A 72,089-nucleotide genomic window follows, 5' to 3' on the forward strand; every position below is an offset into this window, starting at 1 on the left:
AGGCTGTTCTCTGCAACGATTGCACCCGGAGGGGTGTCGCCAGACGCCTATATCCTTGTTGGGATAGACGAATTTGTAAAAAAGACAACCATCTGGCCATTGGCCTCTGGTCTAGTTGGAGACCGGCTGCATAGCCACTAGGTGGTTTTGTGCCTAGCTTAAGGATCTGGCCATTGGCCTCGTTTCGCTATGGACATTTGATTTTAAATACTAAGTATCAAACTTAGTTTGTTATCCGGCCATTGGCCTCAAGTTATTCACACATTAAATTTGGGAAATTTTGATTTTTACCACCTTCAAATAACGACTTTATTGAATTTACCACCTCCAAAAAAAAAAGATTTACTTTACCACCTCATAAAAAAATTAAACATCAGTTTTCCCACCTAAGCCTAACTCCGGTGACGGAAACCGCCAGTGGGGCCCGCCATAACAGCTAGTTTTTGAAATTATCCCCAAATTCTCCCGATTTCCCTTTGATTTAAACCTAACTTCTTCATTTCTACATCTATTTCGTGAAGATTGAAGTTTTTTTTTGCCATTTTCTTCACAAATTCTGATTTTGGGTGATCCTTAACAATCCCACATCCTCAAATTATCAAATTATTGAAGATTGTACTCAGCCCTGAATCAATTGAACTGTTCGACGACAAACAGCGAAAAGGTAAGCAATTTTCATGAATTCTGTTGTAATTTTTTGCAATTGTTTGCGTGATTATGTTACAATTGCTAAGTATAATTGAAATTGCATGTTTTATGTTATTAATTCAACCCCAATTTCATATTGTAAATAATTAGGGTTCATGTAAGTGTAAATTAATTTGGGGGTTTTTTATATTTCAATTGGGCAGTAAAATTAGGGTTAGATTATGGTGATTGTGTTCAAATACAATTAACTTCAATGAAAATTTGGCAGTAGAAATGGTCACACTAACTCCGAATTACGAAACAAATTTTTTTCCTGAAATCGAATCTATTCTTCGTCGCCGTTTGTTTTCTGAAACCTCTGTCATATAAAAATCAGGTTCAGGAAACAGAAATTGAAGCAGCTCAGGTATGAGTAATTGTTGTTTCTCATCCACGGATTCGGTATTTATAAGATCAAACACGTTTTTGTTTGCAATCCTTAAGCCATTAAGGATACAAATCAGACCAAAAACCAAGCTTTAAGCAAATTATAAGATGAACTTTGGCTCATTTACTACCCAAATTAAGGATTTGTGAAGAAAATCGCAAAAAAAAAACTTCAATCTTCAACAATTTGATGTGGAAATGAAGAAGGTTGTTTAAATAGGAGGAAAATCGAGAGAATTTGGGGATAATTTCAAAAACTAGCTGTTATGGCGGGCCCCACTGGCGGTTTCCGTCACCAGAGTTAGGCTTAGGTGGGAAAACTGATGTTTAATTTTTTTATGAGGTGGTAAAGTAAATCCTTTTTTTTTGGAGGTGGTAAATTCAATAAAGTCGTTATTTGTAGGTGGTAAAAATCAAAATTTCCTTAAATTTGCTACTAAACTTTACAATACTTGTATGGGTAAAACCCAGATGGAAATAAAAAGACAATAATTGAAACAAAAAGCACTTTTCATTAATACTCCTTGTTACAAAAAACTTTACAACACTTAGAAGTAGTACTTTTTCAAGTTATCTACATTCCAAGTTCTAGGCAGGCGTCTACCGTCTGGGGTTTCCAGGCGGTATGTGCCATCCCTAACTTCTTCATAGATCCGGTAGGGGCCTTCCCAATTAGGAGTCAGCTTTCCAAGCTCATTGGCCCTACCGGTTGCCTATATTTTTCGTGACACAAAATCGTCAACTTTCAAAGGACGTTTGTGTACTATTTTGTTGTAGGCTCTTGTCATTCTCAGACGGTATATCTCATGTCGCAGGGCAGCATTGCCCCTGCGTTCCGGGAAGGAGTCCAATGCCAGCCGCATGGCCTCCCAATTTGCCTCTTCATCATAGAGCATCACTCTGAGCGTATACTCATAGTGTTCAATGGGCAAAACGACTTCAGCACCGTATACCATGAGAAATGGGGTTTCTCCGGTTGACCCCTTGGCAGTTGTCCGGATGGCCCATAGGACATGAATTAACTCTTCAGCCCATAAACCACCGGCTCTTTCAATTTTCTTTTTAATGCCGTCTGAGATGAGTTTGTTGAATGCCTCAACCTGACCGTTTGCTTGAGGATGGCCGGCTGAGGAAAAGTAACTTGAGATCCCTTGATCTCCCAACCAAGTCTTGAGCTAGGGCGTTTCAAACTGAGGGCCGTTGTCAAATACCATAGACATAGGTACCCCAAACCGGGTGATGATGTTCTTCTAGATGAAAGAGATGACATCCTTTGTCTTGATATTCTTAACTGCCTCCATCCGCCTCCACCCACTTGGAGAAATAATCCACAGCCACCAAAATATAGCGTTTTCCGCCTGGTACAGGCATATAAGGACCCAAAATGTCCATGCCCCATTTAGCAAACGGGACTGGGCTGTGGATTGCCGTCAGATCAGTAGTCGGGCGATGTATTAGCTTGCCAAACCTTTGGCATTTATCACATCTCTTCACAAACTCTTTGGCGTATACCTCAAGGGTAGGCCAAAAATAGTGCCGCCTGGCTCTGACGGCTAGGGACTTGCCGCCTATATGGGAGGCACAATATCCCGCATGCAGCTCTTCGAGAACTTCTTTCCCCTTTTCTGGGGTAACACACTTCAACAAGGGCTTGAGAAATCCAGCCTTGAAGAGTTCTCCGTTTCTCAACTCGAAGTTAGCTGCTCTCCTTTTCATGAAGGCTGCCTCCTGAGGTGAATCAGGGAGCGTACCGTCTGCAAGATACGCCCGGATGCCATCCATCCAAGTAGAACTTCGATCCAGAATTCCAATGGGCTCTTCATAAATACTTCTTTTTTCAAGAACTTCCCAAAAGACTGACCGAGGCGTATCATGGCAGGCGGAAGATGCCAATTTTGACAATGCATCCGCCGGGTGGTTATCTGAACGGGGCACTTGATTCAGTCGAAATTCTTCAAGTGTCCCAGCCTCATCTTTGACAGCCTGGAGATATTTGATCATAGCCGGATGAGTTGCTTCATAAGTGCCCTCATACTGGCTAACAACCAACTGAGAATCAAAGTGGGCGTCAATCTTGGTTGCCCCTGCTGCCTTACACATGCGGATTTCGGCTAGCAGGGCTTCATACTCTGCCTCATTATTTGAGGCCTGAAAATTGAACCGTAGTGCATACTCATATTTATCTCCTTTTGGAGATTCATAGACAATGCCTGCACCACAACCGTTCTTTGTAGAGCTCTCATCTACATACACCTTCCAAATCTGATCAATATTATCCGGAGGAACCGGACGAGTCATTTCAACAATGAAGTCGGCAAACGCCTGACCCTTCACCGCCTTCCTTGGTTCGTAGGTGATTTCAAGACTTTGCATTTAAATAGCCCATTTTAACATTCTTCCGGATGACTCCAGAATAGACATTGGCCGCTTAAGGGGCTGGTCGGTGTAAATTACAACCGGATGTGCCAGAAAGTATGGCTTCAGCTTTTTGAAGGCCATATATAAAGCAAGACCAAATTTTTCCACCATGGGGTACCGAAGTTCAGCATTTTTTAACACATGGCTAATGAAATATATCGGGAGCTGAGTACCGTCTCGCTCAGCAAGGAGAACAGCACTGAGGGCATGGTCGGAGATGGCTAGGTACATATACAACTTTTCTCTAGGCAAAGGACTGACAAGCCTTGGCAAAGAGTGCAAGTGTTCTTTTAATTTCTGGAAAGGCCGCCTCAGCATCATCCCCCCATTCAAATCTAGTCTTCTTCCTGATTGCTTGGAAGAAGTAAAGGCATTTGTCACCTGACCGGCTGAGGAACCTCCCCAAGGCGGCTAGGCAACCGGTGAGTCTCTGTACTTCCTTAACAGTGCGGGGTGACTTCATGTCAATTACCGCCTATATCTTCTCAAGGTTAGCCTCTATCCCCCTTTGATCAATCAGGAATCCGAGAAACTTCCCAGACTCAACACAAAGACGCATTTCTTAGGATTTAACATAACCTTATGCCGCTTGAGTGTGGTGAAGGTTTCTCAGAGATCAGCAAGGTGATGCGCCTGCTGCTTGGATTTGACTATCATGTCATCAATATATGCCTCTACGTTCCTCCCAATTTGATTAATGAAGACTGTATTAATCATCCGTTGGAACGTAGCCGGCGCATTCTTCAAGCCAAACGGCATCACATTATAACAAAATAACCCCTGATCAGTGACAAAGGCCGTCTTCTCTTGATCTTTTTTCCACAGGGGTATCTGATGGAAGCCGGAATAAGCATCCATGAAACTCATCAAGGCATAACCGGTTGTTGAATCGACCAAACTGTCAATTTTTGGAAGTGGATAACTATCCTTTGGGCATGCCTTGTTGAGGTCTGTGTAATCTACACACATCCGCCAGGTACCATTCGGCTTCTTTACAAGCACAACATTGGCCACCCATTCGAGGAAATTACATGGCCGAATGAACCTGGCATCTAGCAGCTTTTTTACTTCGGCAGCTGCCGCCTGACTTCTTTCCTCGCCGTGATTTCTTTTCTTTTGCCAGATGGGCTTCATTTTTGGATCCACGGCGAGTTTGTGGACAGCAAGATCCGGGCTGATGCCCGACATCTCTTCCACTTCAAAGGCAAACACATCTTTGAATTCCTTCAACAGAAGGTGCAAGTCTGCACCCAGAACAGCATTAGCAACCGTCCCAACCTTAACAGTTTGCTCTGGACGGCTGTCGTCCAGAACAAGATCAATACTTTCACCAGCCGGTTGGGGACGGAGCTCCTCTGACCGTTCACCGGTCAGTGATTGCTATTTCTTTTCTTTTTTCACCTCCACTAGCTCTGCAGCTTTCCTTTTCTTTCTGGTTGCTGGTGGGGGTGAACTGGCATCCCTGACATTGTCAAGGTCTGTTGGTTCCTTCCCTTGGCCGTCTGCGGCCATAATATCTTTGACGGCTGAGAGATAGCACTCCCAGGCCGTGTTCTGATCCCCATTCAGGGAACCAACAGAGCCATCATCCCTCTTATACTTGATGAGCATAAGCGACGGGATGATTACCGCCTTGGCCTCGTTGAGGGTTGGCCTCCCAAGAATAATGTTGTAGGCGGTCAACTCCTTAACGACCAAGAATTTGACGACAATATGTCGTCCCTGGCCTTTCTCTTCTAGCCGGATGGGTAAGTCAATTCTTCCGGCTGGGTAGACCATCCCACCCCCAAAACCAACCAAGGGGTGGGTGACCGGATGCATGCTGCTGGTGTTGTATTTCAGCTTCTGCAAGCACTAGAGGCTGATGATGTCCGACGACACTACTAGAAAACAGGTCATTTCCGACGGAACGGTTCCAACGGACACTATAATCTGTCGGAAAGTACGAAATTTCCGACGAATTTTATTTCAGTCGAAAATCCGTCGGAAATCTCCGACGGAATTGTAATCCGTTGGAAAATTATTCACTTCCGACGGATTTTCCGTCGGAAATGTTATATTTCCGACGAATATAATTTCCGTCGGAAATTTCCGACGGATTTAAATTCCGTCGGAAGCTACCGACGGAATTTACATCCTTTCCGACGGAATTTAAGTTAAAAAAAAAAAGAAAAGAAAAAGAAAACACCCAAAACCCTAATTATCACGGCGCCCCTTAACCCATTTTATTTTACTGATTACACTCTCTCTCCTCTCTCAGCCTCTCTTCTGCTTCTCTCTCCTCTCATCCTCTCATCTTCTCTTTAGATCTACTCCTCTCATCTCCTCTTCATCTCCCCTCTCTTCCCGGATCTCCTCTCTCTTCCCTCTTTTCTCTTCTTTCCTCATGGATCTCCTCTCTCTTCTTTCCTCCCTTTTCTTTCTCATGGATCTCCTCTTTCTTCTGAAATCTGCCACGAGATGGTCGGCGCCGATGGTTCTCTTTCTCACGCCTCTCCTCTTTTTCCTTTGCTCATGGTCTTTTTGGTTCATATTAATGGTTTATATGGTTAAATTCGACCATAAAATCCCTAGATCTAGAGGTTTCATGGCCGAATTTAGCTGTACGAAACCAAATTCGAGGAGAACTCAAGATCCAAGTTGGTGTTAAGGTATGTTATCCTGATTTTAATTTTTTTTTTAGTCGAATTTTGGTTTTTTTTTAAAAAAAAATTCACTGGTAATTTGTTGGTTGTAATGGTGGTTTTCGGCAGTAGTATGTTGTGGTTGTATTTTTTTTTTGTTTTTTTTTCTTAATTTTTGGGTGGTCTTTTGGTTAGAACAGTAGATCTGGGTTTGGTTTGGGTGGTTGATGTGGATTTGGGTTGGTTAGGGTTAATTAAGTGGGTGGGTTATGGTGGTGGGTTTGTTTCGGTTAAGGTGGTTGCTGGGTTTTCTGGGTTCTTCAGGCAGTTGGGTAAGGCCGTTAGGGTAATGGGTGGTGGTTGGTGGTGGTGATACGCCGTGCCGGTGGTGCGCGGCGTATTTTTTTTTAATTTCTTAAAAGAAATTTCCGACGGAAATTCCGTCGTAAATTTCCAACGGAAGTGTATCCGTCGGAAATTTACGACGGATTTTTCCGGCACCGGAAATACCACCTTGGACAGAAAATTCCGTCGAAAATCCGTCGGAAAAGTGTTTCCGACGGAATTTCCGACGAAAAAGGTGCTTTTTCCTACGAAGCCATTTCCGACAACCAGTTCCGACCGAATTTCCGTCGGAAACGTGTTTTCCGACGGATTTCATGGTTTTTCTGACGGAATTTTTCCGTCGGAATTGGCCTGTTTTCTAGTAGTGCGAGCTGCTGGTGTCAATAAGGATGCGTCCAACCAATTGGTTGGCGACCTTACATTCAATGACAACCGGGTCATCATGCGGACGGCGGACGCTGCCCCTGTCCTTCTCAGTAATGAGGAGATCCGGGAAGGTGGATCTGGCAGACGCCTACTCTTCATCATCCTTGTCCATCTTTCGAAGATGGCTTTTGGTGCCCCGGATGGTAGGGCCACCACAGGAGAATCCGCCTGCTATAGTGTAGACCGGATCCTTATCGGTATCCGAGCTACTAGTAGGCTGGTGGGTAGTCTTGGGGGACTGACCCTTATTCTTCTTCTTTGCCCCGGTTGGGAACTTAGAAATGTAGGACTTCAACATCCTTTTGTCAGCCAGACGGTCCAATGCCCGTTGAAGGCTGAAGCAGTCGTTGGTGTCATGGCCAACTTCCTCATGGAACTGGCAGTACTTGTTCTTGTTCCGTGACTGGACGGAACTTTTTATTGGATTCGGCTTCTCAATACACAGCCGGTCCTTTACCTCCATGAGGATGGAGTTGCAGTCTTTGTTAAACTCGTACCGGGGAACGTACGGTTTAAACTCTTTTTTCTTCTTCAAGGACGGCTGCTCAGAATCACTGACCGCCCAGACTTATTTTCTTTTCTTGCTCTCTTCTTTTTTCTTTGCCGACTGAGCAGACCAGCTCTCTTTTTGCTTGTCAGACTTTTTGGAGTCCGACTGGCTACCAGGCGTGCAGAGGTCGGTTGATTGGATATAGCTTTCCGCCTCCCTCAGGGCCGCCTGTAGCGTAAATGCCCCTTTTCTGACAAGGTCGAACTTAAAGTTCGACCCGTCTCTCAGACCCTTAAAGAAGTCTGTAAATGCTACCTTGTCAGACAGCCCCTGGATCTGAATCCTGACCAGGTTGAACCGCCTGACATATGAACGTAGCCCTTCTCTCTCTCCCTGCTTAATGGTGCTCAAGTCTAAACTTGTCTTCTTAGCAGAGATGTTCATTGAGAAGTTGGTGGCAAACAAGAAGGCTAGCTTCTTGAATCAATCAATAGATCCGGCTGGCAAGTTGCCAAACCATTGTTGGGCAATGCCCTTCAATGTAGCCGGGAAACAATGGCACCAGGTGGCATCATCCCAACCTTGTAAGCACATTAGGTTGGTATATGCCATCAGGTGGTCTTCCGGGTTGGTGGTACCATCATAAGTACCCACCAACACATTCTTAACCTTGGCCGGCTGGGCCGCCTCGGTTATATTTGTGGCAAAGGCAGACGACTGTTCGCCAAGCCTCATCAGCCGTAGCTGCCAGTCCAGAGGCTGGACATTGTTATATGCCGCCTGACCTTCGAATGGGGGTGGCTGCATAAACTGGAGGCCATATTGCCCATACTACGCTTGAGGTGCGTATGGCATAGACCCTATCATGAGTTGAGGTTCGGTGTTGACGGTTTTACCGCCTGTCCGACTCTCACGCAAGGACATGGAGTACCTTGCAGAAGCTTCTTTGAAGCTGTCTGGAAAGCTCGAAGTAGAAGCTGACTCAGACTGTTGCTGTCTCCTTCGATTAATGACATGTCGAGCATCGAAGGTAGACGTCTTGTTGGCCTCCGACTGGGATTGTCGGGGCTGCCTCTGGGGCATCAGAATTTTAGCTCAGTCAAGTTTTGCGGCTGCCTTCTCCTTGGGATGAGGAGTTGGTTGCCTTTCCTTGACCGGCTTCTTCTTCTTCCCATCATTAGAAGTCTTTTTAGCCGGCGGACTCTTGTTAGAGCCATCCTTGTTGTTGTTGATCATCTCCTTGATTTCACCCTTGAAGGAGTTCATGAATTTCATGAGCTCATTCCGGGTGACCGGAGCTTCTCCTCTGGTCTTCCGGGTTTCCCCGTCTGACCTTCCAGGGGGCCGCCTGCTTGGACCCACCTGGTCTTGATTACGCTCCAATTGATCCCTGGAACGTATGGACTTAGAGATGAGGGAGCCGTTTTTGGTTGTATAGGTCTCCACATCATTGTCCTCTTCATCTTCCTCCTCAGTAAATACCTCCGGCTGAGGCTGGGGCTGAGGCTGAGGAGTAAGTTGGGGAATTCCAAAACCTGCCGGTTGAATAACCGGTTGTAGATTTTCAGGATTACCCGTTTGAGTAACCAGTTGCAGAGTAGTAGAGTTAGAGATTGGTACAGAATCTTGAACCATCTTGAGGTACTCTCCCCACAGACGGCGCCAAATGTTTTGGGTGTTTTTGTCCCTTGGGAGAGTTACAACTCGAAGACTGGTCCTGCTGGCTCTGTACCTGCAAAAACAACGGAGACACTGGTTGGGTGGTGCTCCGCCTCCAACGCTCAAGTTAGTAACTTGAAGAAGGGTAAAAAGTGCGGGATTTAAGGTGGGGATCTGCTTGGATTCCAAGCTCAGGAGTTCTCTGATGAGAGAGAAAATGGATATAATAAATGATTGTGAATTGCCCTCAAAATGGGGGAATATCTCCCTATTTATAGGGTCATGGGGAAATGTGCCCTCCCCTAGGTCATCTGACCTAGGACAGCTGGGCTGCGCCGCAAAAGTGCGGTTTTATGGGGAATTGGGCCTTGAAGGCCACAATTCTAAAGAAGTATCTGGGGAGGCCACGTGTCAGCTGGAGATTGGTCAGAGGTGACTTGCCAGCCTCTGACACGTGGCAGCCCCTCATTGGCCTAAGTGTTTAGGGTAAAAATACCCTAAACATGTGCGATGACACTAATATACATAAACTAGTTTTTGGCCCCGTGCAATGCACAGATTTATAAAGTAAGATTTATTAATAATTTTACTCGATTGAAACTATATAAAGTTAATTGAAATTAAATGACTTATGTAACGATTTTACCTTTTTTTTCAAATTTGAATTTATTAATGTCTATCTTTTAAATTCTTAATTATGTGTTGCATAAATAAAATTTAATAAAAGAATTTTAATTTATTAATAGATTTTTTTGTTTTTTTTTTAAAAAATAAATAAACAGCATTTTGGAGGGAATAAATAAAAAATAAACAAACATCACATAATTTAAATCAATCACTTGACAATAAAGTTGTAAAACAACGTCCATATCTTTCTATCACTCAATTTTTTGAGACAAAAACACAAAAAAGAACAATAAACCAAGCTCAAAGACGAGACTTTGATAATAAACAATAAACCAAGCTCACATAGAAATTTACAAGTTTATATACTTCATCCGTTCCATTAATATTGCAACAAGGTGGAAATTACGCATCTCAAAGCACATTTTATATGCTAACTATCTATAATTGTGTAAGAGTAAAAATTAAAAAAAGTTGATATTGTGAAAGTATTTTATGAGACGAATCCAATAAGATCCCACGTGACTATATTTTGTTTAACGCATAAATCTATATTATATGGTCAAACAAGAGTAATGAATAGTACAAAAAGTCCATTGTTACAATATTAATAGAACGGAGGAAGTACAATTTTTCTTCTAGTCTCCTTGGCCAAGGAACAAAACTGTAAGTAAATTAACAACATTATTGTTGATATAATCACAAAAACATTATGCTCATATTCTTAGGAGATAAACCCAGACTTCCTCTTTTAAGACGAGGCTTAAACTTAATCACAAGATCATCATAATTCAAACCCAAACCTTGATTATTACCAATTAAATCCAAAACTTCTTTCAACAAAACCTTCCTATTTTCACCATAAACAACCCCATCCCAACCCCTCTTAACCAACTCCTCCCCCAACTTAACCGCCCCTTCCACTGTCGCCGCCGCTCCTTCGAACACTTCATCCACAACCCCAATCTCTCTCTTCCCTCTCTCCGCCGTCACCTTCTCCGCCATTAACGCCACCTTCCTCATCCCTTCCCACCCTCCTCCAATCTTACACTTCATCACAGCAACAAACCATGGCGGAATCACCAACCCAATATTTACCTCACTCATATACAAATACCCTCTTTCTTTCCTCATCAATACAAAATCATGCGCCATTGCTAGGATAAACCCAGCTGCTGAAGCGTGCCCATTAATGGCGGCGATTGTCGGCATTGGAAATGAGATTAGTTCAGCAATTAAGGCTTGTAATTGAGAATCCATGATTTTTTCGGCGAGTTTAGGGTTTGAAGAGGAGTTTACCCAGGCTATGTCGTAGCCATTGGAGAAGAATTTGCCGTCAGCGGTGGTGATTAGGGCGGAAGGGGTTTTGGATGCGAGGGATTGGGATTTGATTTGCGAAAGAGATGATCGGATTGAGCTGATTAAAGTTGGGTTTAGACGATGTTCGTTGTTGCCTGTTAAGGTTAAGATGTAGAGATTGCCTCGTTTTTCTACTGTGAACATCTTCTCTTCTTTCTGATTTTCAGTCGATGATTTCACTGCTTGTGTGGTATGGAGGAATGGAAGAAAAGAAGGATTAGTATTTATGGTCAATTGTTGAAAATAGCCCCGGTAATTTGGAGCGATGATAGTTGCAAATGATGTATACGAGGTTTGATCTTAACCGAGTCTCGCCTTTGATTACTTTAATCGATTTAGTTGACTTTTGCTGATAAACTCGATTGTGGACTTGTGGTTGGGTTGCTTGGGAGTTGGGACGCTTGGGTATGAATTTTTTAAAGATTTTGATTGACTAATTATTATAATTGCTACTTTCCTTTGCTTTAATGTTTAATTAAGAGTGGAGGTAAAATAAAATGAATGGAGCCAAGATTTTGTGATTGATCTTTTTTGTTTTTGTTTTTTTTTTTTTAGGATTGTGATTGAATATTTGACAACTACACCATATGATGACCGAGTTTGTCACATTATACATACAAAGGGGACTTGTTATTCATCGCCCGCAAATCTCTACATAAAGCCCACATTTTATAATTTTTTGACAAATTTGCCCTTTTTATAATTTTAACCGAAGATAAATTTTTCGCACTAAAAAAATGTGGAGCAGCACCGGATCGCCGAGGATCACCGGAGAATCGCCGTCGTCATCGGAAAACGAGGTTCGTAACGCATCGTAAGGACGAAATGGTGGCTGGCGCCTAGCCAAAAGGCCATGCCGTGGTTGTGGCGCCTAGCCAGGACGCCGCCACCGTGGTAACGGCGCCTGGTGGAGAAGCCTCGACCATGGTAGTGGCGCGTGGCCAGGACGCCGGAGCCACGGCCAGGGCGCCTGGCCAGGACGCCGCCACCATGGCGGCGGCGTCCTGACCAGACGCCCCGGCCGTGGCTCCGGCGTCCTGACCAGGCGCCCAGGCCGTGGCTCCGGCGTCCTGGCCAGGCGCCACTAGGGGAATATATTTTTTTTTTTTTTTTTTTTTTATTTTTTAATTTAATCCCCCTTTTTTTTTTTTTTTTTTTGTTTTGTTTTTGTTTTTTTTTATTTGTTTGTTTTTATTTTTGTTTGTTTTTCTTTTTTTTTTTTTTTTTTTTTTAATTTAATCCCCTTTTTTTTTTTTTTGGTTTTTTTGTTTTGTTTTTGTTTTTTTTTATTTGTTTGTTTGTTTTGTTTTTGTTTTTTTTTTATTTGTTTGTTTGTTTTTTTTTTGTTTGGTTTTGTTTTGTTTTTGTTTTTTTTTTTGATTTGTTTTGTTTATTTGTTTTGATTTGTTTTTGATTTTTTTTGCTTGTGGTGTTTTATTTTGTTTTGTTTTTTTTTTTTGGAATTTTTTTGTTTTTGTTTGCTTGTGTTGTTTTATTTCCTTTTAATTTTTTTTGGAGGGAATTAATTTTTTTTTTTAATTAAGTTTTTTTAATGCATCTTTTATTTTGTGTTTGTTTTTGTTTTATTTTGTTTTATTTTGTTTTGTATTTGTTTATTTTTTTTTATTATGGTTTTTTTTGTTTGTTTATTTATGTTTGATAAATTTGAAATGAAATGTGTGTTATTATTTTGTTTTTTAAATGTATTATGCGTTAAATATAAAAATGATATTTAGAAATTTAAAATTTAGAAATTGCGTTTGTGATAATTTTGTGTTAAGTGTATTAATTTAATCTTAATGTAATTATATTTATACGTTATATGTTATTGTTACAGGATTATGGTGGAGACGGAAATGATTACAGTGGGATTTTTGTACATGATGGCCTGTTCGAAGATGCTCAACAAGCGATTGATTGGGCAAAACAGGTTGCAATTAGATCAGACTTTTGTTTAGTAGTAGCAACTCATAAATCTCAACGGGATGGTAGAATGGATCGCATTTTGAGATGCGACCGTTATCGCAAAAGAGAAGAACGAGATTTCAGTAAAGCGATTCGGTTTGACTCAAAGCGGAAAGGTTGTGGGTGTCAGTTCCGAGTTAAGGTTCGACAACATCAAAGGCGTGACGGTTGGGAAGTGAAGGGTTACGGCAAATGGGGATATCACAACCATGAGCTGATAGCATACAAAGTGGGGCATCGGCAGTTAAGCGACCTAAGTCCAGCTGCGAAACTAGTTGTAAAAGAAATGAGTGATGCTCAAGTGAAGCCCGCTAAAATATTAGCGTCTGTACACACATACTTCATGACATGTTCAATACATCGTGTTTGGATACCGAGGAACCGGAAGGGGTCGAGCGACCTAGGGGTCGACAACCACGGCGGAACAAGAGTGCGTTTGAGTACATTCGCGGTCGTACTTCAATTTCTTTTGTTGACTGTTTGATTAGTTTACTGTTGACTTGTTTATTGTGTTTATTGATGTGTGTAACAGGGAGAATGGACATTGAACATTTTCCATATAAGGACAGGATCCCTAATATCATGATGCCATTCTTGGACGGGTGGAATGATGTCATTGCAGATGGTAACTGCGGATTTCGGGTTGTGGCGGATGTGTTTCAAATGGGTGAAGACAACTACGGTTTAGTGCGGCAGTTGATGTACAGTGAAATCTCATCAAACCGAGATGTGTATGGCCATGTGTACGGCGAGGACTTGGATAGGTCTCTGCAGCGTATCCGGTGGGGAGGGGGACCTTGCGATCAAAATCATTGGTTCGATGCGCCACTTGATCTCTTTGCCGTTGCAAACATCTACAAGTGTGCAGTCATGCATTTCGGCCTTGGTTTACATAGTCGAGCCTATTATCCATGTACAACGGTTCTGCCCTGGTGTTCGCGCGAGACCGTCACCAGACCGGTAAGGGACGTTGCTATTGGATTTCTTGGGCCGTCATACAGACATTTTATCCGATTAGACATGTCACCCGATTTTCCGGTCCCACATATCATACCGAAGTGGTATGAAATTCGTAGAGCAAGCGTGGAGGGTTGGGATGCTTTGTACCATGCTCGCGTGCAACAGTGGAACAATTTAATTGCCATGTAGTTTTTGTTGATGTACACCTACCTTTTAGTATGAGGCCTTGTATTGTCAATACTATGTCATTTCTATGTGTTCATTTTTAAAAGATAATGTTTCATTTTAAAAACTAACAACAATAATTTCACAATATTACAAACTAAAAAGATAATATTGAATTTTAAAAACTAAAAACAATAATTTCAAATATTACAAACTAAAAAGATAATGTCTAATTTCAAATATCAGTAATCTCTCTGTGACGCCCACTGCCACTGCTCAAGGGTCCGTTCCAGATCGTCAATAACAGCTCTGCCTGATGCACTCGTCATGCAGTCCCTTTCCTCAAAAAGTCGGTGTCCCAACTGCATAATCTTGCCCATCCACTACACAAAACAAAAAACATGAAACGACGTATTATACATATATATATTAAAATAAGAGAACAACAAATAAAAGATGAGACGTACCGCATAAGAGGCAGTGGCAGGTGGCACATCGTCATCATCTGCGTCGTCGATGTCTTTGATCAACCTCGGGTGCGAGTGCCGGATGTACCATTCCATGTAGTGCTGGTCACACATGGCAGTCACCCCACTTGGCGGCCGCTGCAGCTCCACCGTCCATAGGCGGGCAACCATCGGAAACTGCTCCCACATGGATATCATGTTTGCCGGCCATTGGACGACGTACTCCTTCGACGACGCAGATCGTACCGCCTTACTGGGCCATGCCGGTGGAGGTGGGACAACTTGGACAAATCCAAGCTGGCGAAGACAGCGCTGCGGCATGTACGCCTCTACGATCTCGCGATACTGAATCAGTCCGGTGTAGAGGGTCCTGGGTACCCTATTACTAGGGTTCTGGCCGAAAGGCATCCAGTTCACCTGCACATTATTTAAAATCAGTAACAGTCATAAAATAAAGCATCAGATTGTAAAAGTAGAAATAATTTAATCACTGTACCTCTAAGGGGGACATCCTGTCAAGCGATAACCGTATGGAGCGCAGGCGGTCAACGGACTTCTTCTCGACACGCGGACTCCACGCACAGGCACGTGGCTGGCCATCACCAATGGGAACCGGGTCGTGGTGTGGTCGAAACGCAGGAAAATACTCGTATATCCAGGTCTGTAACAACGTCAGACATCCAGTGATACCTGCTGCATCAGCCCGGCTCGAGAATCCTAACTGGCGATACAGATACGCCAGCGTAGCCGACCCCCAAGAAAACTGGCCTACTCTGTCGGGCTCACACGCGTCAACTATGTCGCGTGGCCTGAGCTTGTTCCCGCTCTTATCCGGAAACAAGGTACACCCGAGAAGAAGAAAAACATATGCAGCCAGCTGTGTGTCCTGCGTCCTACGTGCCGTAGGGTGCAAACATCGCTGCAAGACGGCTGCGATCTTAACGCCGCCGTGATCCCACACACCAAGTGCCGATGTGTACAGCGCAGCCCTATCCACCGCCAACAGCTCCGCTAGTAAATCTGTCTGATCCGCATCAGTGACGACAGATGCTCGGTTTCCCTCCACGGGAATCCCAAGGATGGCCTCGACGTCATGCAACATGATGGTCATCTCACCGAACGGAAGGTGGAACGAGTTCGTATCCGGCTGCCATCGCTCAACGAAAGCCGTGATCAGCGTCCAGTCAATCCTGTCGTGCATGGTGGCAGGAAGGTGACTCACTCTAGTGCCCCTCAATCGCCCGACCATCTCGCTCTCCTCCGGCCAAGCATCAGCCCAGCTACACAAAAACCTACAAGTCTTTTCCCGGGTTTGGCATTTCAAAATGCCTGTATCCAAAGCCCTCTCCTGGTCCTCCCAAATACGGGTAGCGATGTGTCCTAAAAAGCTAGGAATCACACTCCCGTCTATAGGTCCCCCGGCCACCTCACCCCTAACCATCCAAGAATCATTAACGGCCCTCGACCGTTTTCTGCTACCCGCAGACACAGTGGACGCAGATGATGTGCCAGATCTACTAACAAACCTACCATCTCGACCCTTACGCACATCTACCCTATGCGTCTCATACGTATCATCAAGCCTCTGACTGAATGGACCGTAATCATCATATGGTCCACTCTGATCGTCGACATCCTCATCTGCATCATCCTCGTCCTCGACCTCCTCCTCCTCGACCTCCTCCTCCTCCTCCTCCTCATCATCATCATCATCTTGATCGTCCGCAGAACAGTGCACCCGTTCTCTGCGGGCCGAGGCCGAAATACCACGGGATCTAACGTGTCTGGGCCCCGAGCTCTCCATTGAGTAGATCGTACTCCTCACGACGTCAATACTCTTCCCCGCACCAGGTCCAAATTGCGATGCCTAACTCCAAGTAAATAACGAAACATAATAACGAAAACAAATTAAAAAAGTCGAAAATAAACACAAAAGCAAATAAACAAGTCACGGAAATAAAATTATAAACATAAAAAATATAAATATATACAAGACAATATACATATAAACATAAGAAATATAAACATAAACATATACCAAAAACAAAAAATATAAACTACAAACAAAAAAAAAAACAAACATAAACAAAAACAAAAACAAAAAATATTACCAAAAACAAAAAATATAAATACAAAAAAGGACGAAAATAAACACAAAAGCAAATAAACAAGTAACGGAAATAAAATTATAAACATAAAAAATAAAAATATAAACAACACAATATAAATAAAAACATAAAAAATATAAATATAAACATAAAAAAATATAAATATGAACAAAACAATATACCAAAAACAAAATATATAACCAAAAACAAAAAATATAAACAACAAACTAAAAAATGAAAAACATAAACAAAAACAAAAAATCAAAAATGCAAAGAAAAAACCAAAAACAAAAAACTAACAAAACTTAAAAAATTTAAAATTGCAAAAACTTAAAAAAAGAAGAACATCAAAATTTTAAAGAAAATTTATAAAAAAAAAGGGAACTTATAATTTTTTTACATACAAAAATATAATTCAAAAAAAAAAAAAAATACATAGGAACATAAAATTAAAAATTAAAACCAGAAACAATTTTTTTTTTAAAAAAAAATAGAACATAAAATTAAAACAAATAAAAAAACAAAATTTAAAAAAAAAAGATAAAAAAAAAAGGGAACATACAATTTAAAAAAAAGAAAAACAAATTTTTAAAAAAAAAAAAAAATTCGAAAATAAAATTTAAAATTAAAAAAAAACAAAAAAAAAATTTTAAAAAAAAAAGAGAAGGAGGCGCCTAGGCAAGACGCCCGTACGGTGGTGGCGGCGCCTAGCCCAGACGCCACTACCACGGCCGTGGCGCCTAGCCTATGCGCCGCGGCCGTGGTAGTGGCGTCTGGGCTAGGCGCCGCCACCACCGTATGGGCGTCTTGCCTAGGCGCTTCCTCCGTGGTGGTGGCGTCTCGCCTTGGCGCCCCACCGTCGCCGGAGGTTTTTTTTTTAAAAAAAAAATTACAAAAATTTAAAAATTACCTTCTGGCCGGCAAACCGCCTTCCGCCCACCGCCGGTGCCGCCACTTCCTTGCCGGGCCGCCTCGACATAGCTCTGGAAATAATTTAGAGAGAGAAAGTGGAAGTAGAGAGTAGAGAGAGAAATTGTGTTTTTTAGTTTGAGGGCAAAAGTGTCATTTCACTCTTATTTTGTGGGCTTTATGTAGGAATTTGCGGGCGATGTTTAACAGTTCACATACAAAGATGGCTGATAAATCCATCTAAGTAGTTTTAAAAAATTGAGATTAAAGACTAGAAACTTCTTATATTTCTACTCAATCGATGTGTTTTTATAAGTGTTGCACTTGATTAAACACGCTTAGTGAGACCTAATTTTGACCGATTTATCTAATTATGTGTTAGTGTTATTATACAAAAATTGATATTATGAAATTATACATTATGACAAATCCAACTTATTATACATTTATACTACCTTCATTTCATATTGATTGCAACAAATGGATATTTGATATTATTTGTGAGATAAAAAAAAAAAAAAACAAAAAACAAAAAAAAAAAAAAAAAAAAAAATCTTTTGTTGAAATTAATATGAAATGGAGTTAGTATAATATCATTTGTTGTTTTTATCTATTACGGAGTAACAAAATAATCAAGCCAAAAGCATTAAATAGTGAAAAAAAGTCAAAGTATAACACTCAAAAAAACACCAAGGGACTAGGACTTGTGTAAAACTTTTATTTATTATTATTTTTTTTTCCATTTGTAAATATGGATTAAATTCTTAGGTTCTAGAAGTCTACTCCTTCAGTCCGTTTTCTTGGCACCATGGGCACACTTGTTGTAAGTGTTTTTTGGGTCAAATGGTGCTAAAAAAAGGGGATAAAGGGAGTAATATCACTAATACGCAAAAAAGATGGTCAATTTTGGCATGTAAAAAAAAATGTTAAAAAGAGTTTACATAAACAGAGAAATTCAGAATTTGGCTTGGGTCAATGTTGAAGAATGCTTGTCTTCTAAGAACAGATAACATATATGCATGACTAATTGACTATTAGACCGTTCTTCTGGCTGCCGCAAATGAAAATTGCTTTGCTGAAATATGCCTTGTACATGAATTGACATTAGTTTGTGCAATGTACTTGCTGGAACAGCATAAAGCAGAAAGGCGATGTGTTTTCATAACCTGATATCAAGCTTTGCCTTGAAACATTTCACTATACAAGATGTCAAAAATTACAACATACTTGGTGAATCATTTCCCAATGTAAGTCAAAATTGGATATGATACATATCAGAAAAAATAAAAATAACTGGATTGCCTATTACAAAACTGCATCAGGAAGAAAGGCAAAACTACAAATTTACAGCGCAAATCAAATGAATAAATTACATGGGTGTTAAGGAAAATAGGTGTCAGGCGTATCATATTGACGCCTTTTATCTGGTGGAAGCAGCCCCTTAAAAGCGGAGATGTGCACCCTTCCCATCTATCTCTAGCTTCAAAGTTGATCATTATGCTACAAGAAGTCATTGTTACAAGCTGTCACCGAGTTCCACTAAACTTTTATTAAAATTGTAAGCCAGGGAGGCTTCACCAGGCTAATAAAAATCGCCGTATGGAATTCTGGAAATATATAAGGGCGGGTCTCTTTTTCCAAGATACTCTTCTTCCAGTGTACATTAACAGAGGGTATTTACTCAGGCAATCACTCTCCAGATATGAACCAATCATCGTATCCAGATCTGGGAAACCAGAGAATAATTAGAAACAATGTTGAAAACACCAAGTACAGATTTTTACAAGCAAGATTCTGTAGGTTCACAGATATAAGATCTAAAACACAACAATCAACATATTCAATCTACGGGAACAGTTGACTCAAACTATTCATGAACAGAAACATATTAATAAACAAAATGTCTGGTTGACCTCTTCGGATTGCCAACCACCAAGAGAGAGATGTGGTGTTTCAAGGTATGGGTGAGGGTCAAGATCATTTCCCAAAAATGACAATCTACAAGTTTTGTCTACGGAAAAAAGATCTCACTAGAAATAAAATTACAAGAAGAATCCACATGCGCACAAGGCCACAATAAAGTGTAAATTAACCAAAACATAGACGATCTAACAAAAATCCATCATTCTCATTTGTTGAATGTCCAAAAAATCGTGTAAGAGCCAATAGTCAAATATCAAATATTTAGCTAACTCATAAACAAAAGCCCTTTATATTCCAACCAAGTATCATGTTCTATTTGGGTTGACCTAGAATGAGTAAAAAAGGGGGTGGAACATGTGTTTGTTATCGTAATCCAATGTGATAGTGGCTTTACCTATAATTAAAAGTATGTATGAATGTAGTTCAAGTCTTCTCATAAAGTCACGACCTAATGTCAGCCTTTAAGTCCTTTTCCTAGCAGCGGATATACAATAGCCTTTCTCTAGCCTGGAGCCTGGAAAAGCAAAGTCTGATCTAAGAGACGGTAAGGCCCCTGTCCTGAGCCTTGTTTTCTAAGCGAACTAATAGTCCAAGCCTCTTGGTTCAAGGAAGGGGAAGCCTTACGAGGACCAATCAGGTCCATTTGCTCGCTGGCTAGACATGTTGTAAGAAGAGAACAAACAAAATCTATATGCTCCAATAGGAATCCTAGTAATTTCTAAATCAACTACTCTTGATTCAAGGATTACCTGATTGGAGAAACAATTCAGGTGTTAAAACCAAAAATGATAAAACAAATATATATACTACCTCCGTTACAGGTTATGTGCAACGATTAGACATTTTCCCTCTCTGCTTTATGTCAAATCGTTGCACATAACCTGTAACGGAGGTAGTATATATATATATATATATATATATATATGAGGTAGTATATATATATATAAATTAAAATTAAATAGTTAAAGAAAAGAGCATTTTTGCAGGGTAAACTGTGGAAATATCATATCTACCTGAAACGACTAACAATTATCAAACTGAAAAAACTACATAGGAAGAAAAAAAATACCTGTGCAGACGAAGTCTTATGTGAGTGAAGCAACCAAAGGAATGAGGAACATAAACTGATGTGAGCTACTCTGATAAAATTTTACAGCCTGCTCACAATTTCAATTCATAATTGCATCCTTAATCCTGAACTTCACCCCAATGTTGAACTTCATTTCTTTTAGCTACTGAAGAGTAATCAGGCCTTATGTCATCTTCGTTGATACCTCTCACCCGAAATGTGGGAGCCAAAGTAGGGTATCCCACCCTAAACAGCAAATGGTCAAAACCAAGATACAATTTTGCTCCTAACCCCACATCTCAGCCACATTCTCTGCTTCATTCAACTACAGAAAAGAAGACCAAGAGCATTGAGAGACAAACAACATCTCAAAATCTCTTTCATTACAATCCACTTCCAAAATCATTTGACAACTGAAGTATCCCACGCATCTGAAGATATGGGTTCTCCAACAGTTTTTCATTGTTGCTCTGTAGAATAAAGTTACAAAGAAAAGATGAGGAGAGTCAAGCAGTCAAGCTAGGTGATAGATCCAGCATAATACCAACACAGGAGATAAAACATAGTTGCATATAGTCACATCATGCATGCAACCATGCGTACTTAATTTCTTTATCCTTGGTAATACAACAGTCATTGCCAATGCACATATTATAACATTAATATCTTTTATTATACATCAGTAAAAATTATAAAAAAAAAAATTAATATTGTGAAAGTATAAATCAAAGCAAATCTAACAAGATCCCACATGACTATGGCTTTCTAACATATAGATCACAAAAGGTGGCTAAAGGAGCTTGTGTGAATAGTGCAAAATCTCAAACCTTGCGATTAAAAAAAATGGAGGAAGTAGTTAGACTATACCTGCTGAGCCCTAAAAACAAGTTGCTGAAGTCTACGTTGGTAATTTTCAAAATCTGCCGTCATCATCCTCTGCAATTACATATACAGAACTATTTTGTAAATATTAATCATAGCTATTTAGAAGAGACTAAAGTCACACATATAACAGAACAATTAGACGCAAAATAAAATTTCTTGCCTTCAAAAGGAAGGCAGAAGAGTAATAAGCCACCCTCGAATCCGTATCATCCAAAAGTTGTCTGCAAAAGAGAAAGTGCTCATTTCTTTGACTTGCTCATGGACATTATAAATCTCTTACAGACAACAAGATTTTACCTGAAAAAATCTTCACCATCAACTTCTTGAAAAGCATCAGAATCTGCTGTGCATTTTGCAATTAGAAGTAAAAGAAGGGCAGCACGAATATCTGACGTTGCGCCCGGGAGGTTTCCTCTTCCCTTGCTGCCAACAGAAACTCCAAGAGCAACGTTATCTGTCGCAGCACCAGCAAGTTGAATCAAGGGCCAATAAAATAAAACAGCTGGAACACGTGCAACCAACTGCAGTGGAACAACAACACTTCCTTGAAGAAGCAAAGCGGCCATCGATGATGTCTCACAAACTAATGATCTACAGGAGTTATCAACATCCTCAAGTCCTCTACGATGAATAGTCTCTTGCAAGGGAACGCATTCGCCTAAATTGGCCTTATTGTTCTTATCCATGGTATTAGAACCTCCACCAAGATGACCTGCATCTGTAGATGCTGGAGGGACTTTCAGGCAGAGCTGGGAGAATAGAATGTCACACATCTGCACAGAGATAGCAAATAATCATACTTCATTTTACAGAAACATCTTCAACATCGTTTCCCATTCATGCCATATTAATAGTAGCTTAAACTGCACAAACATAGAATACAGCTACACACAAGAAATAACTATTGTAAATACCGGTTAAATAACAAAGAACGCATCAATCCCATGAATTCAAAAGGTTCCTTCAACCTAAATACAGGCACATCATTTTCAAATATGTATAGCTGTGGGCTCAAAAATCTCAGTGCAGCAACACTCAATATATAATGCTAAATTTTGAAGTTCGGAAGCTTTCTTGGGTTTATGGTGAAGGATCTCAAATTAATTCAACGAGTAATAAAGGTTCATGGAAAACAAAAGCTCTAATTGGCTTGGAAATGTAACTTTTGTGGTTTTTTTTTTGGTTCCATGGGCATGAAATGCAGATTCTTCAGCAGTTCCATCTTCTATGCAGGTTTTTATATTTGGGGGATCCTTCCCAGAGAAATTAATTTTGAGACCCAATTACTGAGAAGATCCATAAAAGACTCGAAATTGGAAATCTAACCTTCAATCCAAAGAGGAAAGATTGACCATGGCGAAACGCACATTGTCCAGCTGGTCGTTGCACTTAGAGGAATACAAAAAGAGAAACCAGTGGACCTTGAGGTATTTCATTATAAGTTGAGCCAAGCTCTTGATCAAAGTAAAACACTAACACCTGGGTTTCTTTATTTTGTATAGGACATTGATAGCCATAGGTCATTATCAGGGACGGCGTTTCACATCAATTAGCATGACTAATCCCGAGACCAATCATGATATATACTGAAATCAAATGGGAATGATGAACTCAGAGCCTGGGATCTTTCACTTTGACTCTAGCAGATAGAATGAGAGAAAGAGAGAGATTTTGGTATTGAATGGAAATCTCTACTTAATTTTTTCCTTTCCATGTATGAGAGCCAGGCGGCTCTTGACTGGAGAAGCTCCCAAAAATATCCCTACTTTAATACACTGCTTCTCCCAACCTAGAAGAGAAAAAGGCTTTACTCTAATATTGACCACAGGATATTTGTTGAACTATAAAATCACCAGAATTATTATCTACCACTGATCCTTTCTAAGCATGTTAAGGGCCAATGTGCATATATGGGTGGAGTTTAAATCTTCAAATGCTGAGTCCCCAACTTAAACCTATTAGTTCCAAATTAAACTTCATTTCCTATGGCCTACATTGATGCATTACCATACCTCAATTGATCTAACCCACTTCAAAGTTGAAAAATGCCACAATAAATAGTGGTTTGCACATATATTAATATATAGCAATGTTATTCTTTACCCCCCAAGATAGTATTACTTGACAGAAGAAATAGTAATAAATCATGTTTCTGAGTCTAACCAAGATAGTTTTCCTTGACACAAGATATAGTAATATTATTCTTTCACCCCCAAGATGGACTACTAAGATTGGCATCACCAGAATTTGCAAAGTATTTTATAATCAGAGCAAGAGAATTTTTAGCGTCCATGAAACCAGCCCCCATTTTTTATTTTTTTTTCTTTTCAAACAAGACCATGTAAGAAATAATAATAAGAATCAATGACAACTATAATGGTGGCAAAAAAACATCTCTTTTTGCACAAAAGAGAGCAAATAGTTTACTGTCCCATGTACGCGATTCTTTGAAAACACCCAAAAAAAAAAAAAAAAAAAAAAAAAAAAGAGGAGATATGCAATTGTTGTTTTCATCTAAAATCTCTACTACTCATATAAAACACTAGAAGCCTATCGTATACACAGTGTTATTGTATCAAGAACACCATGGTCGGGTAAATAGGTTTATGGGTAATTATTCACAAATTTATAACTGACATATCATTGCAGCCAGGATTGAGTATAAAAGTAATAGCAGGATTGAGACGTTTACCTTCAAAATGTTGAAGTGATCAGTCTCATTTATCTGAGCCACTAAAGACAAGCAACTACTCATGATGTCTATCACTGAATTTGCCTTTTGAAGGCAATGATCTGGAAGACTATCGCCACCGTTTCTGGTTGAATCCTCAAGCTCATTCTCATCCAAAAGACACTTGCATCGCATGAGAAGTACTTCCAAAACAAACAGGAATCCTGCTCTGATTGTGCTGTCCTTTGACTTCAGCAAGCCACACATAAGCCAGATGGACATTGGAATATCGGAGAGAGCAGAAGAATCTTTCAGGTCAACTAAGGCAATTTGCTGCTGCAAGCTGCTGATGCTCAAAAACAAATTTCCATCACTCCCCTCACTAATTTCAGAAACAAGCAGATCACCTAACCAAATATATCCATTCTGACGGCAAGCTATTCTATCAGAATGAAGAAGAGAGTGCAATGTAGCCCACGATAATTTAGCGGCGTTGCTAACATTCCTTCCTATTACTCCATCGTCAATGCTTTTCAAAAGTTTATATGATTTTGTGTGCTGTCTCATATCAGAGAACTCTTTCTGTAGGTGAGTAAATGAGCTTATAATTGAATCGAACTCACTCATAACCTTCTCGAGGATCTGGATATAAGAAGGCAATACCAAAATAGATTAAAATGCAAACATCTTGAAGCTTAGATTTGTAACATTTGAACAAACAGCCTATAAGGCCAAAACCATTAACAAACCAGCAACGATAACAGCTCCAGATTTTTTCAAGAAAACGCATGGCTAATAAGTCCCAATTAATATTTAGATAATATCACAGAACAAATACTTTAATTCATATGAACATTTGCATATAATAAATCATACAAGATGAAATAAAGAGGGAAGCAAAATGAAGAATATATTACGGTGTTCAATTGTTCACTGTCTGAGTATCTGGACAATGCAGAAGACACTGATCTTCTCAAGAGTTCTCCAATCCTATCAACTCCTAGATTAACAGAAATATGGAAAGCTTCAGGAGCATTGGCAAGAGACAGCAAAGTTGCAAGGGGTTGAATCTCATCAATTAAATACTCAGGGCCACCAGTAGCAATATTTGCTACATTAATGTGATGCAAAACATAATCAAAAAGCAATGAATAAAGATTTCTCTTCTCCTCCCTTGTTCTAGCAAGTGAATACTGCATTGAAAAGTGACAAGACAAAATTAGAAGGGAAAAGTGCACTTGGAACTCAAAGATACAGAATATCGAAATATTAAAGCGTGCATGAACATCCTTGACAGAAAATGTTAAACTGACAGTGAACTATATTCTTTTGCTTATATCAGTTAAATTTGGAATGAGAAATTAATTTTAATTAAAAGTCTAATTGGCTATCAATTTTTTTATCCCAAATATCCTACCAATGGCTATGATGCAATGCCCCAATTACACTCAAAGGATAATGTCAAAAAAAAAATTAATAATTTGTCTATTCCATCTAAATACAGTACGCACCTACACATCACATCTTATCTATCCCTAGCATTTAATAGGAATACCTGTAAATGTAGAATTGGAAGGAATATAAAATATAAAAAATAAATATTAGTTAAAAGGATGTTTAATCTGCAGTCCAAGTGTCTGAAAAGAGAGATAAAATTTTTGGCAAAATATTGAACCGATTATAATGGTCTATCAACAATAGAATTTCAAGCACCTCTACAATTAACAAACCATTTGATCAGATCCTTTCCTTATTTAGAAAAAAAGGGGTATAGAGGGGCTGAGACAAGCACACATGGGGAGTTAAGATCCTGTACAAATGACAGCATACCTCCAGGAAGATAAAATCAATCCCTCCAATCATATCAACTTGCTCTGCAAGAAATTTGGGGGTACTTGTAGTAATTGTACCCTGTTCATCAGGAAGATCATAGAACATCCTTGCTAATATTGATATGAGCTTCGAATGGACAACTTCTGCCCATGAGCTCATTCTACTAACTTCTAACAATGCCTTTACAACCTGAAAATGGATAAAAACAAGAGATATCAGTCAACAGATTAAATTATTGAGAAGAGCATAGGGTAATTCAACCCATTCTATCGATTTTCGATGATATAGGTAGGTAATATTTGAAAGTATATATATCCTCCGTGTCAAATGTTTTACTTTTGTACTATTACTATACTAACTTCAACTGCATATATTTTTACTAATTACAGAGAAGCAAATGTTATCAAGTATTATAATAGCTTTGACAGCATATTTTTACTAATTGAGAAGCAACTTTCATCAAGTAATAGTACAAAACTAATTGCAATTTTAGTTTCGTACCACCTCTGCATTAATAATATTAATTAATGAGAAGCAAATGATATCAAGCAAAATGTTGTTTCATTAGTTTCACTGCATAATATTAATTTAAAATGTTAATTAGGGATATATATGGTCATAGTTCTGTATCAGCATGTGTGCTAGTCAAAATAAATGCTCGCCATACAGATTAAACAACTAAATCTACGAACATCAATATTTCTTAAACATAAACAAAAATACCCCACACACACACACACACGGGGGGGGGGGGTGAGGATAAAAGAGGAAAGCTGCCATCAGATCGTTTCTTTCAGCTAATAATTTCCAAAGAGCATGCAGCTTATAATTTCCAAAAAGCATGCAGCTAAAAACAGATCCTATTTACAAAAGCAAAGGACTCACCCTTATATCAAGGCCTTTCAGTCGAATCCTTCGGATTTTGCCTCCATCACAAACAAAATAAAGCAAACAACTTAAAGCAGACGCCCAGACAGATTCTTGTTTCTCTTCTATCTGCAAATTTAAAAAACATACGATCACAGATGTTATAAACCAGAAATTCAATGTGGTAGTTTAACAAACTAAAACTAGCAGGATACATCATTATTTCTTTATCTAATTAACTACAAGCATATATGACAGCTATACTTCAGCTGCTTGCATTACTAGCACGTATTTATCAAGTGTCTTTAGAGAACAGAAGATAGCTACAAAGGTATATCCAAGCAAAATATAGCTTTTTCATCATATTATGAGAACCCTCGGGCTAAGACAAAGATGGGTAAACTTGGGTTAACTTAGCATACTGAAGTGGTAACCAAGCATACAAACTAGTGATAGGGGTGTAAATGGTCTAGAAAATGTCCTATGTCCAAAGTCCAATCCAATCTAATCAAGTAACCCAAACAAACGCTTTCAACAGCTTAGCCTTAGCCTTTCAAATGGAAGTAGAAAGAGGAAAAAGATGACAATAATGCATTTTTAATAGGTGTTCTAACAAAAGGAGTCGCCAAAAATCTTGAGATAAATAGTGTTCTTTACCAACAAGTCAAATACCCAATTTTGTTCAATTAAGGGGTTGCCCCAATTGTTATTGGTTTCAAAAGATTGATAACCTCGCTATAATAACACAACAAAACAGTCTCGAGTAAATTAAACAAGTTAGATTGCTAAAGAGACGAATAGGTGAACATATGACAAAATATACAAATGCTTTCCATAAATTGAGAGATAAAGTCAAGGCTACAATTGTACAAGTCGAAGAAAAGATTACCTCCATGTTCATACAATTGGAAGGAATGTCTGATCTTCAGTAATTGGAAGGAATGTCTGATCTTCAGTACAGACTAAGGTTTTAAACTATCACTTGGCAACTAAACCAAGGGAAACTAAGAAAGCTTAAAGAAAATGAAATGCTTTTGTTAATACTGATATAGACAAACATAGTGTGGTTTATCCCCCAAACTCCAATAAACGCCATACGGTTATGTCTCTTAGCGCCAGTCCTCATAAATTTTGAAATGTTCTATTTGCTTCTAAAATGGCTCCATTCCATCCTCAGGGCTTTTCCATTTGGGCCTTGTTGTTAAGTCACATTCTCCATCGTTAGACTATATCATTTTATGAGTAAACCCTTAGCCAAGTGCCAAAGTCAAAATAAAATAAATCAAGAATCTTAATTTTGGGTGTAACAAATGCCCCCCTAATTTGAGTGGTTGATGGCATTTGAAACTAGACAAATCATGACTTAACTTAGCAAAATTATAGAAGTATTGAGTGTTTAAACGCTAACATTAAGAAATCTAGAAAGCATTCAACATAACTTCATATAATATATATTAAAATATGTACAAAAAATAGAGCAGTAATTCCCTCACCAAACTCTATTCAATAGAAGTTACTTTCTTTAAACTCTGATCATACAGTTTCTCTCTCCATCTTTCAAAAACTTAACTCATTTTCTCCCAAATCACAAGAAAAATACTTTCAATGGCTGAAGATTTAAATCCTATTGAAGAAAAATCCTAATCTACAACAGGAGGTGACTAAAATCTAAGATGATTCTGGTTATTAGGAGGCCTCTCCATATATATATTTCTGTATATATTTAGACCATATTCAAGAGCATTCACGATTCAAGACTCTTATGTTTTGAAATGCTCTTTCTTTTGTACATGTTTAATTATATATTACATGAAGTTATGTTCAATGTTTTCTAATATTTCTATATTTCTTAATGTTAGCATTTAAACAGACTCAAAACTTCTATAATTTTGCTAAGTCATGTTTTGTCTGGTTTCAAACGTCATCAACCACACAAATCAGGGAGGCATTTGTTACACCCAAAATTAAATTTCTTGACTTATTTTGGCATTGACACTTAACTAACAAAGGGGTTGACTAGTCCAATGAAGGAAAATGTAATTGAACAACAAGGCCTAAATGGAAAGCCCAAAGGATTTAATGGAGCCGGTTTAGAAGCAAATTTGTCGGATATAATTATCACCCATAAGACGTGTATCAACCTTTCCTCAAAGAAGAAGATCCAACAGAATACTCCTGGGAATTACAAAAGGAGAATAATACACAGCAAGTTTTTACGGCCCCCCAACTTCCTATCAAAAGTGTCACTCCAAAAATGAAAACTCCAAGAGAAACTTTTACCATTCCTCGCCTTAAAGAAGGAAATAGGAGTAAAAAATGAGCAGATGATTGAACATAGAAAGGAGAAAATGATACTAAATGCATGAAGTGCTGTACACCTGCCCAAGAATTCTTCCAAAAGGCACTGCTCTCTCCATTACCACCTTACAATTAGCCAAGAGAAAAAAAAAAGAGAGAGAGAGAGAGAGAGAGAGAGAGAGAGAGAGAGAGAGAGAGAGAGAAGAATCTTGTGAACTAACTGCCAAGGAATTGTGAAAGGAGCTATACCCCTGCTCAAGAATTCTTCCAAAAAGCACTCCTCTCTCCATTACCACCTTACAAAGCCAAGGGAAAAAATAAAAAAGAGAAAGAAACTGGTGAACTAACTGCCTAGGACTAGTGAAGGGAACCAGAAAAGCTGATAGTGATTCCATCCATTCCACTAGTGAACGGAACCAGAAAAGCTGATATTGATTCCATCCGTTCCATTGAATTCCTTATTTGTTCCATATCACTTACTTCCCAGTCCAGCAGAAAGCAATGCAACCACTTTCCACAAAAACGATATTTTTCGACACCAAATTACCTAAACCCATGCTAACCTCTTACTTAGATCTACAATCAAACTGCCATTTCACATGATCACCCCTCCTCATTCACCTACCCCAGAAGAACACATAAAATCCTCTCATAAGCCTTTTTAGTCTTTTAGCAATACCCAGAACATTAAAAAGGAAAAGGAAGTGTATAGGTAGATTAGAAGTAAATTTGACTGAGATTAATACAAACCCTAAGGCCTAAAGAAAAGCAAGCATCTCTTGTCTACCAATATGAAAAAATAACCAAACTCTACTCCCCTAGGATGCATCCCACTCAAGACATCAACTACCAAAGAAACAAATAAGGTGAACGAAAATCACCATGCCTCAACCCAAGAGAAGTACAACCACCACCTAGGAAACTCATTAGATAAAACTCAAAAATACACAAAAGAGAATACATCCCTGAATCCATCTCCTCCACTAGAATCATTAGATTGAGCTTCCCATAAGCTCTGATGAAGCGTGCCCGCTGGACACTTTCCATTTTCAAGCTAGGAGTCATTTGGTGATTTAGTAGCTATTCAAGTATTGTAATAAAATAAAAGGAAAACGAAAAATAGCCAAGCACGACAGAACATACCTGAACTAGAAGCAAAAGAATCTCATAGAGGATGTTTAATATCCAGGATTCAAAATCATCAATTGCTGAGGAATCCCCGGTGTTTTTGTTAGAATCTGTTCTCTTTCTCTGACTCCCCACTTGAGCCTCGCTGTCCAAGGATAAGTCTTGAGGATATTCTTCGTCAATAGTTGTAACATCATCCAGCACAACAGGCTCCAATAGGTGAGCATGAACAGCAAGATTTAATATCAAGTCAAAAGCACGAGTCCTAGAAGACAGTCTGGGAGAGCAAACCATATCCTGAAAACAAGTTCCTAGGGTTAAGAGGCACAAACACCAATTTACAAGAATACTATAAGAAAGGTGTATCTAGTCAGTAGGGTACCTCAAGCATAGATAAAGTGAGAGGAGCAGCAGATCCAGGATCCAAAATATACCTGCAAACAAAAAAGCAAAGAAATATTTTTAGTCCAACAAAATGTGTTAGAAGCAGCAAACAATCACATATAACTCACAAACATTATAGGTGGTTACTAGGAATACAATAATCACAAGCCGTGAATCTTATAAAAATCTGACAAATGTTGATTGTCTATTCTACTCATATTTTATATGACAATTGAGAGCAGTGGATAGTAACCTATTAGTAATAATACCCTATAATTCATGATAATGTGAAATAATAATTTACACAAGGAAAAAAAAAATTATAAACTGTACAAGAATATAAAAACAGGGTCTCCCTTTTTATGCGGGAAAAAAAATGATGAAATTTAAAAGCAAATTAAATATGAAAACCAAGTATAATTTTCTTTCAATCTAGAATATATTTGATGATGATCACTCTGAGTGATAAATTAAATAAGCATTAATAATATGTATTTTGTATATGCATAGGAAACACTAAAATCTAGAATGAAAATCTCGTTAAACCAAAGACCAACACCAATAAGGCACTGTCCAAAAGAAAGAGTGAGAGAACTTACATGTCAATAACAAGTTTAATAAGGACACTGACAGCCACATCAATGGATGGCTTTGTGCGATGGTTACTCAATCCTGTTGAAATTGTCATTAGATTTGCATTTGGCATGGATGTCTCTGAGCAAACAGCTGTTATGACCTCACCCACTTCGGTAGGATTCAGTTTTAGAGGCTGCTGTTCACTGAATCATGCAAAAATTACAAACATTCAGTGAAAACTCTAAATAAGCATGGAAGTTCCTCTAGAATTACGGCTTTTACCTATTAATATTCAGGTACCATTAATTAATGTGTAAAGCATGCTATATATTATCAGCAGATAACAACACTTAACAATCTCACAGCCTCACAGTCACTCAAAAAGACCAGAGTAGAAACATAATTCCAGAGTGACAGTTCATTATTGGAACATGTTATATGACAGTTTTATCTACTAAAGTTTGGTTAGGATGGACTACAACAAGAAAGACCCTGTTGTAAACAGTTTCAGCAACATATTTGTCATTCAGATATGGACAATATGTAATTTCTAAAAGAGTAAATAGCAATTAGCATAAAAGATTCCAAGCTGATACTAAAGTCTGAAGTCAGAACCCAATAATTATACCACATTAGCAAGCAACTCGGGAGAGAGCAATGATGATAATCTACAATCAAAGCATGACAATGATAGCTTTTGCACTTATATAGGTGATTAATTTATTTATTTATTTATTTTTTTTTTTTTAAATAAAAAAGGGGGTGAATTTATCATTCTATCTTGTTTGTTTTGTACGTATGTTTCATAAGTATTTCTTATTTCTTCAAACCCCCCCCCCCCAACACACACACACACACACACACAACACATCACAATGGATAATATAAATAAATAAACAGGATTAACATAGAGTATTGAGAACAAGAAAGAGCTAAGGAACATTGGATGCATTTCATTTTGGCATGTATATGGAATGACAAGGAAGCAAAGGATATAAGAAAATATTAAAATGCCTCCTACTTTACTCCCACACATTACCCAACCTACTATACTCTTCGAAGATCCTCCTGGACCAAAATTGGTCTCTGTCTTTATATGATTATTTGTTTCTTAATCTCTCTCCTCTTATAAGAAGACCCACTGCACTAAATCCACATACGCGATAGATAAAAAAAAATAATTAAAAAAAATTTAAATCAATAAAATTAACCTGTAAACTTCTAGATGAGAGAGAAAAGAAGATTATAAAGAAGCTCGAGACTCAACAATGGCAGGCACTATTATTCAAGCAACTCCTTTGATTTTTTTTTCGGAACTGCTTTTTGGATTTATTATTAAACTTCAAGCCCGGTGGCTTCATAAAATGAGAGCGGAAATCGAGATGAAAATTTAGAAGTGAGAAGTTTTTTTTCATGAATTTGTGGTTAATGAAGGGGATGATGCTTTTAACGGAGTAAACTATATTCATTGTTATTGTTTGATGATTTTGGAGAGTAAAAAAACATACAGAGTAATGAATTGATAAAAGAAACATAGAGAAAGAGTGGATATAGAGGAGAGACAGGGGGTATGGAGGAGAGAGGAAAGAGAAGAGGTTTATTATGTGGAAGAGAGAAAGGAGGAGGGTATAATTGTCATGTAACAATACAAAACTTACTCAAACAAGAACCGTGACAACTATAAACATAACTTCCCTTAAGGGAATACGTGTCAACCAAAAAAGATGGAAAAACTTCTTTTCATTTTTTCCCCAACAATGTTTCCCAAGAAGTCTTCCGGAAAGAGCTAAGGCATAGCACAGCAGGATCTGTAAAAGGAGTAGTTGTTGATAGCATACGCAAAGTATCCCCAATGTAACAATACAGACCATCAGTTTCATCATCCTCAACAATTCAAAATAAATGCAGCACAATACAACCACATGCATCTGTTCATGTGATCAAGAAAGCATAGAGATTATAAACAATAAATAATGATTAATGACCAGGAAATGATAGCAATGCACCAAATGAGAACCACCATCATTAAAATAGGAAGAGACAATTTGCTTCTACGCTAGAGAATAAAGAACAGAGAAAACAACGAATTACAGTCATTATAGAGCCAAATAAGACTCAGATGCATCTCTGTATGGTAAGGAGAAACGAAGCAACTAAACAGGAAAAATCATTCCACGAGTGAAGGGCAACTGTAAGATTTCTGATAGCACTATGCAAAGATGAAATGGAAGTAATTACAGCAGAATTGAGATTTTCAGCACTTATGTCCTACCTGTAATGACGATATTGAAACAATGGTCGTGCCCGTGGCCGAAATGTGCTCACTGAACAATCCTCCCTGATTAAAAAGAAGAGAACCAGCTATGAGATTCAACATGAGATACCAAAATTAATACTTCAAATACCTGCACAATGTATATACTTTTCAAGGTATTTGTGTTGTTTTAAACCACCAGCATTACTTAAGCAGATCATTAGTTATTCAAAGATCCATATTTAGTGTTTGAATTAGATAGATAGAAAATTTATCCTAGACTTCTGTGCTCATAAATTTCCCAGTTTACGTCATACCAATTACAAATAATATGACTCTAGCAACATTAGTATAGACCAGAAAAAAAAAAAAACTTTATTCAACCAAAAAATAGTAAAATTTAAATGCATTCATCTTAAAACCACAGCAACTAGTTTCATACCCCCTTAAGGACCATTACCAACTCCCCCCAAATAAAATAAGATTAAAAATAAAAAAATAAAAAAAAACACCACCACCACCTTCAACCAATCTACAACACATTCTACTCCAATCTTGATAAAAGGCAGCAAAAGCAGTCACCATAGTCTAACAAAAGGTATAAAGTACCTCATCCACCTCTCATAGGATTTTGGACATATGTAGGTTGCTATGTAATAAAATGTTTGATTAACCATTACAATCTTTTTCATTACGAAATCTCAATTCTTGACACGGACCATTACTATTCCTTGTCCATCTTCTCATAAGTTTGAGCTAAATAAAGGTAAATACGTAACAGTATTGTCATTTTTTTCAATAAAACAATCTTCATTACCTGACGTCCTGACCACAATCTAAGTACAGTTCACTATTGAAATATAAAACCTTTAGAAACTTCAATTTTTTTACGGTACTTCACTCATCTGTCATCTCCATATATAAGAGTCACCTTAACTCTTACACTACCAACTATATCTTACGAAAATTGAAATAATTTTTCTAGCCACAAATATATTAGGAAATAAAGATAATGTGATTTAAGTGTTAATCTTAAGGTTCATGTGGTGTTTCCACCCTCTGAAAGTGGCATGTTAATTTAGGTCATTTCAGCACTTGGTAGCTTTCGACTGTCCACCATGTTTGACAAGATTCCTAGCAATTCAATTATGTTCAAGCTTATAGTAACAAAAAATGTCCAAGCAACATGCAAAAAAACAACATTCCCTACATTGCAAAGCTTAGCCACAAAAGGCACTGATAAATTAAGGCAGGACACTCGTCAACTATGTTTCTCCGCAAACAATACAACCATTCCTAAAGGAAAGCTCATAACTCACAATGCAAAAACAAAACAACCTGAAGTCACCAATTTAACAAGGACATAAACAAATGCGTGTAATTGTAGTTTATTACTTATGCTAAGCCTATTCAAACAAGTCATCCATGTAAAGCCTTTTTTTTTTTCCAATTTAAATAAATTCCATAAATTTTTTAATTCAATTTCAGCAACAAGAGCCTCTTTTTTTTTTCCAATGGGTGATTTAGCCAACTAGAATCATATGTCACTTATTCTCACTCCTCTAGTTTCTTCTTCCTTCATGAAGTTCAACTCACCAAAAACAGAAAGAGGTTAAACATTTAGGTGATGATTACACTTATAGCAGGCTCTTTCTCTCTCAATACTACCAAGGTTCTTTCTCACACATCCAAGTTTAAACCAAACAACTCTTGGGGAATATCCTTAGATCTCTCTTGAAGTTTTCATCGCTTTCAAATCCATGGGTTATGTGCTTCTGTAAGTAAAACAATGAGACCACACCATATATATCTTCCTTCCTGATCAAGAGACAAAAAGGGTGGCCACAACACTAATTCTAACTTGGTAAAATAAAGGAAGAAGTGTGTATAACGCAGATCATAAATGCCTTAAATTCTGTATAAAAGATTAAGAGAATAGACATAAGAAAGATAGACAAAAAAAAACCAGATTAACGGGGGAAGGGGGGGGGGAGCACTTCCAAAAATAACTTGCCATATCTGCTGAGACCCAGATTTGGTCCGTTTAGATGCTGTTATAATTCTCAAGTGATGACGAGCAGAGGCACTGTTAGTGACTGAAGACATTGAGGAGGGCTGCAACAGTTGATCAAGATAAGGCATGTCAGCAGTACCAAAGTGTCTCCATGGTTGGCCTTTTTTTGAATCCAAGTCGGAAACAAGTAGGGCAGCTGCGCCCACGTCAAGCAAATTAGATCTCGTCAAGTCTTGGGCATTAAAATATTTATCACTGCAACAAAATAAATTTATGATTAGGTCTACAGTTATAAAAATACCCTATAATGATCTCAAACTCTTAATTAGAGACCTACAACATGCAATAATACCAGCTATGACTAGATATATGCAACATAATTAATTACCCAACAATTAACTTAGCAGCAGAGTCTTGATCACTATTCCAGCGCCATTTTAGAACATCAGCAGTAATATATTCTAGATCTTCAACTCCATCAGAACTTTCAATTTTTCTTTGGCTAGGAACAGATAAAGTAGTATCTATCCTTCCTGATGATTCTCCATCACTTGCAGGACTTAACTGAGAATTGAAAGATCTACTCAATAAAGATGACAGCGAAGGAAGAGTCTGCCTTGGTGCTGAAGGGGCTCCAGCAAAAGCTGCTGGTTGAAATGACTGTCTTGGAATATGTTGTGCCACCAAGGAACGAACATAATTTAGTGACTTCATAAGTGATGCAGAAGCAAAGCTAGAAACAGGCACAGGCGCACCATTGACCGGAGCCTTTGCAGCACTAGATTGCTGGTTCAACGAGTGTGACCATGGCAACAATTTCCGACTCAAACCAATATCACATTCAGCAATTATCTGTACACAAAATTTGTCAATCTGCAGCAACGTCTCTTCACTAGGCTTATATCTGACCATAAGACGGGAAAAAAGGAACACAAGGTTTTAAGTCAAAAGCTGTATCAAGGAACAACACTCATCCAATGCCTAAGACAAACAAAAGAAAAAAGAAAGGGTGGATGACAACAGTACCTAGCTCTGGAACAATCAACCAGGTAAATAGTTTATAGCCTTTGTTGCAATTGTTAAACTATTTTTATATAATGGCAGACTTGTCAGTAATCTAAGTCCTTAAGCACTAAAGGTATGTTTTGGCTGACATTCAATTTCATGAATGCCAAAGGCTTACCTAAATTGCTGTGACACACTGACACACCACCCCCCCCCCCTCCTGATCGAACTACAATTTGGCAACACGTATTGCTTGAGGTTTGTTAGCATTCCAGACATCTGGGATATGTGAACTAGATCTCTCAAATTGGCATACCAACATTGAAAGTCTCCAACATGGTATTCTATATATGCTTGATAGATCTTTTACCATGTGAAGGACCAAAAGAGTTTTGGACAAAAAGAGGGTGTTACCCACATTCAAAAGGCAAGCAAGAAGCAGAGTACATTCAAGTGGAGAGCTATAAGCAAAAAATCATCACTCTTAGGGTAAATAGATCCACAAAAGCAAGAGACACAATTCACGGGAACAAGGAAATTTTGGCTCAAAAACATGGAGATGTAAATGCTTAAGGCAACTAAAAAGCTCCAGGATACAATAATCACATCGAAGATGTCAGCAACGAACAACAACTTGTGTAATTCAGAGCCCAAAATTAACTCCATAGTGGAATTAAGTGTGCAAAAAAAAGCTTAAAGTATAGGAACGGAGAAGTGGACAGCTCTCTTCTTATTCTTCAACCATGAGATATTCTAACCAACACTTCCTTCTTTTTGCCTAAAAACTCCTTACCTGGACTTCAAACTAAATTTGCCACTATCTGAACTTCTAAGTTAATATGAACCTATTGGCCCTAACTTAAGTTAATCTAAGCTTGCCTACAGTTTCAGTCGTAAATTATTTTGTTAACTTTTATCCAACTTTTTTTTTTCCTATATTTGACCTAAATTTGCTGGTAACATAAGATTTAAAGGTGAAAAGGACTAGGAATACATATTTTGGAAACCTTTATAAATTATAATTGTAAAAGATGTCTTAGTAGTGCTGCAATTAGAGGTTGTCAATTCGGGTGTGTAGGTCGGGTTCGGTGAGGTTGGGTCAGGTTTATTTTAAATTTGAGTCATGCTAACTTAATGTGCCCATACAAGTCGAATCTAAATTTGATTTTAAATCAGGTCGGGTAGGGTCGGTTTTGGACACCTGTAGCTGCAATTCTATCATATATTGGGTAGAAACACACGAGTATATTATCATATAAAACAAACAAGAGAAGATAAACAAACCTTAAGAGATGACGTTTTAAGAGAGCCACACACCTCGCAACAACAGCAGGGCTGCAGAAATAAAATAAGAATCAGTGGCTAAACCTGTCACTGTTCTCATCAAACCATAGATGCCTGATGTCTGAACGAAGACAATTACATATCACAGGGTGTAAAAACTCATAAACTTATAGCCCTTACATACTGCTTTTTCTGACATATTGATCAATAGAGCCAAAAATAAGCTAAGACATATTCTTGCAGAGAATGCACTGATTATATATACTACCTCCGTTTATTATTAAGTGCAACTTTGGGGCTTGACACAGAAACCAATGCAAAATTTGATAATAGTGATTAATGTATTTTAGGGGTATGTAATTAAGTTGGAGAGAGAATGTAGGGATATTTAATCAACCACCCACTGTCACCACCAAGACAACCCAACACCACCTCTGCCTTCACCAACACCGCCGCCGCCTTCACCAACGGCTTCACCACCGATTCTACTACGGTACTACCCCTACGAAACCACCACCACTACCAACCCCACAAAACCACCACCACTACCAACCACCACGAAACCACCACCACTACCAACCCCACGAAAGTACGAAACCCACCAGCACCACCTCGACGAAATCCCACCCACGAAAAACAAAACCCACAAAATCCAGGAAAACCCATGAAGATGAATCCCCACTTCACCATCACCGCTGCCAACCCCACGAAACCACCATGCTCATGAAATGCCGATGAAATTCCACTGCGAAAACCCAACGAAATCTGACAAAAACCACCCTAAAATCCCAGAAATCCTACAAAATTCTTGAAGTTGAAGAGAGAGAAAGAAGATCTATAAAAATTGAAGGGTTAATGAGATTGAAAGAGGAGAGAGAAAATATGGGGGAAGATGAAGATGAAGATGGGTTTCTTGAATTGAAGATGAAGAGTTGATGAATTAGATTGGGTTGGTTGGGGTGAAAATTGGGTGAGAATTAGTGATTAATTAAATCTGATTATAGGTAGTAAGTTGTGTTTTAATTTTTTAAATGAGGGTAGAATTGACATTTGACTAGGTTTTTTTTTACTAAAAGAGGAAAGAAATTTCTTAGTTGCACATAATAGCAAGCGGACAAAAATAGCAAAAGTTGCACATAATAATAAACGGAGGTAGTATAATAATTTATAAGTTTAACAGTTTTTTTTAAAGTATTTGTCTTTCTAATGCAATAGAATAACTAACATTTAGCCATGTAACAATTGACTTAGCCTACACCTATGTAAACATATATTGACACAACCTAACAAAGACATTGAGGTTATTAATGAATTAGGCATTGTAAAAAATATTAATCTTTAGGGATTAAAACTTTATTTTGATTTATTTTATCTAAATGATGATGTAACATTCTACTACATCAATTAGTCAATGTAAAAAATTTGTCTGATATTATGTTCATATTCTATAAATACAAATGTGTACTTATAATCAATACACGCATGTTGTTTTGGATATAATGAGATGGTGAGCAAAAGTAGCTACCTGCGATCTCTCTCGGCAAGAGTATGTTCTAATATAATACAATAGGCAAGGTCAGTCGTCGATGGAGCGGCCAAATAATCCTGATATTCACCATGAACATCAGTTATTTGATCATTTAACATATTTCATCTCATAAACAAGATCATTTAATATGTAAGCATAGGTATAACGCATATGTAAAAGCCACAAATAAAGATATAAATATGAGCTTTGACTGAATGAACATCAGTTATTTGATCATTTAACATATTTCATCTCATAAACAAGATTATTTAATATGTAAGCATAGATATAACGCATATGTAAAAGCCACAAAAAAAGATATATAAATGAGCTTTGACTGAAGCCGCAATTCACCACTAATATAATAGTCCTGTAAGAACAAAATATCAAATCACATAGAAGAAGATAAATCTCAACAATTGACCAGGAGTAAAAAGATAGAGAACAAGCTATCCTCCCATCCTCCAACAATAGTAACTATAACACCATCACCCCTTTTTTTTAATCTATGAATATGAGTAGCTCCAAAAAATAATAACAGATATAGTCTACAAGGAGGACAAATTTCACATTCCCACAACATAAATCATCAGCAAAGCATAGCTGCTAAGCTGCTTTCTTCCTAGCTCTTCTAAACCTCACCAGACGCACCTGCATTCCAAAAATCAAAGGAGCAAAACCTTCCCCCAAAGATCGCACACTACATGACAATGAAGAAAATGCAGGTAGAATCCACCACTAGTTCCACAATGCAGACAAAGATCCAGTGAAATAAAAGGGGCCTATTAGTATTATTCCTGGCCAATGCTAGAGTCCAAATAAAATGTCCGGCTTTCGTATCCTAGAAACTACAAACACCATTTATTTTCCCTAGAAGAATAATTGAAATATTAGGGCAGAGTGAAAAAAATAATTACACAGGTTCATTGCAATTCACTACACACACCATCTTTTTCCCCTTCCCTTATAATGCAACCCTACTTAAATAAAAGGAAAGAACGGGTACTAGTAGAAGTAAAAAGTCCTTTGGTTGTGAGGCACACCAGATATTGCTAAGCTCATAACCTGATTAAAACAACCTTGAAAAACAGGTACTCCCTTGGCAGATTCTCTCTGACTACTACTCTTTCTTCAAGAGCTTAAGCAACAATTGGTGACAAATACATCAAAGGATATGTGGACTTAGGACCAGGAAGAAATGAAGATATGGCAGAATGTTAATAATACAATTTCTTGATGCATAAGGAAAATAAGTTCATCAAGAATAGAGTTTTCTGAGATATCATTAATCAGAAAAAGTTTAATTCTTGCTTTTCTCCAGACTGATACAACTGTTAGGGGGGTAGTGCAAAAGCTGGTCATGGAAGTGGTGTGGAGGCCTCTGGGAATGAATTTGTTTGAGGAAGGAATGAAAGATGGTGATTTTTTTTTGGTATAATTTAGACATCTTTGTTCCCTAATTCCCTAATAAGGGGCAACTCAAATACTCAATCCTCTAGAATGGGGTGGGGAACTAAAATTCATGGGTTTGGGGGTTTTGAACAATTGAAAGTGTTTTGTCAAAAATCATTTGAAAGTGAAAAGAATATCACAAAAATATACCATAAAACAGCAACAAAGATATATAAAGGTGTTCACTTTGTTTTTTTCTTGATTCCTTAAAATTATACAGCCTCGAAAACTATATCTTTGGCCCCCAATAAAACCTACTGTCTAGGAATTGATTACAATCTTTGATGACCACCTATAAAATTATAACTTCTTTGCAAGGTAATTCTTCCAATGGCAAAACTCATGCTTATTGCTCATACTCAAACCATCAATTTATTTAACAAATTTGCTCATCTTTCTTTAAAAGCAACATTATCATACCATTCTGCATGCTTAAAGCCATTATAAAACTTGGTTGGAGAAACATATAAATATACTGGTTCCTTTGGTTCCATTTAACAAATATTTTGCCTAAAAGGTAATCATATTAATCAACAAAGCAGATATAAACTGACCATTCAATTTCATTATCGATCCAAAACAAGATGCACATTACAAGCACAGTTGTAGACTACGGAGAAATTTAAAAAACCAATATAAAAGTCCTTCTCTAACAGCTCCTGCGAAAGAATAGTACCCTCTGAAAAAGCTCGAGTAGCACTAAGAAAAACACGTTCCATGAACCTAGGCACAAAGCGTGCTCCAATAAATCAAAGGTTTTGCCACTTTGTGAGTAAAACTAAAGAATTATTGATTAGTCTTCACGTCTCAATACTAGAGTCTCACATTACATTCCCCTACTTCACAGTCACCCTGACTAACTACGAAAACTCGGCTCGTGCAAATTAAAGAAGCTCAAAGCACTCAAATTCATATCAAATCAATCCCCAATTGCCACAATTTCAATTAAGCACACAACAACTCCTCCCAAATCACTCAATTTCAACTTCCAAACCAAAATTCTCAACAAATATAATCAAACAATCCAATTCACCACATAACAAATCAACAAAATACATCCACCACAACAGAAAAACTTCAACAAAAACAACAATAAACCTAAAAAGCAGAATTCAAAACAAGCAATTCAGAATCAAAATGCAGACAAAACAAACCCTAGAAAAAACCACGAAAACAAACCCGAAGAGTTCGCGAAGCTTCGGATGCATGAATTGAAGGACTACTAGCAGGATGATGAGACGAAAGAGCAGAAATTGAAGAAAACGAAGACGAAGAAGACGAGGAAGAGAGAGAATCAGCAACAGCACGACGAAGAGGTTCAGGAGGTTTCTTAATCGACGAAGATCTCAGCCTTGAAACAGCACCAAGCTGCAACCTCGCCGACGCCGAAGCCGCCGCCGTCGTCGTCGTAGTGGCTCTTCCAGGGCTACGAGATGGGCTATTGTAGCGACTCGACATTGAAATTGAAGGTCCTTTAATGGCGGAATTTCTGCGATCAAAGGAATTTGAAGTATGGTAAATCAGTCTGCATTTGAGGAAGAAAGAACAAGTGTTTATGGTTTTTTTTTTTATTATAAAAAATTATAATGTTATTGTGTTTAAGGAAGGTTGAATGAATGAATGAGATGTAGAAATTCTTAAATTTCGGTGTGTGAGCACGTATTAGCTGGCAGGCGCTTTGGGGGAGGGGCCAAGGGGATTTCTTGTCAGTGGGAAAGAGAGTGTGATTATGTGATGTTTAGAGGGGTACTTTTGTCTTTCTATGTGTGGGTTTTTACGATGGTTAAGGCCCCGTTCTCCTAACTTTAATTTTGTTGAATTGAAATTATTTTTACTGAGCTTAAATTAATTTTACTGAACTTAAATTAATTTTACTGAACTGAAATTGTTTTTGCTGAACTGAAATTATTTTTACTGATTTTCTATTATAATTCTTTTTTATGAAAACTGAATTTTACTGAACTAACCTTATTTTTACTGAATTGAAATTATATTTACTGAAGTGAAATCAATTTAACTGAACTGAACTTATTTTTACTGAACTGAAATTATTTTTACTTAATATTTTTTTTTTAAGGTGAAAAGAATAGGGCCTAAGAGGTGATTCTAGCTTAAAAGATGATGTACAAGGTGAGCAAAAATTCTAGGTTAATGAAGCTGGAACCAGACTCGGTTGAGAATCGGCGGGTTCATAACTAGAATTGGAACCAGAATCGGTGGGTTTCATAATTAGAATTGGAACATTGAGTTTAATTCCGGGTAGTAAATTACGAACCGGTCTTGAACTGGAGGCTTCAAAACTGGAACTGGGATACCAAGTCCAATTTCGTCTAGTAATCGATTCCAATCTCAATTCTCAATTTTTTGGCGTCTTTCTTTCACAGCAAGCTGACCTTTAATTACACACCTTCCACATAAAATGGCAGAGCTTTGGTAGAGCATCGATGTTTCAAATCCTATGACACACATCCTCAGTCACCAATTCATCATTCATAATGTTTGCATCATTCACAATGTTTAAATACTTAGTAAAGATAGATTAAATTAATATTATAATTTGTGCTATTTTTCAACAATTACTAAGTATAAACTTCTTTTTATCAAAAAAAATAATAATAATTCTTATATTTTTTATACTTGCAACACTTCCCTTTAATGCACAATACTCTTTTTTTTTTTTGAAAGAACATAACGGTGTATAAATTAATTAAAGGACAAAATGTCCGAGAGTACATAAGGTGAAATCTCCGGGGGACAAAGATTTACCCATACTTGTTCTACACCGCTAGGCAAAAGCTTGGCTAAATGATGAGCAACGAAATTTCCATCTCTTCTAACATGATTCCAAGCATTCGAAATAAAGCTATAACTTAAAGAGAGAACATCTTCTAACACATTATCTAAATCAGAGAGAAAAACATCAGCTTTTGTTAGGCGATTCACAAGCACCTGCCAATCGGTCTCCACTATTATATCATTGAACCCATGAGCTTTAGCAAGCCTTACTGCCATACACACGGCCTTTGCTTCAGCTATCTCTGGCGGCCAACAAGCACGGACTCTTCTAGTTGCTGCGAAAAGAACCTTCCCCTCACTGTCCCTTGCGACCGCACCCATTCCCACCCATCCCTCAGTGGCGAGAGATGCATCAGCGTTAACTTTGACTGCACCAGCAGGGGGGGCTGCCAGTGCTTACTGCTCCTCTTCTCTTTCGGCAAGGCTGAAGTGTAAATTTTCTTAATGTAATTTCCAAACTCCTCAGCAAGTTTGCAAGCTCGAGCCACTAGCACTCCATTTGGTGTCCATGTTCCTTCAAACACCTTTTTATTCCTGTCACCCCACACACACCAAGCCAGGTAAGCAGCCCTTTGTTGTAGCTTCACATTTGCACTCTTCCAACTGAGCACAAGCTCACAAGGATCTCCTGCATTATTAGCACGAAGGGGAGAGCAGCCACAGTCTTCCCAAAGCTCCTCAACACGCATACACCCAAAAATAGCATGATAACCAGTTTCCACCTCTCCACACCACGGGCAGCAAGCTTCATCAATCATGTGCCGCGCCAAAAGTAGAGCCTTTGTAGGTAGAGTACCCGTACAAAACCTCCATAGAAAGTGGCGCACCATAGGTGATACTTCAAGGCTCCAAACAAAAACCCACACTTGATAAAAATCATCAAAATTGCAGCCTTTACCCAACATGTATGCATTCTTGGTCGAGTATAATCCATCCTTGGAGAAAGCCCATGTCAAAGCATCCTTAGATTCTCTCCAGCACTACTAGAAATAGGCCTATTTCCGACGGATTGGTTCCGACGGACACCTAATTCCGTCGGAAACATAGGAAATTCCGACGGATTTTTATTCCGTCGGACATTTACGACGGATTTTGAAGATCCGTCGGAGATTTCCGACGGAATATAAATCCGTCGGAATATATAAGCTTTACGACGGAAAATTCCGTTGGAAATGTAATTTTCCGACGGAATTAAAATCCGTCGGAAATTTCCGACGGAATATTCCGTCGGAATATATTTAAAAAAAAATTCTACAAACCCTAAAATCAGCCCTCCTTTTATTTCACCCCTCAACCGTTTTTTTTTCACTTCCCCCTTTTCATTCTCTCTCCTTTCTTTTGTTGCGCTGTTTCTCTCTCATCTATGGCTTCCTCTCCTTCTCCTCCTTCTTTCACCGTCATCTCACCCACGACCCTACGTTCTCTCCTTCGTACTTCCTCTCCGCCGTCGTCTCACACCGCTGCAACCTCTATAAATCCCCTTGCCGCGCCAGTTATCTTACGTTTTAGATTTTATACGGTTTTTAAGGTTAAATTCGACAGTCAAAACTCTAGATCTAGAGTTTTTATTGTCGAATTAAGCCTTATTAACCTAAATTTGTTGAAATTCGAAGCTAATTTCATAATTAAAGGTATGCTTTGATGTTTTTAATGTTCTTTCTTTTGTTTTAAAGTTTTTTTTTTTAAATTTGGTGGTTCTGGTGGCTCGTTGGTGGTTTTAGGGTCAGTTTAAGGGTGGGTCGAGGGAGGTGGTGGTGGGTGCCGCCAGGGCTAAGGGTTAGGGTTTGGGTGGTGAGCGAAGGTTGGTTTAGTTAGGGTTCGTTCTGGTCTGGGAGGGGTTTGGGTGTTTTAGGTCGGGTTTGGGTTTGGGGGGTTTGGGTCTGGGTTAGGTCAGGTCTGGGTTAGGGGTTTGGGTCTGGGTTAGGTCGGGGCTGGGTTAGGGGTTTGGGTCTGGGCTAGGTTTGGTTTTGTGGTGTGGGTTAATTTAGTGGGTGGCGGTGGTGGTGGTCTGTAGTGGCGGTGTTGGTCTGATGTGGTTGGTGGTGGCAGTGGGTTAGGGTTTGAGAAGGTTGGTTTGGTTGGGGTTGACAGGGCCTTTTTGGGTGGTTGGAGGTGGTGATACGCCGTGCCGGTGGTGGCACGGCGTATTTTTTTTAATTTCCCGAAAATTGTTTCCGACGGAATTTCCGTCGGAAATTTCCGACCGAATTGGAAATTCCGTCGGAAATTTTCGACGGAATTCGCAGGTACCAGAAATTGTCTTGCGACGGAAAATTCCGTCGGAAATTCCGTCAGAATAGTGTTTCCGACGGAATTTTCGTCGGAAAAGGTGGTTTTTCCTACCAAGGCATTTTTTACAACCTTTTCCGACGGAATTCCGTCGGAAACACCTTTTCTGACGGATTTCAAGGTGTTTTCGACGGAATTTTTCCGTCGGAAATGGGCCTTTTTCTAGTAGTGCAGCTCAATGGAAGTGCTAAAATGCACTTTTGGTCTCTCGAATTAAAAATCCGAGAAATCAACTCAACGTTCCAGTCCATACACTCAAAATTTATCAGGTCGCACACATGAGAAACTTCACTACATTCTGCAGTAGTAACAAACCTACCACTCTCATCCGCCACCCACGGGTCCTGCCATATGTTCACTTGAGTTCCAGTCCCTATTCACCAAATCACTCCCTCTTTCACCAGTGATTTTGCACTCCACACACTTTGCCACGAGTAACTCCCCGCATACCCAAGTGAGGCTTCGAGAAAAGAGCAATTCAGATAGTACTTCGCCTTCATAATTTTGCCTAGGAGCGAACTCTCATTATGAACCAATCTTCACGCTTGTCGACCCAAAAGTGCATCATTAAACACTCGTAGATCTTTAAAGCCCATACCTCCTAAGCACTTGGGGGTGCAAAGCGCACTCCAACTTCTCCAATGTGTCTTTCGACGACTATCCGAGCTACCCCAAAAAAACCATGCCATGGCACTATGGATCTTCTCAATCACCGAGCATGGGAATTTATATACTCCCATCAAATAAGTTGGGATGGCTTGTATTACAGCTTTTAGGAGTACCTCTTTACCAGCTCTAGAGAGGAGTTTTTCTTTCCATCCTTGTAGCTTTTTCCAAATTCTGTCGAGCAAGGCTTCGAACACCACCCTTTTTTATCTTCCTGGAACAGTTGGAATGCCAAGGTACTTCTCATGCCTATCCACTTGCCGCATACTCAAAACATTCATCAATTCTTCTCTTTGCTCTTGTCTAACACCTTTGCTAAAAGACACCTCCGACTTTTCATAATTAATTTTCTGACCGGATGCTGCTTCATATTGGTTGAGAATTTCAACTATTTTTTGGCATTCCTGTCGGTTAGCTCTAGCAAAAAGTAAACCGTCGTCTGTAAAAAGAAGATGAGATATTACCGGGCCCCTGCGGCTAGCTCTCCATTTATCACTTTATTCCTCAACATCAAAGACAGGGCATCTGCAACAAGAATAAAGAGATACGAGGACAGGGGATCCCCCTGTCTTAGACCCCTAGAAGGAGTCACATCAACACATACTCTTCCATTGATGATAAAAGAGTATTTTACCGAAGAGACACAGGTCATAATCAAGTTAACCCATCTCCCGTCAAAACCCATAGTGAGCAACAATTTCTTCAGAAAACCCCATTCTACCCTGTCATAAGCCTTACTCATGTCCAGTTTCAAAGCAATCTTACCCTTTCTGGCCTTACTTCTCTTTTTCATAGTATGAAATAATTCCATAGCAATGAGCGCATTATCAGTAATGCCTGGAACAAAAGCACTTTGATTTTCTGATACAACTCCCGGCAAAATCAATTTCAATTTCATCACAATTACTTTCGAAACTAACTTATAAAGTACATTACAAAGGCTTATGGGTCGAAATTCCGAACATGAAGTTGGTGATTTTATTTTAGGGATTAAAGCAATATTAGTTCTATTAACATGATCCAAACTAGTCCGAGCATTTAGAACATTGCTAACAAAATTAGTCACATCATCACCAACAATATGCCAAAATTTTTGATAAAAAATAGCATGCATACCATCCGGTCCCGGGGCCTTGCAGGGGTGCATTTGTTTAAGAGCGTCAAGAATCTCCGCCTTTGTATATGGTTTTTTCAGGTCCAAGTTTTGTTCCGGAGTGATAGAAACCGACACATGTTGTAGTACTTCCTGAAGAGCCTCGGTAGAAGACCCATTTGTATCGAAAAGGTCTTTGTAGTACTCAGTGATGACTTTCTCCATCTACAACTCATCTGTCTGCCAAAAATTATTTGAGTCAAACAACCCATGAATTGTATTTTTAGCTTTCCTATGGGAGGCTTTATGGTGAAAGTAGCTCGTGTTTTGGTCTCCATCACGAATTTCAGCAACTCTAGACCTCATTAACCAATGAGCTTCTTGCTTCTCATTCAACTCTTGTAACTCTTTCTCCAATCTCACGCAAATATCACAGCTACTCTGAGAAATTGGCAATTGATGGGCTGCTCTAAGAGCCTGCTCTTTCTCTTCGATTTTAGTGCCTATATCATCAAACTTCTCTCGACTCCAAGTCATCAATTTCTTCCCAACTGTCATCAATTTCATCATAATATCAGCCCTTGCTTCTTCCTCCCAAGCGCTTCTAATAGTGGCTTCACAGTATGCATCCAACATCCATGCGATTTCGAACTTGAAGCCTTTCTTCTTCTTTTTTCGTTTATTTTGTTGCTCCAACCTCAGCAAAATAGGAGTATGGTCTGACTGCTTTTTCAAAAGATGTTCAACATAGGCACACGGGTAGAAACGTATCCAAGATGAAGTGGCAAGATATCGATCAAGCCGTTCTTGAACTCGAGTAGCAACAGTCACACCCCTCTCCCAAGTCCACCATTGACCTCTAAAACCCAAGTCCCTCAACTGACACACATCCATTGCCTCACGAAACCCAGCCATTTCCCTCCTCTCTCGACCCGACCCTCCTTCCTTCTCTTCATAAGTAAGAATTTCATTAAAATCGCCCTAAAAAACTATTGGAATATGAGCTTCACCACATAAGTGATGTATGAGACTCCAAGTTTGACATTTATTAGCACTATTCGGCCACCCATAAATACCTACAAACCTCCATTTCTTCCCTTGCCTCACCACATCACCACATATATGATTTTGTGAGAACGAAACAAGAGAGAAATCCACCTTATCAACATTCCAAAACAATTACATACCTCCAGACTTACCTACACTAGACACACCAAAGGAATTGGAAAAACCAATCCTTTCTTTTATTCCTTCTATAGCTACTTTATTAATCATGGTTTCTGACAGAAAAACCATGTCCAGGCCATGTAGATTGCTCCATTTTCGGAGCCTTCGAACTGACCAAGGGTTGCCCATCCCTTGGCAGTTCCAACATAGAACACTCATTGGCCTTGGCGGGGTTGGTTCACACCAACCTCCGCCATAATATCATCCTCGTAAGCATTTAAGAAAACCTTAGTTCTCTTCTCCTCCCTCTCAACCCCTTCCAAGTTTCCTGTCATCAACTCCTCCACCCTTCTTTTTTGATTAATTTCTACCTCCCCACTCCCCTGTTTTTTCACTCCCTTTTCAATCCTTTTCCAAGATTTCTTTCCCGTTGGAGCAATTACAGTTTCATTTTTAGCACTAAAGGAAAAGGATGGCAGTGTAAATCTTTGACACTTTCCATCTCTCTTTGGTCAATAGTCACATTCACCCCTGCCCCCACCGAATCTTCTTTCTCTCCACTAACTTCAGTGTTGGTCAAAGTAACTAAGGCACTTCCATGTTCTTGCAGCCCTTTCTCACTCACTTCCCCTTCTTTAGTCACAAAAAACTTTTTCCTTCCCTTCAAGGCCTATGACACCTCCTCAAGCTCCATCGCATACCCCTTTCTAGGTGAGGCTCGAAGGTACAAACCCCACCCTAACTGACTCTCCTTCTCTTCTTCTGTCACTACCAAACAATCCTTTTCTGAGTGCCCTATGACACCACAAGCAAAATAGAAATACGGCAATCGCTCATACTTGAACTCCACCTTAACTTTGTTGCCTCCTCTATCCTTCACCCACTGGTATCTGCGCAAGGGTTTCGATACATCAATCAATACACGGACTCTTCTATAGCGATTCAATCCCAGGAGATCATCCTCTATTTCCAGCACTTCTCCAAGTCCAGCAATAAGGGTTTTGAGATAATTATTTGTTCTGCAATTAAAAGGCAATTTGCTAACCCTAATCCAGAACGGTGAGAATTTCAATTCAACCTGGTCCGGCTGTTCATCGCCCCTTACTTCATTAAGGACAATTAAATGATTGTCCCAGCACCAAGGTCGTCCCTTAAGAACCTTTTCTTTATCCCGCCAATGGAAAAATTGGAAGCTATAAAGATTAGGGCTTAAAACCCTAACAATCATCCCTTCCTTAGGCGCCCAAGACTTCAGCATCGTTCGTTTAAACGCCTCGATATTGTATGGTCTAGCAGTACATAATCGTCTCACCAAAAGCAGAGCAAGTTTTTCTTCCGATTCTGTACTTTCAACGTTCCCTAAGTCAATCAAATTACCTTCCTCCTCTTCCAATCGTAGAGAGGAGCATTTTTCAATCAGTTCCTCCGCCATAATGCTGGAGATCGGCACGTTCGAGACAACAGAGGTCGTTCCTTTCTCGCGAGGAAGCGCAACCCTATCTTTCGAGGGAGAATTTTTTAATGCACAATACTTGCAACATACTATAAATAAAAAGTTTTTAGGGTCAAAATTGTATTTTATTACCCTTATTTAATGCTCATGGTATGAGGGAAAATATCCTGCGTTGGTTTGGATATGTAAGACGGAGACCCGAGAGTATTTAAAATATGTTAAAGGTTGGATTATTTAAATCAAATTTTCCAATTTTGGTTGGTTTTTTTTAGTGAAATTTTTTTTAGTTTGTGCGTGTTATAAAATATGTTAATGGATGGTCATTATAGCTTGTAACTATCCCTTTTATGACTATCTTAAGTATGGTAGTAATAGCATCCTTGTAAACCTCCTTTGTCATTAGTCCACAGTAATCCTCTCATGAATGGACTCTTCATTGTCCATATGAGTTACAATGTTCACATCTTGTATATATATAGATGGTTATGAAATGGATGGATATAGACAACACAATTACCTCTCTACATTTCTCTCTCTACTATTCTCCCTTTCTTATTTCATAATACGTTATCAGCACCATTGCTTTACCTATCAAAAATCAAAGGAAACCATAGTCAAATAATATAACAAAAGATCATAATCATCTACAACATGGATATTACTCAAGTTCAGTTTGCTATGAATGGTGAAGAATTATGTCTTGCTGACAGTGCAACTACTCATACAATACTTAGAAATAAAAAAAGCGAGCCCTTATTGCAGCTCGTGCTACTGAGTCCACCAAGTGGATGTAGCCAAATGGATCAAGGCAGTGGATTGTGAATCCACCATGCGCGGGTTCAATTCCCGTCGTTCGCCCATAATTGTATATCCAACCATTGTGGGTATAATGGTGGATGCCCGTGATCAAGTTACTATTATTTATTTTTCCGCCTTTGTGTTAAGCTTCTCAATTTTTCTTAATGAACGATTCGCTACAAAAGGATTTTTTTTAGTGAACGTGTCACAGCTCTAGATCCCCTTTATCAAAAATGACACTATGTAACTTTATTGCATTGGAAAAGACTATGACTATGCAATAGATCCCTTTTGTTCAATAGATCATCTCTAAACAAGGATTAATGTTTGTTCTATTCTGTTTGTAATAATGGAACAATTAAGTTTGTAGGAACAAAGAGAAACAAATCTATTCTATACCCGATAAGTAGCAATACGCAATGGGGAGTTGATACCACCGTCGAGGAGTAAATGCTTTCATACTTATTTAGTATTGGAAGGCTATATTGGTAAGAATTTTCCTTTATTTATTCCGTCTTCTTAAACTAAACCTTTCTAGTCTATGTAGAAAATCTAATAAAGATTGATATTATAAAGACAATATTTCTCTCATTTGATGATGAAAATGATTAATGTGAGTACCATATCGGGTAGTACAAATATCATTGAGGGCTCCGGAAGAGCCACTATAAAATTGCCTTGGGGAACTGAAATTAAAATAATTGATGCTTTATACTCCCCATTGTCTCAAAGAAATTTATTAAGTTTTAAGGATATTCACAACAATGGTTATCATATTGAGACAATCAATGAAGAAAATAGCGAATTCCTTCAAATCACAAATATAACTCAAGGCACAAAACATGTTTTGGAGAAACTCCCTACATTCTCCAGTGGTTTGTACTACACAAAAATCAATACTATTGAAACTCATGCTATAGTAAACCAAAAGTTTATTGATAATTTTGTTGTTTGGCATGACCGGTTAGGCCATCCCGGTTCAATAATGATGCGAAAAATAATTACGTATTCATGTGGACATTCTTTAAAGAGCCAGCAGATTCTTCATAATAATTTTTCATGTGCTGCTTGCTTAGAAGGCAAGTTAATAATTCGCCCATCACCAGCTAAAATTAATTTTGAATCAATTAGTTTTCTGGAACGTATACAAGGAGATATTTGTGGGCCCATACATCCCCATGTGGACCATTTAGATATTTTATGGTTTTAATTGATGCATCAACTAGATGGTCACATGTGTCCTTGTTATCAACTCGTAACCTGGCGTTTGCGAGATTACTTGCCCAATTGATTAAGTTACAGGCACATTTTCCAGATACTCCTATTAAGACTATTCAGCTTGATAATGCTGGTTAATTTACATCTCAAGCTTTCAATGATTATTGCATGTCCATTAGGATAAATGTTGAACATCATGTAGCACATGTTCATACACAAAATGGTCTGGCTGAGTCATTAATTAAACGTCTTCAGTTAATTGCTAGACCATTGCTTATGAAATCCAATCTCCCAATTTCTGCTTGGGGACATGCTATATTACATGCAGCAACACTAATTCGCATTAGGCCAACAAGTTATCATAAGTTCTCCCCATTAAAATTGGTTTATGGTCAAGAACCAAATATTTCCCATCTAAGAATTTTTGGATGTGCGGTTTATGTTCCAATAGCTCCACCACAACGCTCTAAGATGAGTCCTTAAAGGAGGTTGGGAATATATGTTGGGTTTGAATCCCCGTCAATAATTAAATATCTTGAGCCTACAACAGGGGATTTATTTACGGCTCGTTTTGCAGATTGTCATTTTAACGAGTCACTTTTCCCAACATTAGGGGGAGAAAAGAGAGAGTTGGAAAAGGAAATTAAATGGAATGAATTATCATTTTCCTATCTTGATCCTCGAACTAAACGATGTGAATTGGAAGTTCAAAAGATGATTCATTTACAAAGTTTAGCGAATCAATTGCCAGACTCATTTGCTGACCCAAAAAGAGTGACCAAGTCACATATTCCAGCTGTAAATGCTCCATTTAAAATGGATGTCCCAGAAGGACAAAATAAATTTGCTAATGAGTCTAAACCACGTCAGAAACGTGGAAGACCAATAGGTTCCAAAGATAAGAATCCTCGGAAAAGAAAAGGAGCATGGTTGATGATGGTCAAATTGAAGAAACAATTTCCGAAAGATCTCCAGAAGAGAATTTAGACATGATATAGGAAGAAATTCGGGTACCTGATAATGAAGAAATTTCAACAAACTATATCATGTCTGGAATTACATGGAACCGAAATCAAATCGACGTCGATGATGTTTTTGCATGCAATATAGAATTAAATGTTATGGATAATAATGAGGATCATGAACCAAAATCCATTGAAGAATGTAGACAAAGAAATGATTGACCAAAATGGAAAGAAGCAATTGAAGCATAATTAAAATCTCTTGGAAAAAGAGAAGTATTCGGACCTGTAGTCCGTACACCTGAAGGTGTAAAGCCAGTGGGATATAAATGGGTCTTTGTGCGAAAGAGAAATGAAAAGGGTGAAGTTGTAAGATATAAGGCACGCTTAGTTGCACAAGGATTCTCACAAAGACTTGGTATTGATTATGAGGAGACATATTCTCCTGTGGTGGATGCAACTACTTTTAGATTTTTGATTAGTCTGGCAATAAGAGAAGGACTTGACTTACGTTTGATGGATGTACTCACAGCTTATTTATATGGCCCACTGGATAATGACATTTACATGAAGCTCCCAGAAGGACTTAAACTGCCAGAAGCAGCAAAATCTAGTTCTCGAAAACATTTCTGTATTAAATTGAACAAATCTCTTTATGGATTGAAACAATCTGGGCGTATGTGGTATAACCGTCTAAGTGAGTATTTGTTAAAGGAAGGTTATAAGAATGATCCTATTAGCCCATGCATTTTTATAAAGAAATTTGGATCAGGATTTGTTATAATTGCTGTGTATGTTGATAAAGAAATTTGGATTAGGATTTTTTATAATTGCGGTGTATTTTTATAAAGAAATTTGGATCAGGATTTGTAAATAAGGCTTCATGTCCTTGACCCTTTAATATTTGCATTGTGTTCATGTAGCGAGGATTAGATTTGTTGCAAGAATGAGTTTGAGTCTTCTTAAGCAGATTGTAGAATGGATCTTAACTGTATGTCTTTTGACGTACAACTTCAATTTTGTCTTTGTATAGGTGATCAAGCAACCCACATAAGAATGTGGTTTAGCAATTTGCCGCTTTCAGTTGACAACCTTGAATTATAGTTTGATTGCTTATTTAATGTTTCTCATCACCTTTCCTCTCAAAAATTCTTTTCTTATTAACCGTTTTTGGAACAAAGATGTATGCTAATTACTATTCAGAATTACAACTTTGAAAGCAAGAATTGATATTGTAGTAAATTAGATCTTGGAATCATTACAGACATGAGAATCTTTAAAGGGAAGCAATCATGAAACTATTCTGAGCTTGACAATTCTGTCTTATAACAAGAACTGAACACTTCAATGACTCAAACTAATTTGTCATTATCATTCTTGACCAAAACAGTTTTGGCAAAGTAGACAGTTCTTTACCTTTGACACAAAGAAGAAAAATTTGTGAATGAAAACTATATACTCCTGAAGCAGGGTCATAAGATAGTTAATAGCAGAAAAGCCTGCATTCAGTTTCTTAATGTGGACTAATGACAAAGGAGGGTTACAAGGATGCTATTACTACCATGCATACTTAAGATAGTCATAAAAGGGATAGTTACAAGCTATATCCATTAACATATTTTATAACAGTGCGTAGTTAGTTTTTGTTTTTTTTTTTTTTTTTTGGAAAGAATAGTTTTTTTTTTTTTTTTTTTTTTTTTTTTTTTTTTTTTGTGAGCATTTATGAACTTTTTTATTTTATTTTTTGAAAAAAAAAATTAAATAGTGAATAAACAATTTTGTAAATTGAGAAGGGCATTTTGGGGAAAGACAAATTTAACACCCAAAAAGCCCTTTCTCTTATCTAGTAGTATAGATTAAGATTATTAAAGAAGATTTTATTAAAATTGGAAAGGGGTGTTTTGGAGGGAAAAAAATACACTAAGAATTGACATGTGTGATTCCTAATGTCTGTTTTAGTATTATGTTATTGATTGGTTTATTCTTATAATTAGGAACACTTGGATAAGTTCATTGCTCAAGATTGAAGAAATATAAAACATAAAAAAACAAGTAATGAAGAAATGTACACTTGATTTGCGCTGCAAAGATCAAACTTTAAACTTTTGATCCACAAAACATTTTGGAGTGATTCCAATTGGAGAAGAAAGCTTATTTCGAGAGCTTTCCAACGACAGGTCATATGCCCAATTCCGATATAAGACGTGGGACATATGTTCATTTGAAGTTGAGCGGTTTGCTCGGCCCGAAAGGAGCGGTCGCGCACCCTACGGGGAGCACCCACTTCAAACTTTTTGGAACAATTCTGCCTCCTTTTGGTGCAGCTAGGTGCGCCCGTGTAACACCCCTAATTTACTAGCTAATAATAAACAATAGATAAAGGAAAAATAAACAACCTTTAAACAATATTGCGGAAGCATACACCTAAATCAGAGGTATTACTGCCACACTCAACAACATGTCAAGTGTTAAGGCTTACAAAATCCCAATATTTACAACCCAATACATCTAGGTGAGCTATTTATACAACTTTACAAACTTGTTATAACAAACTAATCGAAACACTTGAGCTCCTTTAGTCTATGATCACTTGATCAACCTATTACAATCTTGACTGCTCACCATTAAGGACAAATTCCAAAATAGATCGTCGCAGGTCCACCATAAGAAAAAGACATGGCCGCAAACACAAGTAGCACAACAAAATAACACACACGTCAGCAAAAAGCTGAGTAATCACCACTTATCAGAATACAAAGGATAATAGAATAATTAAATAATCAACTCAATTAAACAATGTAGTTCGAAACTACATTACACATATACGCCTCAAGATGAGTAAAATAATTCCCTACTCTAAAAATAACCTTTATCAAACTCAACCTCGAATATTAATACAATCCATCACTCAATTAACTCATAACTAATTAGTGTGCCATGCTCTTTGTTCTATACCTAGCCCTGGACATGAGTAATTCGAATAACAAACCAACAAGTATAAAAACTTGAATACTCTCAATAACCAGAAAAACACCTTAAACCAGACCACATACGGGCCAATTCCCACTGTAGGGGACCATAGAAAAATAATAAATAAAGATTGTACCTTATTCTTAACTCATGATTATCATCCTCTTACCAACATGCCAAGGACTGAAGTATACAACGCCGAGCCTCAAACCAAGAACAAAATAATAATGTTCACCCTTTTGCTCTCATAATTTGATCAAATAATCATTCACAACTAAATCTCAATAATGGCACAAATTCCCAAATAACATAACAATTCGATTCATAAATATCTCAACTCTTAGAATAATAATACTAGCATCCAAAATAATCAAATCTCAACCTAAAAATAATAATATGCATTAATAATCCTAAAACCTAGATAAAACAATACTCCCTATAGAAACAACATTAGAAACCCTAGAAATAATCAATCATAAACAATAAAATTAATACGGTACTCATATCTAATCAAATCATATAATACCAATAATCAGTCATATTCATATACAAACTTAATCACACAAACTACGATTATAAAATTTACACATAATAATAATACAGAGTATAAATAATAAATCATATCACACATAATAATACGAAATATAATACAAGCATCCCAAAATTTCGTGATATTACACATAATAAGCAATACAACCAAAATACTATCAAACGACTCCGAGTGTGTCAGTGTGATTACCTCTTTGAGATGAATGTTTATAGAAGAATTGATGGAGATTGGTTAATGAAACAAAAGTACAAAACTCATGAAATAATTTTGGGTTTTGGTTGATGAATCCCACGCATCCAAGAACAAGAAACGTCAGCTTCGGTTGCGCTTTACTTCTTTATTTAATAATCATAATATTAGAATAATTAAAGAGAATATTAGGGTTTAACATATTTCATGTACGCTTTAAATTATAGAGCCCTATTTAAACAAAATAGGGTTTTAAAACTTCCCGAACTCTAAAATAAAAATATGAGATTAGTAAAGTTATTTAATAGATAAAATAAACTATTTTTTTATAGAATATTGTAGGGGTTTATAGGTACTACGCAGCGGAAATAACATGAATCATATTCATAAAGCACCTAAACCAAGGATCTTAGCATAACACATAAAGAACACATAATCATACCTTTGAAGCGTGATTCCACGTGCGATCGAGCAAGAACAATGGGAGATAAAGAATCTCAAGCGTGATTCCTCTACTTGGTCCACGAGCATGGATTAAAACCTCCACTAATGCTAGTTAGTTGCAATTGAAACCTTAAATTGACCTTCTACGGAGAAGAGCGAGCAACGAACCACCATGAACCACCACACGCGCCACCTAGGGTGGCCGGCCGTATGGACGAGGGGAGGATTAGGAAAGCCGTGAGTTAGAGAGAGGAATTAAGGTTTTGGGATTGGTTGCCTTGATGTCAAAATACACTGTATGTGGATTATGACTTCTTACATCCAACCCTAGGCATGGATCTTATTTATAGATCTCATCTCTAAATAAGAGCCCATGTCAAAAGCCCAAAACCTAATTCCAATCTAACTATGCTAGCCCAATCCAATTCATGATTAGTTAATTGCACATGAGGCCCATTAATGGGCCTCTTACTTGCTTAACCCAATACCCTTAATGGGCCTCTTACTTGCTTAACCCAATACTCTTGTGTGTGACCTCATAGGATCCATTCTAGAGGGGTTTGGACTATTTGAATAGTCCAAAGATCATCTCTCACAGTCTAGGAACAGAGGATGACGCCCCAAAAGAACGAACTTATTATCTCCATAATAGTGATCCTTGATATATCTAGTAATTGCACTTATCGAAGACATAACTCCTTCAATCTCCCACTTGTCTGAGACAAGTGCGCAATATTCAAATTCCTTAAGTCAATGTGTGTCGATTTGATAATATGATTGCATCTCATGTCGTGATCATATTAGTCTACAAATCTTTTCTTGAAATTTGAGTTAGAATTACAAAACAAATGGTTACTATGTAATCCATTTTAGCACGGCCATGCATTTTCTAAATTCTTCCTCTTCAAGGGGCCAAGACACGTTCCTAATTAATTGGTAGACTCTATCCAATCTTGTGGCAACCAAAGCTCCCACTCAATTCATGAAGTAACCGGGAAACATACTTTATAATCTCCAGTTACGGCTAAACGTTTGAATGTACCACAGTTAAATCAATCATTGAATGGAATCAGTGTTCCACTCATGTCAAAGGAATCCACTAATATATCCGGAAGTTCTATACTTGAACTTCAAAGTAGGTCTATAGTTCGACCATGCATCATTCATACATATCCATGTGATTGACCGAGCATCACTACGCTCCTATAGCCCATGAAACTGCGCTATCCAATCAATCTTAACATGCTAGTTCAATTTAAGAAATCATTTATGTCCAGTTTAATGATTCCGAACTAGGAACTTAAATAATATATGAATTTAGTTCACCTGTGGGGTTTCATTCAAAATGTTATCAACCTAGTGAGCCCATCTTCATAATTATTTTGGACATTTTATTTAATCTTGAAACCACGATTAAATAAGATTGAAACTTTGTTTCAATTGATAAACATAATTCTGCAAATGAAACAAATACAACTTCTAATTACATCATTTGCCTCAATCCAGTTTCATTAGCATGTTACTCATGCTTTGGAAATGGAAGGGGTTTAGTGAGTAGAGTTCATGAGACGTTCTCATAAACATGAATTTTGCAATTTCTAAATTTTATAACAATATTCATATCCATACATTAAGAATTTTCTTTCGCCCATTCACAAGGAACTTAGAAATTTCTAATTTGTATTCCAACGTTATATTGGATTTCGATTGAATTCTATCATCACTTGTTCTAAAAACACGTGAATCAACTAAACGAGTATAGTCCATGACATGCGTGATGCATCCTTTACGAATTGAATAAGGACCATCACTCAAAATCTTAATCTCATCAACCTTTCTCAAAGTATTGAATCATTAAGCAATGTGTCATGTTACATGGGACTGAAACTCTTTTCAATATAATGTTGAACTTTATAAGAATCTTATCAATATATGTTTTTAACCAGACTCAAACATCCTTCGAGACCTATCTCTATAGATCTTGAATCCTGATATGCCTATTTTATATAGTTATTTGCCCCCGTCCCTTGGTCTTTATTAGTAGTGTTTTTGGCTCTTTAGAGCCACTTTTATTACTAATTGGTGTTTTCTAGTGTTTTCGTAGTTTTTGTTGAACTTTGTAGGAATTTACACTTTTGGAGCATTTTCCTGGGATTTTATGGAGCAACTACGAGCATTGGAGGAGCACGACCATCTTTTGTAGCCCAAGATCAGTTAGAGTAATCAAACCGGTGAATAAGGGCTCAACTTGTATGAAGACGAGATATTTGGACCGAATGATTAAAGCCCCAAAGAGGATAATTGGTTTGGGCCAACTTACGAGCCCAAACGAGGAGTCCAAGCGGCCCAAGGGTATCCGCCCGATGGTCCGCCTAATGGTCCGCCTGATGGTCCGCCTGATGGTTCGCCCGATGGTCCGCCCGGTGGTCCGCCCGATGGTCCGCCCGATGGCGCGCCCGATCGGGCAAAGAAGACTTATATCACAGCAGCCCTTCGCCCAATCAAAAAGGCGCGCCCTGTCGGGCGGTGTGGCGCTCGGTCGGGCGCGTGTCTCTGATAGATCTTTTAAGCATCGTTTAGTTTGTTTTAGTTTAGGATTCTTGCTTATTATAAATATGTTTTCGTTAAGAAAGTTTAGTATTCTTTTACACTTCCTTATTCTCTCTTTACTTTTGTAATTCTTTCTGTTAGACTTTCTCTCTCTCTTAAGCTTATTTTTTTCTCTCTACACTATATACTTTGTTCTTTACTCAACTCTTTATGCCGATTACTTTGGTAACGATTACTTTTCTCTTAATCTCAGTTATTTATAATATTCCTTTGATCATGTCTTATTTTATTGCTTTGATTAGTTTAGATTTAATTATGTGTGAGTAGTTCTCTTTCTAGGGTTTATGGGGATCCATAAATAATATGAAGGGGTAATTTATTGTTGTTAATTATCAATGCTAGATTAATTTCCTATTGATTGATTTAATGCTCTGTGACTAGATTAGGCCTTATCTTTTATGCATGAGTTTGACAATATTGATTCGAGATTCGAGAGATGAGAATTGATGTTTAGGTCTAGTTTCAATAGGTTGGTTAATATATAAATGGTTAAGTCGAGATTCGAGAGATGAGATTTAATACCGGTAGATTAATTCTGTGATTGTAATACGTAGCGAAAGCCCTTTATAATCTGGTTAATTGATGCATTGATGATTGGTTATTATGTTTTACCTTGGAGTATTATTTATTGGTGAACCTATGCCCTAGGTCTTTAATTCATTGATTCCTCCTATTTTATTCTCCCTACTTATATTCTTCGTAGTATAATCTTTAAAACACAACAAATTGTTACTAATAATTTAGATTGCTATTAATTAATTAGGAATAGAAAGACTAGTTTCCCTGTGGATTTGACCCTACTTCCCTATTCACTTTAGTTAGAGGACTTAGGTAATTACTTTAGATTAGGTGATACGACTTTAGCCTGTCAAAATTTGGCGTTGTTGCCGGGGAAACGGTTTTATTTTTATTTCTAATTATTTTTGTAATCTAGATTATTTTCTTTCGTCCCGGAGAACGTAAGTTCTTTGGGACAGTTCTCATACTTGTCGTCTAGTTCTTTGTTTATGCCCAGGTGTTCCAGATCAGGTTACATTCCATTCGATCCTGAGATTGAGCGCTCTTTCCATAGGCAAAAGAATCTATACAGGCAAATACTGGCAATTTCTGGTGGTGATATTCCTAGAGACCCTCCATCTGATTCTAGTGATTCAGATACTTCATTAGAAACCTCTTCAGAATTAGAATTAGAGATGCCTAGAGATCCACCTAAAAAGCTCAGCGACTATTCGCAGCCATCTTTGGTGCATTTTCCCCACCTTTCCCCTACGCCAGATCTCGAGGGAGTTCAGTTCGAGGTCAAGCCCCAGTTCATCACGATGATAGAAAGGAAGCAATTTAGTAGAGCTAAGGGTGAAGACCCTAATCTTCACATTGCCGACTATTGTCAATACTGTAATACTATAAGGCAAGCTGGGGTCACGCAAGACCAACTAAGGGAGATTATTTTTCCTTTCTCTTTATGTGGAAAAGCTAAATTGTGGTTTAATGGTTTAAATAGAACTGCACTTGGCATTACTAATTGGGAAACTCTTGTTTTAAATTTCTATAATAAATATAACCCTGTAGAGAGAACAACCTTATTGAGAAGTGCAATTCAAAATTTTTCCCAAGAGCCGGATGAAATGTTATATGATGCTTGGGAAAGATTTAAAGATCTGCAGAGAGAGTGCCCCCATCATAATTTAGCACAGTGGCAGTTGATACAAGCTTTCTACAATGGAATTGGAAATTCCTCTAGTACAATTTTAGACTCTGCAGCTAATGGGAGGTTTATGAACCTTAATGTTGATGATGCAGGTCAGGTTATCAAAGATATGGCAATCCACAATTCCCAATATGGGAATCCTAGAGGTTTTGCAAACAAGGGAAAACATCATGCTGATTCAGTATCCTTTTTGCAAGCTCAACTGACCTCTATTTGTCAGAAATTGGATAGTCTTAGTACTGCTAATTCTAATGTAGCTAATGTTTCTGCAATTGATAATAATGCTAACGATGCTTTTTGTGAAAACTGTGGAATTGTAGGTTATTGGGAACAAGAGTGCAGGAGTTCCATGGAGCAGGTTAACCCTTTTCAATCCATCAAGCAAAATAACCTATACTCCAATACCTATAATCCTGGGTACCGGAACCATCCTTATTTTTCCTACCGGAGCACTAACGTGCAAAACCCCACACTTCCACCTCCACAACAATCACAACAACATGCACCACCACCACAACATAAATACTACCATCCCAATGTTGTTCAGAAAAAACCAACCACAAACTCCTCCACCACCCTCCGACCCAGCCTTATCAGAAATTAGAGCGATGTTAGCTAGTATGCAAAAGCATATGGAGAGTAGAGACTCACAAATTGACTTAATTATAGCTCATAATAAAGTCATAGATACTCAAATTGCACAGTTAGCCGCTGCTCTTCAAGTTCGCCTGCAGGGAGTCCTACCATCGCAGCCAATACAACCCACAGATTAGGCGTTTGCAATTACCCTTAGGAGTGGTTCACACTATGACGGGCCTTCTATGCCCAAGGATGATGAACCTGTTTTAACAGAAATTGCTAATCCTGATTTTTTTATTCCAAAGGATATTAACCCTAGCCCTGTAGGGCTAAAGGGTAGTACTAATATTTCTGATGTTACATTGTAGGGTAAAACGCCAGGGAAGGTTGTAACTCAAGACAAGAGTAATGATGTGCAACAACCAATTATCAAACTACCATTCCCAAATCGACATTTGAAGACTAAAGTGGATAAGCAGTTTGGTAAGTTCCTGGAGATGGTGAAGGATTTGCAGGTAACCGTTCCATTTACAGAATTAATTACCCAAATTCCTGCATATGCAAAATTCATGAAAGAAATATTGACTAGGAAAAGGTCTGTTAGTGAGGTAGAGACTGTCGCTTTTACTGCAGAATGTAGTGCCGTACTACAAAATAAATCTCCACCCAAACTAAAAGATCCTGATAGTTTTTCTATCCCTTGTCATATTGGAAATCTAATGATTGATAATGCATTATGTGATTTGGGTGCTAGTGTTAGTGTCATGTCATAATCTGTGTGTTCAAAGCTAAAAATGGGTAAATTAAAGTCTACTAACATTACTCTACAAATGGCTGATCGTTCTTCTAAATACCCCTAGGTATTTTAAAGGATGTCCTTGTTAGAGTAGGAAAATTTTATATACCTGTTATTTTGTTGTTCTTGATATGGATGAGGATTTGCAAACCCCAATCATTTTGGGTAGACCCTTCCTTAATACTGCAGGAGCAATTATTGATGTAAAATGTGGTAAATTGACACTATCAGTAGGGGGTGATAAAATTGTTTTTAATTTGAATAATACCCCTAAAAGCCCCATGCTAGAGGAGAAGTGTTATAAAATTGATGTGGTTGGTAATTGTTCTAATAAGCCCCAAGCTTTTGTTAAGGAACCCTTGGAGGCGGTATCGTGTGTTGCATCTTCTACAGGTACAACTAACCGATGGAAAGAGGAAGTGGACGCAATAGAGAGAGCCTTATACTGTGAAGGTCTTGGTTTTGAAGATGAGAAGGTGGAAATAAGTACACAAGTTGCAGAAACTGAGCCTATAGTGAGAGTTCCACCATACCGTGTTGTAATAGCTCAACAAAGTGATAAATCAAGGCAACCAACAGTCAAAAAGGGTTCTCAATCGAACAAAAGCAAAGAACCACCAGTTCAAGCCAATGAGGATCCACCCAATAGGGTGAATTGGCGCCTTACAAGGCGTGTTAGGAAGCCGAGTCGTGGTTTAAAAATCGCTCAACCGGGTGAAGAACCACCCGACCAGGCGATAGGCCAAGGGGCTTAACTTCTCGACATGTGGTAAGAGGGTCGTGCGGGACCTAGATAAACCAGCGCTTTGCGGGAGGCAACCCGTATTTTTCTTTATTTTAGTGGCTTATGAATGCTTCCATTATATGAGGAAGAAGAAATCAGGAAAGAAAGGCTACTTGGGTCTGAAGCTTGATATGAGTAAGGCCTATGACAGGGTGGAATGGTTGTTTTTGGAAAAAATGATGATGAAATTTGGCTTCCCGAAATTGTTTGTGAAGAACATTATGAAATGTGTTTCATCGGCTTCTTTTGATGTCCTTGTGAATGGACAACCTTCTCGTGTTTTTAAGCCTAATAGGGTTTTGCGGGAAGGAGACCCTATATCTCCTTTCCTGTTCATCATGTGTGCTGAAGGCTTATCTGCTCTTCTAAGGGATGTAGAGAGGAAAAAAGTCATTTATGGGGTGAAAATAGGTAGGCATGTTGAGCCTATTTCTAACCTATTTTTTGCTCATGATAGTCTGCTGTTTGTCAGGGAAAATGAAGAAGAAACTGATAGTGTTCTGGATATTCTTTCAACTTATAAGTTGGCGTCGGGCCAAAAATTGAATATGTAAAAATCGGAAGTGTCATTTAGTCGAAACATTGATCGTGAGAAGAAAAATATGCTTCGAATGAAGTTCTCTTTTAAGGCTGTCGATGGACATGACAAATATCTAGGGCTTCCAACTTACATTGGAGGTTCCAAAAACAGGTTTTTCAGAGTATTCAAGTTAGGGTGTGGAAGAAACTCAAAGGTTAGAAGGAGCACTTTTTATCACTAGCCGGAAGGGAAATTCTCATCAAATCTGTAGCCCAAGCTATTCCAATTTATGCTATGCAATGTTTTTCCATCCCCATTAACATCCTTAATGAGGTGGAAAAAATGTGTAGAAATTTCTTTTGGGGGCAAAAAGGTAAAGAACGAAAGATGTGTTGGGTGGCCTGGAAGAATATGTACCGTGCAAAAAATCAAGGAGGTATGGGATTTCGAAATATGAAATTTTTCAATAAAGCTATTTTAGCAAAGCAAGCTTGGAGAATTTTAACCAATGAGAAATCCTTAATGTCTCGGGCTCTAAAAGGTGAATATTTTCTCTCCTCTTCTTTTTTTGACGCTAAGAATGTGTCAGGTATGAGTTATACTTGGAGATCTATTTTAAGTGTGAGGGGTGTCATTGAAAAAGGGGCAAGAAAAATTATTGGAGGGGGAAGTAGCATAATTATATGGGAGGACCCTTGGCTTCCAAACCTCCCAAATTTTCGGGTGTTATTTGCCAAGGGTGATGGGGAAATGTGCCAACATATGTGAAGTTGGGATTTGAGCATCCTACGTGACCTCTTCTCTGAAAGGGAAGTCGATGATATTTATAGTACTCCAATACCAATGTTTGATGGCTCGGATGATTGGTGTTGACATCTTTCCAAGGATGGCAATTATAGCGTTAAGAGTGCTTATCACCTCTTAATTGAGGATGACGAGCTTGGCAGAGCTACCTTATCTCATGTTCAACCTATTTTTAATTGAAAGATAATATGGCATGCAAAGGTCCCCTAGAAGATAAAATTTTTTGTTTGGCGATGCATTGAAGATGTTATACCGGTGCGTATGTGACTTGTTACTAGAGGCATGGATGTTGATCATACTTGCCCGATGTGTGGTGAAGCAGAAGAGACCACAATGCATATATTGCTACATTGTCCTAAGGCAGCCTCGAGTTGGAGCCACTCAGTGTTAAGGCTTGATCCAAATGTGTGGCTGCTACGAAATGCGTGGGTCTTTGAGAAAAACTCGAGGCCTGAGCTTGACATTTTACATAAAGCAATGGGATTAGTAGGCGAGTATAAAGAAGCGCTAAAGGTGGTCTCTGTTTTTCTGCCGAGCCCAAAACTGAACTCTGTATGGAAAGATCCTCACAGGAATGTGTACAAGCTTAATTCGGATGCTAAATTTAGTGTTAATTAGCAGCTTGGCGTGGGAGGCGTGCTAAGAAATGCGGAGGGAGATGTGGTGATGGCATTCTGTTCGAATGTGAAAGGAACCTTTGATGTACAGGTAGGAGAAGCAATTACGATGCGGTAAAGTCTCTTGATTGCTCTTGAGGCTGGGTTCTGAAATATGGTGCTTGAAAATGACAATTTGAAGCTATTCCATCATATGAAGAAGGGCATCATACTTCCAAGTGCTTTTGGGAATGTGGTTAGAGATATCTTTTGTTTATCTAGCCAATGTTCTTCTTGCTCTTTCTTTTTTGTGAAAAGAAAGGGTAATAGTGTTGCTCATAGCTTAGCTAATATAAGTAGTACTTTTAATGATATTCGTGTTTGGTTAGAAGAGTATCCCCTGGAAATTCATGGGGCGATTTGTAATGATCTTGAAACTTTGATGACGTAATAAAAGGCTAAGCTCTGGTTTGTGTCAAAAAAAAAAAATAACAATTCTATCAATCAATTACCTAGAGCAATTGCTAAGCCTACTTTTAGGTCTTAACGCTCTCAATTCAACATCTGTAGTTCGGTCGCTAACATAATCAGAATTGCTAATTGTAGGTAAGCCTCTAAAAGTAAGATCTTTCAATTCAAACTCTTATTCACAATAATTAATCAAACAATTGATTAGGTTGCAAGATTAATAAGAAAAAATCTATCAATTAGAGATATCAATAATCAAATCATAAATAATATCAATCAAGAATTATAGTATAAACATGGATTCCCAAACCCTAGAAATTAAACTACTCAAACATGAAATAAATAATAAAAACTAGATCTAAGGATTAAAACATAATTGAAAGCAAGAAATAGAAATAAAATACATCAATGAATAAAATTAAAAAACTCAAGAACAATCCATGGAGAATCCAAAGAGTTGCTCATGAGAAAAACTAAGGCTAACAAAACGAACATAAAAACGGCGTAAGGGAAAAAAAATAATATCCCTCGAGTATTTATATTATCCTAAAACTAATCTAAAAATAATAAAAGAAAAGTAATAAGAAAATATAAATTACATAAGTTGTAATATTATTGGATGATAGAAGATGACGTGGCCCGAATAAGATCGACGGAATCAAGGGACGAGACAATGGAACGATGCTCCTTGCGTACATGCTGTTCTTCATTCGCTGAAACCCGCGGTTGCAGGCATAGCTGCGGGCTGGCAGTAGTGCTGGGCGCTTCGTGTGAGCGCGGGGCAGACCCGTAGCAAATCATGCGGGTGGCTGACTGCATTACTTGGATTAAAATGGCCATTACTTCTGTTCTAGAAGGCGTCTTGGGGCGTGTGACCTACCATTGGAAAGCTCTTCAAGTCTTGTTTCAAAAAAAATTTGAATCGTATCAATCCGATCTGTAGAACTCAAGTTATGATTAAAGGAGTGGACAAAGGTTAATTTTACCACTTTGTAAAATATTGTTTTTAACTCAAATTCATTTCCGAAAGATGCATAGCGACCCTTGTGAATGCTATATTTATTCCTCATGCATATAAATCTCAAAATCAATATTCACGAACATGTCTTCGATTAATAAACTTGATTCATCGGCTTCCATCTAAATTCATTCGAATCAACTCCAAACACTTCGAAAGCGTCCAAATGACTATAAAATTACCTGAAACATTAAGAATAACACAAACAGAGTGTAATATAGCATTAAACAAACAACATATGCATTTGCGTCATAAAAAGCAACAAAAGACCTAAAAAGCTACTATAAACTTAGCATAAATGTGCCTATAAATCCTATATGAATGTGATTTATCAATACGCTAGTTGAAATATTTTTTGACACGTAAAACGGAGCATTTACATTTTTTTTTGCTAATTATGAGCATAAAATGACCTCCAAAACCTTAACTGATCAATTATGATGGTTAAGAAATAATGACACGCTAATCGAAATATTTTTCAAAACACTAAACGGAGCATTTACATTATTTTTTTGTCAATTCCGAGCTTAATTTGTTTCCATAAAGGAACAACATGACCCCAAAAACTATACCCGAGCAATTTTTGCCACGAAAATCAAGAAAAAAAATTATTATTATTAATAATTAAAATAAATAATTAAAATGAATCAATCTTATTATGACACGTGTCATGATAAAGACTAACGGAGTTAACGACCGTTAGTTATTAATGGCATTTGGTGAATTTTTTAAAAGCTCGATGGCATTTGAAGAATTTTGAAAACCTTGATGGCATTTGGTGAATTTTTTAAAACTCGATGGCATTTGGTGAAATAGCCGTTGTTTTATTCCAGGAAATTTTGACATTGTCTACCACTATAAACACCATGTTTCAGATTTACTACCGATTTAATATTTTAGTTTTTTTTTTTTACTTTACAACCACCTAAATCAGAGTTTGTTTCCTTAAAAATAACTACCACTTAACGAAATCCGTTACGGTTCCGTTAAGTTTAGTAAAAAATAAAATTAATAAAAAAATTTAGAAAAAAAAAGAAATAAAAATACCAGCCACCCTCAATAACTAGCCCCCTCCCGTTAGCCATCTCTCCCCCTCCTCCCTTCTGGCGGCCAGTGCCCAAATCTTCGGCCAGCGCCGGCGACCCCGCTCCCTCCCCTTCCCCCACCCAAAACCGGCATCCTTAACCTTAAACCACCAGCCTGAAACCTCTCCTTCCTCCCCCCTTCAGTTTTCCAATTTTCGACCACACCACTTCCTTAACGCCTCTCACTCTCCCCAGCCCCAAAACCCAAGGTCACCCCTTTATCTATGAAACCCAAACACACAAAATCCAAATGGAATCGGGCTAAATTGAAGCTTCTTGCAGGCTGTTGTTTCGTGGGTTCGACTGGTGGTCGTAGATGGTTGAGCGGTTGATTGCAGGGTGTTAGTTTGGCGATTGATGATTGAGTGTTGTGGGGTGAGAATTTGGTCGGCGTTGCTAATTGTGTGGTGGTTTGGGTGCTAAATTCGCCGCTGCTGTTATTGTTGGGGCTGGGATGTGAATGTAGAGAAGTGGGGTTGTTTGGTGGTCGTAGGTGGTTATTGTTGTGGTGGATGATGAGAAAACCGGTGCGAGTCAGGTGGTCAGCTGCTGGGCTGCTGGTGGGGGAAAGGTAGGAGAAGAGGCGGCTGACGGGGAGGGGGTGCTGGAAGGTGGTTGAGCCCTACTAACAGAAATAGTACCTGTATAAGGCAAGTGGTAGTTATTTTTAACAAACTATGATTTGGGTGGTAGTAAAGTAAAAAAATTAAAATAAAATTTAAACCGGTAGCAAATGTCAAAATTCCCTTCATTTTATTTTTATGATGACAAGAAGAAATAAAATAATTCTTTAACAAAAGTAGTCAAACGACACTTACTAACAATTCTTAGAAAATATATGTACAAATCAGTGAATCACCTTAGTATTGGAATTTTACTCGACAATTTACGACTTTCTCCATTCTTAAATTACAAGTTTAGTTGTGTGTGTGTGTGTTTTTTTTTTATTTTTTTATTTATGGGAATTAAGTTTCTCAAGATTCATTAATACTCATGATTAGGGGTATAAAAGAGTATATCATATTAGCAATCTAAGTAGATTAAAAGGGATCAATCACATTTAATGAATAAGACAAAAAAGATCAATCACATTTAATCTTTCAATGTACACATGGATTATGAACACATGGATTGCTCATCCAAACAATTACAGCTCATCCAAACAATTCCAGCTGACGAGGGTCGAAGCTAGGTCGTTGAGGCTAACCCCTACCCAAGGTCGAACAAAATTTATAAACACTTAACCAACCCTATACTAGTATATGGTAAGTCAAGGGTCGAACCCAAAGGAATGGTGGACTATTGTCTATTGTCTATAGTCAAGCTATCCCGAAGTCTAGAAATAAGGTATGAATTCTATACTAGGACAAACTCGGCAAATAAACGAGAAGAAAGCAAATGCAATAAGCACTAGGGCAAGGAATCACATGTAGTCATAATGGATTCAACTAATTGGGAGGTCAAATTGGCTAAGTCAAGCAATGTGAGGGAAGATCAATCATGCAACCAAAATAGCATATCAAGCTATTCTCCTAGAGGTCTAACTAGCGTCAACTACGATAAACTCTAGCTAGTAAACATCACAAGACACCTCAATTGTGTAAATGCAAGCCACAAATCAATGGTCCGTATCAATGTGAACTCACAATGCAATCTAGTGCAACAATTAAAGTTAGCTACTCTTTAATTAATCACACACATGCACATGATCATCAACCAAATTTAATCACATCATCAACTCCATCAATTTTCCCCAAGTAGCATTAATCCATTACTCATACATGCTTGACCATTACCCTAGCAATCTAACTACTCACAATCCATAGAAATCAAGATCAAAACAAAGCAAAACAACAAATTCATCATCATCAAATTGAACAAACTAAAATCAAATCACAAATCAATCAAACTTGAACATTCAACAAAACAAATGAAATCAAACTAAAGATCAAACTAAAGATTGAAATAAAGAAAAGGAAATCTTACAATCTTGATCAAAGATCAAAGGAATTAACGAAAGCTTCAATCATCAACAATCCACCATGAATTTCTCTCACTCAAACCTAGAGTTTCTCTCTCTAAAAATCTCTCTAATTTGATCAAAAACTAATTCTAATTCTATTCTAATTATTCTCTCTCTAAAAATAGAAGGAAAGACTATATATAGAAAAAAATACAAAAGAAGAAGTAGTTAGATCGTCCCAAAAGAAACCCCGGAAGGTGCGGTCGCATCAAGGAAGAGGCGCGGCCGCGGGAAAATGGGTATGAAACAGGGGCAAGAGGAGGTGCGCCCGCACCCGAACATGGTGCGCCCGCACCACCCAGGTGCGCGGCCACACCACCCTCGTGCGCGCCCGCACCTGGCAGCAGGGCACTTCCCCTCTTTCTTTGTCCTAGCTCATCCTCGTGCGCTCGTCTTGGTGATGATGATGAACACTAAGGTAGGCAGTCTTGAAATGGATATTTTGGTGGGTTCATCTCAAGGATGATGCCCCCACCGCATGCGTGCACCGATCTCTTGACTTGCTCCTTGCGTTCCTTCAAACTTGAAGCTCTAAAAGGCGAACATGAAGCATCCAAATTAATGAGAAATAAAAGAGGAAGACTCGGGAATCCTTGGAAAAACGATCATAACTTGAAAACAAACGAAAATTAGCAAATAAAAGGGAAAGAACAAATAAACAAAGAAATGCACAAAACAAGGAGACTAGCTACGGAAAGCTAACAAAATAAAGAACAAAACTAAGGAAAATAGCTATAAATAGCATGAGAATCATCCTAAAGGAAGCCAAATGAGTGCCATAAATGATACTCATCAAATTCCCCCAAGCTAAACTTTTGCTCGTCCTCGAGCAAAACAAACAAAGAAAGAATAAGGATGAAAGACTTATTCAAAAAGAAAAAGAAAGACTCAAGATGAGAATATACACTAAGACTCACTGTCGTAGGAATCACGGTTGCTTTTAGCTACAACAAGCCCTTTAAACCCCAAAATCACCTATGAGGATGAGTGAGGTCTCGTAAGGGTATCCTAAGAGTTTACGCACAACTCTCCCCCAACATCCGAGAGGCAAAACCGTAAAAAGAAAAGAAAAGGGAAAAGGGAAAACAAAACCTTTGCAAAATGGACTTACAAAGAGACTACAATGCAAATGAATGAAAATCTTTCTCAAGTAATCAAGGCATGCACTTTTCAAGATATCCAAGGTTGATTAAAACATAGGGTATGCTAGGCATAGGAACTAGACATCACAATCCACGTTCATCCCAGACGATCTTACCGCGTTCTTCCCACTAGTCTCAAATCTCCCCTTAGTGAGCATCCCAATGATTCCTCGAAGGAACCGGAAAAAGAGATTTATTTAGGCTACTCGACAATCTTGACTATGCATCCCCTTTCCTTAGGCAATGACCCATGATTCCCTCCCCCGAATAGTGACTCAACTTTCTAGGTTGAAAGGTCTTTCCCGAAGGTTGTAATGTAAGGGCATAAATGGTGAAGGTAGGCTAAAATTTGAAATTTGGTGGTTTTCCTAATAATGAAGCAAAGAAGGCGCCTTTCTTAGAATCACAATCAAGTAATCACCAATACAAACAAAAATACGTACACCACCAAGCTTATTCAAAGCTATACTCACAAGAAATATGTACATAAAGCGTAAACGTTTCTCCCACAAGCTTAAATGAAGCATTGTCCTCAATGCTTAGAAGGAGAAAAGAATACATCAAAATGTTTTTGAATTTTTCACTGTTTGAATTTTT

General features: G+C 38.1%; 3 protein-coding genes across 3 annotated transcripts; all 3 read right to left on the reverse strand.

The window, feature by feature from the left end:
• Positions 1–10,190: 10,190 nt before the first annotated feature.
• LOC110699002 (enoyl-CoA delta isomerase 1, peroxisomal-like) lies at positions 10,191–11,292 on the reverse strand. Its single transcript, XM_021876488.1, has one exon. It carries the CDS (start codon positions 11,161–11,163, stop codon positions 10,360–10,362), a length of 804 nt encoding a protein of 267 aa, XP_021732180.1. The 5' UTR covers positions 11,164–11,292; the 3' UTR covers positions 10,191–10,359.
• A 7,437-nt stretch (positions 11,293–18,729) lies between these two features.
• On the reverse strand, positions 18,730–42,618 carry LOC110699007. The gene is made up of 18 exons (XM_021876494.1): positions 41,944–42,618; positions 39,310–39,389; positions 37,785–37,835; positions 35,884–36,399; positions 35,496–35,750; positions 33,500–33,565; positions 31,251–31,430; positions 30,650–30,701; positions 30,283–30,564; positions 26,860–26,970; positions 25,972–26,163; positions 25,059–25,334; positions 24,163–24,783; positions 21,768–22,243; positions 21,631–21,691; positions 21,453–21,521; positions 20,586–21,055; positions 18,730–19,319 (listed from the first exon to the last, which is right to left on the reverse strand). Exons 1-17 carry the CDS (start codon positions 42,220–42,222, stop codon positions 20,969–20,971), a joined length of 3,654 nt encoding a protein of 1,217 aa, XP_021732186.1. The 5' UTR covers positions 42,223–42,618; the 3' UTR covers positions 18,730–19,319; positions 20,586–20,968.
• A 5,215-nt stretch (positions 42,619–47,833) lies between these two features.
• On the reverse strand, positions 47,834–48,523 carry LOC110699204. Its single transcript, XM_021876700.1, has one exon. The coding sequence runs from the start codon at positions 48,521–48,523 to the stop codon at positions 47,834–47,836; it is 690 nt and encodes a 229-aa protein (XP_021732392.1).
• Between the last annotated feature and the right edge of the window lie 23,566 nt (positions 48,524–72,089).

This window comes from Chenopodium quinoa, unplaced genomic scaffold (genome assembly GCF_001683475.1).
Source record: "Chenopodium quinoa cultivar QQ74 unplaced genomic scaffold, ASM168347v1, whole genome shotgun sequence".
Lineage (NCBI taxonomy): Eukaryota > Viridiplantae > Streptophyta > Magnoliopsida > Caryophyllales > Amaranthaceae > Chenopodium > Chenopodium quinoa.

What these genes read in the sequence shown, in the direction of transcription:
- LOC110699002 (XM_021876488.1), bottom strand. Translation starts at nt 11,163, where the DNA reads ATGTTCACAGTAGAAAAACGAGGCAATCTCTACATCTTAACCTTAACA.
- LOC110699007 (XM_021876494.1), bottom strand. Translation starts at nt 42,222, where the DNA reads ATGTCGAGTCGCTACAATAGCCCATCTCGTAGCCCTGGAAGAGCCACT. An exon ending in TTTCAATATCGTCATTACAG is followed by an intron (nt 31,431 to 33,499) that starts GTAGGACATAAG and finishes TGCATGATTCAG; the next exon opens with TGAACAGCAGCCTCTAAAAC. An exon ending in TCACTTTATCTATGCTTGAG is followed by an intron (nt 30,565 to 30,649) that starts GTACCCTACTGA and finishes ACTTGTTTTCAG; the next exon opens with GATATGGTTTGCTCTCCCAG.
- LOC110699204 (XM_021876700.1), bottom strand. Translation starts at nt 48,523, where the DNA reads ATGGCTGGGTTTCGTGAGGCAATGGATGTGTGTCAGTTGAGGGACTTG.